Source organism: Amborella trichopoda, chromosome 6 (assembly GCF_054954075.1).
Source record: "Amborella trichopoda isolate Santa Cruz 75 chromosome 6, AtrichopodaSantaCruz75HAP2 v2.0, whole genome shotgun sequence".
Taxonomy (NCBI): domain Eukaryota; kingdom Viridiplantae; phylum Streptophyta; class Magnoliopsida; order Amborellales; family Amborellaceae; genus Amborella; species Amborella trichopoda.
In genome coordinates, this window is record NC_142341.1 from 47,480,792 (window position 1) to 47,541,739 (window position 60,948).

Sequence of the window (60,948 nt, forward strand, 5' to 3'; positions counted from 1 at the left end):
CCAAATGTTAATGTTTGAATTTTTTGTGCTTTGAAATTTCAATGATGACTCCTTAAACTTATTTTCTAAGTACTTTCAAAATATAAAACTTAAAATTATTTTTCAATGAAAACTCTATACTATTAAAAATAGTTTATATCCAAGTTTTGTAGTTCTTATGATGAACTTTTAAATGGCTCTAAAATTCAAGATTAGTTTTCTACAAGAATAGGTAATAGAAATCCCTTTCTCATCTTCTTCAATTTCTTATGACTTTTGATTTTTGAAAGACTTTTTTTTAAGAAAAAAAAAAAACTTAAGTGCATAGTATTTAAGCTCCAAAAATAATTTACAACTAATTCTTCAAGCTTTTGTCCTTTTTTTAGGTTAATTGTAGTACGCATTTACATAAAAAATAAGGAGCATGTGTGAGACCATACACTCTTCTTACAAATGAATGTTTATGCACCAAATCTAGGGAAGTGGTCTTCTTTACCTTATTCCTTGCATAAACCTCGACGATCATGTTAGTGGAAATTGATGGCACAGGTGAGACCAAACCCAATATTAGATAGGAGGATTGCCGTGAGGCTGATAATCTCAAAGCTCGGATTTTAGATTAGGATCCCCTTTTGCCTTCTAGAGATAGAAGAAAAGCTATTTGTCTACAGAGGAAGCTCTATACCTTTTTACTTTTTTTTTATCTTCATCACTTCCCATTTTTATAGGGAGAAGAAGGGCTAACATTCATCTTTCTCCAAGGGTCTCTAAGAAAAAATCTTCTCTAATATCAGGAATATTCATCCAACTCATCCATATGAATGTTCAAGTATATAGATAATTATGGATAATTATAATAAAACATAGGATTCTTCCAAGCCCTCATCTTTCTCCAATGGGTCTTTGAGAAAAAGTCTTCTCTGATCTCATGGATATTCATCCAACTCATCCATATGAATGTTGGAGAATATAGATAATTACGGATAATTATAATAAAACATAGTATTCCTGCAAACGCTCATCTTTCTCCAACAGGTCTCTGAAAAAAAGTCTTCTCTAATCTCAAGGATATTCATCCAATTCATCCATATGAATATTGAACCATATGAACGTTGGAGAATATAGATAATTATGGATAATTATAATAAACCATGGGATTCCTCTAAGCCCACATTTGTAGGCTAAATCATGTGAGGCCTCATAGTCATACTTGTCAACATCTCCTACTTGACTATGATGGCCGAGCATAATAGTAAATCACATGTATACTCCCATTTTGAGTATGACCTTTAAAAAAATATCTTGTCATGAGGTTTTTCTCACGCTTTCGCGGATATGTCTCTCATAACAAATGTCCATCATACGGATTTTCACGCTAATGCGGATTTGTCATTCATAAAAATTGATTGACTTAAATATTTTTAAGTTCTATTAATCTAGTGAGCTTAAACAGTAATTCAACACTAGACCATTTGTTAATAGATCATCGATCATATCTGATGAGGGCAAGTAACTAACAGTTACTTCACCTTTCTCAACTACATCTTGAATGTAATGGTATTGTGCATCTATATATCTTCCTTTTGAGTTATTTGCTCCACTTTGAATTAATTTAATTACAGCTTGATTATTACACAGCATTTGGATCTGTCCGTCGATTATTTACAACTTCAAATCATCTATGAAGCGTTTTATCCAGACGGCGAACGTACATGCAGTGCTACATGCAATGTATTCTGCTTCTTATGTGTACCTAGCTACACACCCTTGTTTCTTGCTAGACAAAGAAACAGTTGCCCCTTCAAAGAGAAAAACATGTCCTGAGGTGGACTTACGATCATCTTTATCCCCAGCAAAATCTAATTTGAATATCTTATAACTTCAAGTTTATCTGCTTGAAAACATAATTTTAGATGCTTTGCTCCATTAATGTACCTTAGAATTCTTTTTATTGTTTTCTATACGATATGTCTGGATTACTTTAATATCTACTAACAAATTCTACGACATAGCTCAAATCTGGTCTGGGGCATCTTACTGCATATACCAAGTTACCAATGGCTTGTATTTAAGGAACGTTAGACTTTTCTTGTCCTTCCACCTACAATCCTTCTTATATAACTTTGCTCCCTTTTCAACAAGAGTAGATAATGGTTTACAATTTTTCATTTGAAATTTTTTAAAAACAGAGCTAAGATATCTCTCTTGGTTCAAGCACAACATTTTTAATTTTCTATCTCTAGATATTTTTATGCCTAATGACCAGTTTGGGTGTCAAGTAAAAAAACCTTCACATTGAAAAAAATTGTAACTTTTTTCATGCTTATTAATAAATATTATCATCTTTTTTTATTGGTTTGCTGAACTGTTTGGATGGTGTGAACATATTAAAAGCAAATTTGCATCCTACCCATCCAAAATTTGGGGCTCGACCGACCTTCGATTGCTCGAGGGTTTCGCGGAGGCACAAGGCTCTGAGGAGCTGAAGCAGGGGTGTGCGAGGGGAGGCAGATGGTGAATCTTTTTGCTAAGTAACCATTCCAATAATTTCTTGAATCTAATGATTAGATAGAATAATTATGGGGCTTTGGCTTACAGGAAAGTAGCGGCGATTCAGGGAAGATGAGGGATTCTAGAGCGGAGAGATTGTTTGGGAGCTTTGGATCAATAAGCGTTTTCTCAACCTCAAATCCTCTTCTTATGCAACTTTTATTACACCCCAATTCCTAATTCTCCACCAAATCCCAATCATAGTTTTTTAGGCCCTCTTGTTTGCAACTTTTATCACTTCCTAAACCCTAATTGTTTACCAAACCCTAGTAACTGTTTTGCATGTACTATCTTGTGCCACTTTTGTTGCGATTCAAAGTTTGATTCACTACCAAATGTCATTAAGTTCTTCTCAGGCGCTAGCTTGAGCTTCTTTAATGGAGGATACGATGGATACAAGGCACAATAACTCGAGCAGTCAGCTCTTAGAAGAGATCGAAGTTCTGAGTAGTTCGATTTACCAGTCTCATCGTAATAAAAGGACAACCTCCATGGCTTTGCCTTGGACGGATATTATTGGTTTTCAAGCTAAAGAGAAAATGACAGATTCTAGAGAGAGGATGGGGATTTTTCACAAGAGCTTCGATCCCCATGGTGAAAACCTTGACAGAGAGGAGAAAACTGATTGTTTGAATCAAAGAGCTTTTTCTGGTTTTTTAGAGAGAGAAAATGAAACTTTTCTCTTCATTCAGGAAATGAATGGGTCTCCATAGGTGTCATACGAGAGAAAAGGTTCTTGTTTTGAATGGGTGAGATAAAGCAGTATTTTCATCCAAAAAAATTCAAGTCTGACTTGAATTTTTTTTATCGTAACTTTTGCCTTGATACTACAGAATTTTTTATTTCAATCTAAAAATCTAATAAAATTTTGTGGTTGTCCAAGCGGTTCAAATCTATTTCACAAGATTTTTGGATTGCAATCCAAATATATTCCAATTTTGGGTACATCCAAACTAGCCCTACGACATAAGATGTTTTTCCCATATCTTTCATCTCAAACAGAGACCATGACTTAGTCTTATCAATCATTTCTAAGTCATATTCAACTATTAGGATATCATCTATATATAATGATAGTATTACGAATTTACTCCCACTCTTCAAGACATATACACAATTATCTAATCTATTTATTTCATATCTTATATGTAGGATGGCATCATGAAATGTTAAGTACCGTTGTCTTGAAAATTATTTTAAACTATATAAAACTTATTTAATTTGTATACTTTATTTTCTTAGTATTTAATTATGAAGCCCTTAGGTTGCTTCATGTAGATGGTTTCCTTTAGTTCATCATTCAATAATGCAGCTTTTACATCAATTTAGTAAAGTTCTAGGTCATAATATACAACGATTGTCCAAATTATTTCCATGGATATAAGCGTTGCAACTGAGGAATAAGTATTGACATAGTTGACTCCGTTTCTTTGGGTAAAACCCTTTGTTAATAACCTAACTTTAAATTTATTAATTGATCCATCAAATTTTAACTTCTTTTCAAGTATCAATTTAGAACCTATAGGTTTTCTATCTGATGGTAGATCACATAGATCCCATACTTTATTTTTCTCAATAGAATCTAATTATTCTCTCATGGCATTAAGTCATTCTTGATATTCTTATGACTTCATAGCATCATTGAAGTCAAAAGAGTCATGGATTTCATTTAGGTCAATAAGGTTGTTTATCTCCTCACTCATATAGACATAGAAATGATGAAGGAGCTATAGACCTCTTTTGACCACTTAACATTGGGTGTGTGGGTACCTCAACATCATCATGTTGATCAGCGTTATCATTATCCATTGTAGGTAGTGGTTCTAAATTATTTATGATATTAAGTGGATTATCATTATTCACTACAAGTGTGTTTTCTTCAATAAAATCTTTTAGGAACACAACATCTTTGCTTTCCATGAGTCTCTTATCTTTATGATAAAATCGATAATCCCTTGAACCTTCGGTGTATCTTATAAAATTACAAACTAGAGTTTTATTTTCTCTCTTATTTCTATGCTGATATAGAATTAGGACATGTGCAGTTGACCCCTACTTCTTTAAATTGGTTAGATCATGTTTTCTACCTATCTATAATTCATAAGGGGTAGAATCTATTAAGAATATACATGGACGTGCTTATTGATTCTTTTCAGAAGTTCTTGGGTAGATTAACATAAGCCATAATGGATCTAGTCATTTATAAGAGAGTTATATTATGCCTTTCAGCTATTCCATTTTGTTGTGGCATATAAGGCATACTGGTATGTCTTTTAATACCATATTCTTGGCAATAAGTATTGAAAGCTTCGGATGTGTATTCACCCCCCATATCAGTTCTAATAACTTTGATGTTCATACCCAATTTGGTTTCTACTTCCCTTTTATATATTTTAATTTTTTCTAAAGCTTCTGATTTATGGTGGATTAGATCAACATATCCAAATCTAGAAAAATTATCAATAAAATTGATGAAGTATGACATTCCTCTATGAGTTTTAACATTGAGGGGGCCACAAATGTTGAATGGATCACATTCAATAACTCATTAGCTCTCTCCCGTTTATCAAATGATTTCCTAGTCATTTTTCCTAACAAGTAGTGCTGACAGGTTGAAAATTCCACATTATTTAGATTTGGGATAAGACTTTTCTTTATTAACTTATTAATTTTTATCTTTTCTTATGTGGCCAAGCCTAAGATGCCAAATATATGCATCAACAACCAGAATAAGTTGAAATTTTATTATCATCTTTCTCATTTACATAAAGAATGAACAAATTGTGATCATCAAGCATAAATTTGTCAACACTTTTCAATTGATACTTTCAATGATCGGAAGCGAACGTCAAAGCCTTTTCTAATGAGCAATGGAACAGATACAATACTTCGTCTCATACAATGAAGAAAATATACATCAGTTAATACAATATCGATTGCCCCTACATACAACCCACAAGTTCCTACACCTAATATATCAGAATAGATGTTCCCCATGTAGATGTGTTTCTCCCCAGCTTTTATTTATTTGAAGTCCTCAAAGAAGTATTTTGAGATTGCAATATACCGATTAGCGCCTAAGTCTATCCACTATCCTTTGATGTCATGGTTTGCTAACATGCACTCAGAAACCATACAAATGACTTCACGCCTTTTACTTATATTTATACTATTCTTTGGATTTTATGGGTTCCTATTATGTGAGTAGCGATTCTTGAAGTGACCTGGCTAACCACATAAAAAACATTTTGGCGGTTTTTGTTTAGTTTCTTGGTTGTTGGGCTTAGTTCATCTATTTTTTAATTTATTGTTCATCTTATTAAACTTCCCTTGAAATTTCTAGTTGTTAGGCTTGGGTTGGCTAGATTTAGGAAATCATTGAGTAAGTATGAGCTCACTTCTATTATCTTTGTTCATGTGTTCTTGCTCTAAGGCTAGTTGCATAGGTAGGTCCCCTAATGTAAGGATTTAACATTCAACTTAACTGTAATTGTTACCATCCTCCATGAAAGTTGACTGCTATTTAAGATTGTGGAAACTTGCATGCGCTCAAGGACTTCATTCCCAGCAATGGTTAAGTTCTTAACCATAACAAGCATCTTGTTTATATGTTTCACTACATTATTACTATTCTTCATTTAAAATGAGTTATATTATTCTAACGTCTATTGGATGTGTGTTTTAGAGGTTGAGTCATATTTAGTTTATATTGTCTCCCGCATTTTTTTAGATGTTTTATAATATTCAAAACCTTAATAAGGTCATCTTGCATAAAAGTTAACATAGAAGTTTGTGCTATGAGGTCATCTTCTAAAATTTTTTCTAACTTTTTCTTTTCTTCTTCAGTTGGTTTATCACCAACTACTGGTGGATCATCAGAAGTACATATATGATTCTATCTTGGATGGGGATATATTTCATCTTCCTCTTCCACATGTCAAAATTGGTTCCATTAACTTTTTCAACTCTAAAAAGTTCAACCATTATAATTCTACTGGCCATTTGCTAAGTTATGTGTGAGCAACCTAATACTTTCTAAGTTCTAAAGAAGCTAAACAAGATACCAAAAAATTTAATATGTGGTCAATACTTGTACAGAGAGAGCTGCAATTATTTTATAAACAATATCAGTTATCAAGTAATTTCTTTAAAAAAACACCATGAAATAGGCAATCTCCCAATCTATATGTAAGGACTAGAATTATCAAAGATAATATAAAGTTCCCCTTTATTTTATTTATTTGGGGCGCATGAGCAATATCAAGTACGTGTGAGCAATATCAGCAGTATAAACGAGCAATCTCAGTGGAAGCATAAGCAAATATATTCCAATGTGAAAATATTAATGCAACTAAAATTGACCTTTTGTAAAATCAGGTAGAAAATTGACAAGTAAATAGATGGTAGAATAAAATCAAAGGCTAATCGATTGCTCTTAATACAAGCCAAATTGTCCACCAAAAAAACAAAACCCAATAATATTCATATTTTTCGTGAGAAAAATTAGAGAGCGAGAGGGGGAAGACCAGCCCCTTTGTATCAAAATAGAGAGAGATAATGATCAATAAAGTAGAAAGTTTACGTAACATATTTTGGCTCCTAAGAAAATGCAAAATAGAAAACAAGGATTCACTTTGTTTACTATATAGGAAACACATGATATGTATGAGTTAAATTAATTACAATACCTATATCTTGCATGGACGATAATGAAGATAAAAAAATTGGGTGATTGCAGTAAGAAAAAAATGGCAAAATGCCTCCCTTTATTTTCCTATTGTAATTATCTTTAGCGGAAAGGTTGGATGGACACAGACCTAGAGCGGAAGAGAACGCGTGAGGGTGTCTTCACATAGCAGCAATTACCTCCCTCACTTGCCAGTGAAACGATAACACTTTAGTGCATTGACAATCCAATCAAATCCTAGGGTTCCATTCCCACATAGACAACCACTTCATATAAGCACACATCAAGGTGATATAGTGGAGGAAAAAAATTTATATTAAAGTTTTCTCAAAGACTTGTTTTTGTGGCTTTAACAAGATAAACATTAACTTTAAATAGAGAAAAAAAATTATACGGTGGTACCTTTTGAGAGTAAAAAGCAAAATGCAATCAAAAGTTACATTTTTTTTAGTAAACCTCTGTGATCCTTCCACAGCAAAGAAAAATAGAGAACAGGTAGGGCCAATTGCATATGGAGTGCAGAAGGGGCAAAAAAAAAAATCCCATACTTGTTCATAAAAAAAACTTATTTTCATTAAATAGACTTTGACCTAGCCCTTATATAAATATTAGGGCTTCAAAAGAATTTTATAGGAAAGTGTAGGCTATGTATACACGAAGTGAATGTAAAAAAAAAAGTAAATCACCATAATGGATGGCAACCAACAATATATGTATATTGGAGAGGAAAATATCATGTGTAGACCATGACAAACTCGATAGAGAGATGAAAAATCCTAGAAGCTCCACCATTAAAAGAAAATAATTCAAATCAAAAGGGAAGATGGAACCTGGCTCTCTCTGGTGAAAATTGATGGCGCAGATGAACGAAACTTGAGATCAGAGAGGAGGGTTTTTGTGAGGTTAGTGATCGCATAACCAGGATTTTAAATTAGGAATCCCTTTTGCCTTTTAAACAGAGTTAAAAAAAGCTATATGTTTACAGAGGAAGCTATGTATCATTTTTTTTTGCTGTATCTTTATCTCTCTGGCTTCCCATTTTTATAGGGAGAAAAATGATTAACGTTTATCTTTCTCCAACTCTGAGAAAAATTTTTCCTTGATCAAGGATATTCATCGAACCCATCTATATGAATGTTGGATAATATGGATAATTATAGATAATTATAATAAAACATGGGATTCCTTCAAGCCCACAATTGTAGGCTAAATCATGTGAGGCCTCATGGCAATACGTGTCAACAGATTGGAGGTAGAAATGAGCGGTTTGTCTGATTATGGTCCGCGGGAAATCGACCAAAGCAAGGCCCTTCCCCCTCAGACCACTGGCCCTGTCAGCTAAGAATTGCCTAAAACTAAAAATAAATTTGGGAAAAATTAGGGAAATTATAAGTTGTATATAAAGACAATATATCTTGGAGCTCCAACTTTTTATTTGGACATTTCTCCTTGTGCTTGGAGCTCAAACATTGCTTGGTGGAACAAAACAAAACAAACTATAGAGAAATTTAGATTGGATCACATCTGTAATGTTGATCTATATGCTTCTGGTTATGTTTACTTTCACATTGCGTTTCATCCTACGCAAGGCTTAAAAAAATGGATCAATGATTCGGATCGGCTACTAGAAAAACCATGTCGGATTGGTCGATCAGTAATTTGGAATGGAGAATCAGCCGGCTTCGGCTTAATTTTTTTTTTTTTAAAAAAAAACATTATAATGTCTCAAAATCTAATTTTTTAGGTTTCTAAAAGAAATAGTAGAAATTGCATTATGGTTTTTTATTATTATGTAAAAAATATGTAAATACAGAGAACTTATCTCATGTTGAGTGTTTATTTTCTATTAAATTCTTTTTATAATTAAAATAAAGTTTAAAATGCAACATGACAATAAAATGAATATCTCTATGACAATTTTAATTTTTGAAAAAAGCTATATGGAACAAAGTAGGAAATAGGTCATAAATTTATCAAAAAGTCATAAAAGAAAAGGAATTATGCGATCATTTAGTTGTCCTTTTTTTTACATGTGCATTAATACTGATTATGACATCTTGTCGTTTTTGTGTTGATTCAATCTGTTTTTCTTAGTTTACAACTACCTGAATGTTCTTTTTTTATTTGCTTCTTCAAAAAATATGTCTATGGATGTAATAATAAATAATTTAAGTTGCATAATCAACATGTTGATTAAGCGATGGGAAAGTTTATATAAGGGTGTGAGGCCCTAAATAATCAAATTAAGGCGCACATAAAAACTTTTGTTAAAAGAGGTTGTTTGAATGTTGGAAAACCCTCAATTCGATCAAGTCGACCTCAAGATATATGGACCCAAGACAAAAATACATTTCATGTCTTGAAAATAGCACATCTTGTACTATATTATCTAGACTGTCAATTTTCAAGATACATAAGTTTAGGAAAATTGTTTCATGCGGGCTGGACCGCATTTCTACAATATACGGTCCAGAGGTATAAATCATCCAGTTTAAAGAAGGATGCAACTAGGTGGTCCATCTAAAAACAAATGTATCTAACAGTCTAAATGTTTTCTTAATATAATTATTATTTCTATTTTTTTTTTTTTTTCATATTCATGATCTCCATGTTAAAAATTGTATGTTTTCTACAAATTACGATCAAACTATATTTAAAAAATATATTTATTGCCAGCCTGCATTTCTATAATATGCGGGTTGGTCGCACAGAAATCGGGTCCATAAGTTTATGCTCAATCTACACTATTCTTTAATCTTTAAATTTTATAATTAAATATAAAAATAAATTTTTAGGTCATCATAAAGATTTTTTTATATGGAAACAACATATTTCGATGCTATTTGAAGGTGTATTGTTTTAATTGTTTAGGGCCTCAACCTTATACAAACCACACCCTTAAGCGAATAGTGAACATCAAGTTAAACTTTGGACAAACAAACATATATAGAAGGAAAAAGGAACAAATTGCAAAAAAAAAACCAGGGCTATAAGTTAATAACATGATAAAAGGGCTCCACCCATACCTCCACCCATGCCAGTAAGTTAGGGGGAGAAAGAGAGCGGTTTGGGGAGTTGAAGATGCAAAGCAAGAGAGGAAAAGGGGCTTGAATCGTGATGGTAGCACCACCCATACCTTAATCGCAAATCATGCTTTACAATCCCGCCCAAGAGCATGAGAATTAAGAATATAAGAAGTGAGAAAAGAAATCTAGTATAATGAAAAAAAATATAATAAAAGGTATTTGACGTAAATAGCTTTACAGAGCCTATCATTCACTAGAATATTTGTCATGTAATTGAAATATATTTTTCACTTGTATTGTTAATTAATTATCAATAACGTGGCTACTTTTAAAGAGCATTTCATCTAAGTACCTCCAAAGCTATTTTATCTAGTCCTTATTCCAAGTCATGAACCTTGAATATGTAGCGGGAAATTTGTAGTTTTACATTACTTATGTAGCCTAAGCTAAATGATGTAAACACTCCAGCACATGTCAGATTCCAATCCTGAAACATGTTTTCTTATCAAGACTATTTTTCCATGTTTGGATCAGGAACAAGATAGGATATTTATGTTATTTAGTTGGACTGAGGTGACTGGAGTCGAAGGATTTTAATGCCCTTGCTTGTCCCATTCCAAACATGAATTATGTGTTAAGTTCATTAGAATTTTTCTCATTTTTTGTTTGGAATCCATAACATATAGGGGTATTTTGATAATTTATATTATAGACAAATTACCAAGTGCTTCTACTTGTTCTGGATTCTAATTGGGGACATTTTTTGTATTTTAACAAAATAGTTAATGAGGTAATTGACTAAAATGATATAATTAATCCCTTATTTGGCTGCAAACATAAATGTATTTGCTGTTCATTTTTAATATAGGTTGCCATTTTCAGGATTTTCACAAATGCATTACAACTATGAAAAAGCATATGAACCCATCCCAAAATAGAAAGTAAAGAAGGGAACGACTACCTCTACATGTATAGTAGCTCATAAACAAAGAACCAGCAAACTCTCCATTTCCTTTTTCTAGTTTTGCAAAGAACAAGTGCAAAGTTCAATAAAAGAAGAAGAAAAACACCTTAATTCTCTATTTCTTTGTCTCAAAACCTTGCCTTTTCATGACTTTAAAATCATCATATAGAAGAAGTATCGAAACCACTCATCCTAAACTAGCACCTTCTACATTTAATTCTACACCATTAAGTTTACGAAAAATCTCATTTTCCATCATTATACCACTTCCATGAAACCTCACTATCATGGGCCAATTGCTTCTTAAGATGAGAGATATTATAGAATTTACAATAAAATAAATAGAGACGAAAGAGTGAGATAAGAAGAATTAACAAGACATATACGTGGTTCAACAATGATGCTTACGTCCATGGAGGGTAAACCAGTATCTTATTCATAGGGATTACTCTGGTTTAACAGAGATTTATAGTGTTACAATTCTTGTCTTTTAGGAAACAAAACTCATTACAATTGTAAACAAAACTCATTACAACTGTAATCCCACAAAAAAAAAACTCTCAATCTCAAAACTCAATATCTTGTAACCAACAAGATATGAACCTTTTATATCTTGTTGTTATAACCTTCAACAGATACCATAGATATAAAGAGGTATAGAGGCCATAGTAATTCTCTCTCTCTTCTTCCTAAGGTGTTTACATTATCATTGGCCAATTACATCTTAAGAGGAGAGAGATCATAGACATAAAAGCATATTTCGAAATAATAGTAATGTGCTTTAATACTGCTTTTCCTCACAAAAGTGGTTTTTACTAATGCAAAATAACCTCACATAAGTTGCAAGTAAAAAAGGGGTTTTAAGCAAATCACATGGCTCCAATGATTTAGGTTATAATCTGAAGGTCTAAATGGCCTAATCTTGGAGGAGGGTGACAACATCATTATCCACTTTCTTTTTATGGAAATGTATATAGTGAGACTATTTATATATTTAATGTTAACAAGAGTTTCTTTGAGTGAATAAAAGAGTACAAGCAGTTAAAATAAAAAGATAAGAAAGAAAATAAAATGAAAGAGAAGCAAGAAGAGATAAAAAAAGAGAGCTGAGAAAGGGAGATAAAGGAAAGAGAGGCATTGGAGATGACTGCAAGAGAGAAGTGATGAGAAGTAATTCTCAGAGAAGCCCTCCTTTCCGAAGTGATCTATATTTCCATTTCTCTCTCGAATGACTTCCTTATCCAACAATAAGAAAAACCAGCTGCCGATCCCCTTCAATTATCACTTAGTTCTGCGTGGGGTTAAACTTCTTTAATCCTCTAAGCCACCAACATAGTGCCTCATTGATCTCACATAACCTAATATTAAAAAGGTGTGGTTTGCATAAGGTTGCAACCTTAAACAATCCAATTAAGGTGCACCTCTAAATTTTGTCATAAATATAAATTTGATGTAAAACATTCTTAGGATGGCTTGATAATCTATTTACATCTCTAATTATAAAAATCTAAACTCTAAAAATGGTTCAAATCTAGTAGATCTATAAATACATGAAAATCTTAAAAATGGACGGTTCAGATAATGTGTTGCAAGATACATTATTTCGCGGACTCAAAATCTTTTTTTCTTTTCATATTCATACATCTCGATGTTGAGATGGTCAATTAGAGGGTTTTCCAACATCCAAACAATCTTTTACGATGGACTTTTGATGTGCATCTTTAATTCTACATTTTAAGGTTGCAACCTTATATAAAAATTTTTTATAATAAAATCATCATCATCATAATAACATTTTTTCCAATTAATTGGGATCGGCTACATGAATCATGGTCTGCCATTATGCTATTTTATTAAACCCTCATAATAAAAATTATGTTGAATAAAAAATACTAACTATAATAATTTTGAAATATTCACTAGTCAACTTTTTACTTCAAAATATTTTTTTATTATTTTTGTTACCTGCATTATATAAACCCCAAATTCTAGATAAAAATGATTATGAAATAAAATATAAAAATAAATTATTTTATAGTTATTGGATGCAACTTGATATTATTTGACCTCTTGAAGGCAGCTCAAATACCCATCAAGCATCCATGGATGCTATACTCCTTTTCTTAGGATTATATAATATATCCAAAGTGCTACTCAAAATTGTAGTTGAAAAAGGCCTCATAAGTAGCTCTTTTGCCTAGGGTATAAGTGCATAACCCAATGACTTTTTATCTGGATCGCTGATTGAGATAAAGAACGGTCTAGATCGAAACAAATTTAGGATGGTTTAAGTCCCAACCGAGTTTGTCTCTAAAATAAATTGTCTAATGTTTTATTAAGTCCCCTTAAATCCCCTCCCCTTAAACACATATTTTGGTTTTTGTTTTATTTTATTTATTTATAGTATATTTTTAAATCATCAATTTAAACCGATATAAACCCTATTTAAATTACCAATCCAACAATCCGATATAGATACATAGGTGAATAATCCGCCCAACTAATCCAGGTTTTAGAACACTCGCATGAAAGGAGTAAGGGTCCATCCAAAGTGCCCTGAACTAAATTAAAAGTGATCATATATGGATAAAGGTTACCCTAGCCGGAGATTGAATAATAGTAGTATGGAAGATGCCCAAACCTAAAACGAAACCAGTTAACGTAACCATCGCCAAGGTCCAAACAACGTACACGTGGACATATCCCCCGTATCCATATTTGGCACTCTTAATTCCCCGATTTTCCTATTTCCACCCGCTTTCTCACTTTGTACACCACTTATGAGGGTGGAGATACTAAAGAAAACTAGACATAGTTTTTATGCCTATGTTTTGGGTGGAAATAGTGAAACTTTTGTTAAGGACAGCACAATAATGTGGGTGGAAACAGTGATCCCTGACATTATGCAGACTATAAATACCCGCCAAAGCCCTACAAAATTACAAGCACTGGACACACAAGCACACTTTCTTTTCTTGCTCTCTCCCTCCCTCTCTCTCTCTCTCTCTCTCTCTCATCTTTCTCGCTCTAGTTCCTTTCTTCTTCCTCGCTCTCTTATCTTCCTGTGCGCCGCTTCCATTTCTAGGGTTTTTTCATCTGTTCTCTTCTGTCTCTTTAGTTTTCTCTCACTCTTCTTTCGCTTTTGGGCCTGGATTTAGAGTGGCTGAACCCTAATAACGTTCATTCCAGGGTCTTGGCTTGCGGCTTGCGGGCCAAGACGCAACGTATGCGGATTAGGTGAGTGGTTTGATGGTATTTTTGTTGGTTTCTTTGCTGGTTTTGTTAGGTTTTGGGAGATGGCTGCTTGATTGTGGTGTTTTTTGGTTGAATGTGTGGGGAACTTGTTGTTTTGGGTGTTGATTTATCTCGCGTATACTCTTGATAGTTGATAGCAAGTATTCTTTGAAACTTTATTGAAATATGGTTCAGCTCTTTGATTTTGCAGAAATCATTCACGTAATTAGTTGTTTTAGGTTTTGGCTTTCCAAATTTCTGATCTCAAATTCTTTCTTTGGCTTTGATCCATTGATTAATTAGCAAATAACTGGTTAGTATAATGTAAACTGAATATAGACGACTTCAAATAGAATGACTGTTTTGAACATCCCCTCCGATTTGTTTATTTGCATTTGCTCTTTGATTTTTCATGGTTTTGCTTCTGTATCATGAACAACATTAATTACATATTATTTTTATTTCCTGCAATTGGATGACTTGATCAGAGGTGAGAAGGGTTTCACTTAACATGGTGATGGCTTATCAGTAGGGAAATCAGAAGTGTTTTTGTATTGGTTTTTTGGGAAAAATAACTAATTAGAACATGTTGTTGAGTGGTTGAGTGCAGACTCATTGGGGCACCATGGCATCTGGTGAAGGTTTTCTCACTAAAGACCAGCGAGAACAGTTAAAATTGGCATCAGAAAACACTGAACTGTTGGCATCCTCTCCAAAGTCTCCGAAATCTTTGCTTCCTGATCATCAGATTAGAGTCATCATTGGTTCCAAGGCACCCGCTGTCGGTTTTGCTGTAAGGCATGTGCGTCGTTCTCATTCAGGAAAACTTATACGTGTAAAGAAGGGTGAGTGTTTTCCTTTATTTGATTGTGCCATGCTCTTTAAAGGCATATCTTCTCTCTCTCTCTTCTCTCCTTAAGTAGTTCATTGTTTAGTGACCTCTTTGATTTATTCTTGGAATTGATTTAACAGACTTTTAGTGCCAGATGCTTGCAGAAATATTACTAGTGGTCAATGATCTTTATATTTGTATATCTTAGATGTCATGTTCAAGTTTAAAATGACTTAATTCTAATGGCACATGAATTCAGCGCAAGAAGGAATAGCTCAGGAAACCATGATTGCTTAGTCCAAAAGAAACTGGATTATAAAGATGTTGTTGGATGTCAGTTTTACCAAATTGAAGGGTGTGTTCATCCATGCCATTTGATAGTCGGGGCTTCTTGGGTTTTGGGCTTGGGGGGGAGCTTCGAAAGGCTAACTTTAAGTATTTTGTGTCAGATATAGTTTCAATAATGCGACTTTGGGCAGTCATAGGAGTCAGTGGTCATTGCTAGTTTTGCTTTTTGCCTTTTGACACTGATGTTTTTGTATATTCTAGTATTCTTGCACAAAATAAATTTTATGTAGATTGATCACATATATCATATTTTATCATATTTTCTTCATGTCATATGAATCGAAGGAAAAAGTATATGTAAGGTTGAGGCCCTAAACAATCAAACTGAGGATCACCTCATAAATTCACTAGAAGTTGTTTTGATGCCAAAAAAAACCTAAAATCTGATCATCTTGACCTTGAGAAACATGGACATAAAAAACAATGGACTTCAAATCTTGGAAATAGTGCATCTTGTAATACAAAATCTAGATTGTTGATTTTTATTATTTTCAAGTGTTCATATATCTGCTTGATCTACACTATTTTTTAAGCTTTATATTTTATAATTAGAGATGAAAATAAATTTATTTGGCCATCCTAAATATTTTCGGTACTGAAAACGACATCTTTCAACAATAATTTAAGGTGCGCCTTACTTTGATTTTTTAGGGCCTCAGCCTTATACAAACCACACCCTTGATAGAATATTATGTTTGCAAATATTGTCATTGGATGAAAAATGCGTTATTGGAGGATCTATTTGTCATGTGTAGGATCTCTTTTTATTTGATAATTAATTATTATGCAGAGTATATATATTTTTATCATTAAGTAGTTATATTTGAGGCGAAGAGAAGTTTTTGCATTAGTTGCTAAGATGCTGTCTACTTGTTCTATAGGTTAACCTAGTGTTTAAAAATACGTAGTGGAAGAGAGAGGGGAGTTTCCTAACTTTCCACCATGTTGAGCATCTAATGGCATTTTTGTCCCAAAGTCCTCTGAATTTCCACTTGCGTGGTGGATGCAAAGAAAAACCATAATATGTTAAATGGTGTGAATAAAAACTTAGGGGGTTCCCTATGTGTAAAATCTTCTAAGTAGGGGGGCTTACATAATTTTCTCTTAAACAAAAAATGAGATTCTGTGAATAGCCATTGTCTTGAGCCGCTTAGGGAGATTTCAGAGTGGAATCGCCACCTTCGGTGGAAGATTTTGGTAACTATGCTTCGAACAGTGTTTTAGCATGTGCAGAATTATTTCAAATTGGTCATGTGGCTCTCATCTATGTATTCTGCTACCATGTGGCTCATAAACTCCCTTTTAACCTGTTTCGTGTTGGCAAGGATGCAAAGCAGATGTGTGCATTTTAGGTACATCCATTAGCACGAAATATACCCAACCATTAGTGATTCTGTCCTGTTGTGTCATGCTGTTTGTGTCCAGTTATATTAACCTACCAAAAGTAGTAAAACGTGCATAGATTTCTCTGGCTAAGTCCCCTACCATTCCCCCCTCCCCCCCTCCTTTCTTCATTTCCCCTTTTCTTTTTTTTCTTTCCTTTTTATTTTGAGAATGTTCTTTCTTTTTCCTTTATTGATTCAGGAATGGATGTTTGGCAACAGTTTGATATTAAGTGCTTCTTATATATCTATATCATTTTACAATAAAAAAGAGTGCTGCTTATACTTTCCTGTATCAGGCATGCTACTCTTCTCCATGTGCTGGCCAAGTAGAATCCATATCTTGAATGATTTCATTCTTTTGCATACATATGTACTTGTAGCTGTATGCACTCAGTCCATAAAAATTTCGAAGTTAACAATCAGCCTCAAACATTGGGAAGGACAATCATAAATGGGAATGAGCATGGCGCATTGGTTATATGTGCTTATTGTACATGGCATGTCTTTTACATTATTGATTGGTAGTTCTTATGAAGCATGACTCAATGTGGAAGGAAGAGCAGTAGGTGATGGGTGCATTGAGTGGAAGGGAGGTTTTCAGTAGGAGTAATCGAAGAAGTGATCACCCATCATGAAGGGGTTTGTCTTATTAGAATAATATGGGAACAGAATGAAGACCTCCCCTTATTCATGGAGAACAGTTGACATCTTTACAGAAAACGGGGATCAATTTTCCAATTACCATGTGGATGTTGGCTGTGTAAACTTGGTGGGATTGGAACTCAGCCCCTGCCTGAGCCGAGTAACTTGGGCACATCCAAGTGGACTTGTTTGAGTCTTGCAAGAGACCAAAAAGGGCTGAAAAATTGCAAACTAAAATATAAAAAATTGTTCAAAAATAAAAAAATAGAAAAACCAAGATAAGTGATAAAAGCGGTAAATGTCTATAAAGCATGGAAAAAAGAATATAAAAAATGTGATATGGAAAAAATTGGTTGATAGATTCAACAATTCAGAAAATCCAGAAAAAGGAAAATAGAAAACTATAGCATATGTTAAAAAAAATGCACAGATCATCATAGAACACATAGAAATCATCATCATTATAATACAAGCCTTATCCATAGAACACATAAAAATAATGTAGAAATATATTTATACATCATTTTTTTCTGTTTAGTAACACAATCTATATAGAAATAATATATGTCTAAACCCAAGACATTCTCAAAAAACGAAAAAAAAACTCTAAACTTGAGTTTGTGCAAAAAATGCCTCGGCACCCTGCTGAGGCTGAGTTACTTGGCCAAGTCCGAGTCGATTCTGTTGAGTCTTCAAACACTGCTGTGTACCAAGGAAAGCCAATGCTGTTCTGGATAAGATAAAATTGGGAATTAGTAGGAACAACATAGAAACAAGGGATTTTTGGCTTCCATAGGACTTCTTGGCACCGTTGCCTTTGCAAACATTTAATACTTTGTATATCATATATTATGTATCAAAAGAAATCTTCCATGCTGCCTTCTAAACCCTCGTTTGTGAACCTTCTTTTCTATCGACCATAATTTGGTGAAGAAATGATTATATGTGGCTGAGGACTCTAGGTTCCATCACTGAGGTTCTCCCAGATTCTTACTAGGGTTTTAATTGTTGCCCTTCTTTGGGCTCAATGATTGTACTTTTCATTTTAAGAAAATTTTGTTACTTCTAAAAGAACATTTTTTGCAATGAAACAAGAGAATGGTACGGGGACTCAATAGGTTGATCGCTTCCCTCTTCATCCTGGTTCTTTTGTATTGAATAACATGAGAAGCGGGGTTGATCACCACTTGTTGTTTATGCACTATCTAGCTACGCAGTGTAAAGAACCACGCAGACTGAAGGGCTTGCTCTTGATATCTGTATGTTGAGACAAAACTAGGAGTTAACTGCAAAGATTTGTATGATTAGTATGCAGTGAATTAGTTAAATTTTACGATATTTGGTAGCTCTGGATACATGGCATAGAGCGGGTGAGGGAGGGAAGTTTGGTACTCAACGTTGGCATGGAAGGTGTACACAGATTCATGTTGTGGCATGCTTTTTAATAGCTTCCCTGGGGTTAGTACTACTGAAGTGAAGAGGCTGAAATGATTCCTTTTGGAGGAGAGTAAATAGGGCTCAACCAAAAAAATTGTCTTTATATTACTACTTTTCTCTCGCAATGTTCAATTACTGGTTTTGAAGTTGAAACAAATCTATGGTGATATGTCTTCTTGTAATATTTTTGAGTTCTCTTTATAAAATTATGCACAACGCCTAAACTTGATTGATTCTCTGATTTGTGTTATGCGCTGCATGCTTATTTTGGAAACTGTACATGCATTTCTTTTTGATAATTTGTTCATGCTTTTTGAGAGTTGTGTTCAAGCATTGTGCCCACATTTTGGGGAAGACCTATATTAGCAAAAAGAAAGCTTGGAGAGGAAGTTTGGATGGTTTTTTTTAAGGGGCTTTGCGGGAAAACAAGTTTTTAGTTTTAAGTTGGATATTGAGCAATTGTTTAAATCGTAGAGCTTCTTTTGGGCTCCCCCTTAGTTGTTGATTCGCCTTCCAATTTTTGGCATTATCTCATTTCCTTGTCTAACTCTTTCATCCATTTGGCTTCTGTTTTTGGTTACAATTGGTGTCACCTGATTTTAGAGAGAGAGTCTTGTTCTGTTGTTGCTTTACATCAAAGGAGACTTTGATTAGAGCTCGGAAAATTATTTTCTGGACCAGTTATGTGGAAGGCTATTTCTTGTCATACCATGCTGCTCCACTTCGTCCTAAGCATAGTAGCTCAACTACGGGCCAGCTCATTATAGAAGCATTTACAAAGCATGTGAATACTGACGCTCTACATCTTGGGTGTTGGGCTAGCATCGTTGATAAGATGAAAATTTTGTCTGAAGTCATTAAAAGGTTGCACTGAACCATGCATGTAGAGAATTCTCTTAAAACATAAAAGCTTACTGCCATGTGATTGAATGTTAATACTGAAAAGTGGCAGGGTGCCACAACATGGCATCTAGAGTTCCATTCCTTCCAATGTCCCCAGGTAGCAATTTTTTTTAAAGAAAGAAAGAAAATCTATGAGCTATTGTTCGCTTCCTTATTTGGTAAACTTTGCTTGAGCTTATTATGGTCATGATGATTAAAAAAAAAAGGATGTTTGAAACAGACACAGAAGTACTAGGTTTACTGTTGAGAGAAGGGATATATGCAATATGATGTATCTCTCTCTTATTGTGGATTTGTGTCATAACTACCATAAATTTAGCTGTTTATTTTAGAGGGAGATGCACTGGGGTGTGTCTTCTTTAATTGAGGTTTTATTACCTGAATTGCCTGTGTAGTAACTTCTATGGGAGCTCGAAAAGATAAATAATAAGAATTGCTCTGCATTGCCAAGGAAGTGTTGGTTTTGGGAGTGGGATCACCACCCACATAGATCATTGGAATATCATATATTGGTTTTATGCTTCACGAATATGTTTCCCTTAGTGTTATTTGAGCTGTTCCTTCCAGGCGTATTGTCAGGGAAACCTGCATGGTATTCAGCAATAGCTGCAATACCACATCATATTAGTGTGGAGGCGATAAATACCATTTTGGTTTTTGAAAAGCATCAGGCATGTGTGTGTCCATTTGTGTGCATGTGTAGCACTCATGCTTACTAGGAAAACAGTAAACCAGATAACCGTTATTATTCCTTATCATAATAAAGTTTTTTTTGGGAGTATGTATTATAATAGATATTTAACTTATCAAAGATGTCTGCGTGTGTAGCTCTCATGCTTGTATAGCATTTTTTGGTATCTGCCACCTCCTTGGTGGCTGTATAGCGCTACCAATTTTTGGGCAGATATTAATATATAAATAATGTACTATGTACTCTCTTTTATATAATACAATGTTAACAGTTTCAATAAAAGATGTCTGCATGTGTAGTTGTGGGAGAACTAGTATTAGAATTTATCTAGTACAACAGCAGATACAGTTCTTTCACACCCTTTTTAGCTATTTGAAATTTGAATATAGCGCTTATAATTTCTTATCTCATAATAAAGATCCGTTATTTGGAAGTTTGTGGTATATGTGTGGGTGTGTGTAGTTGTGGGAGGAGTACTATTAGAGTAGGCCTAGTACAATATTAACAGAAGATACAGTGTGTTCTCACCAAATGACAAAACAGAAAAAAATGAAACAGAAGATATGAAAATACATATGCTGAATTGATTTTTGATTGAAATTATGCACGGCAATTGACTTCCTTATTTATTGATAATGATGTTTATGTTTCTATTCATTTTGCTATTCAGGGAAAGTGTTTGAGACTTGGCTTGTTCTATTGATTTCTACACTTTTAGCAGTGTATGTGGATTGTGTTTTTGTGAGTTACAAGGAACTAAGCCATGATGCCTCCTGAAAAGATTTTAACAAATGCTGGAATTGAAACCCACCTGAAAGGATGCTCTTTTCATGCACATTAATATTGTTTCCTACTTAACATAATTTTTATCGGCTTGTGACCATTGTTTTAATTATATTGAGTGATTCTATTAGAAGTTCTGTTCATGGAATTATATTTGTTTCAATGCCAATCTCTTTTTGAATTACAATCTTTTTACTTGGAAGTTGCAATGGCATCACCTATCAATCTTCTGCATTTCATTATGAATTCCATATATTTTCGATGCTACAGCGCATTTATTTGTGTTGGCTTTCATGTGAAATATATGATTGCAATAAAAAAAAGGGTAAGTAATATATCTCTTTTCAATCTTTTTTTCTGATATTCAAATTAAATCTGGATAGACGGTGCTGGGGGAAAAGGAACCTGGGGCAAATTACTGGACACTGATGCTGATTCTCGTCTGGATCGCAACGATCCAAACTATGATAGTGGGGAGGTAACATTCTTACTTATTTACTTTTAGCAATGGCTTCCTGACTTTTCTCTTATTGCCATTAATATGCATTACCAATGGGGAGCAAATTCTTGTGTTACTTTTTCCTTGAAAGAAGATTTCTGGTGGCTATTTTCAGAAACAACATGAGCTGGACTAAGGTTCCTTCTAGGCCATAGTCTAATCCCTTAATTTTTCTTTTAAACACGAAGTCATATTTTACATTTTCTTTGCTCCCATTTTCTAACTAAATGTTATCATTCGCCTTAGCAATGGCTTCCTGACTTTTCTCTTATTGCCATTAATATGCTTTACCAATGGGGAGCAAATTATTGTGTTACTTTTTCTTTGAAAGAGGATTTCTGGTGGCTATTTTCAGAAACAACATGAGCTGGACTAAGGTTCCTTCTAGGCCATAGTCTAATCCCTTAATTTTTCTTTTAAACACGAAGTCATATTTTTACATTTCTTTGCTCCCATGTTTTCTAACTAAATGTTATCATTCGCCTTAGCAATGTCTTCCTGACTTTTCTCTTATTGCCATTAATATGCATTACCAATGGGGAGCAAATTCTTGTGTTACTTTTTCTTTGAAAGAAGATTTCTGGTGGCTATTTTCAGAAACAACAAGCTGGACTAAGGTTCCTTTTAGGCCATAGTCTAATCCCTTAATTTTACTTTTAAACACGAAGTCATATTTTACATTTTCTTTGCTCCCATGTTTTCTAACTAAATGTTATCATTCGCCTTAGCAATGGCTTCCTGACTTTTCTCTTATTGCCATTAATATGCATCACCAATGGGGAGCAAATTCTTGTGTTACTTTTTCTTTGAAAGAAGATTTCTGGTGGCTATTTTTCAGAAACAACATGAGCGCTGGACTAAGGTTCCTTCCAGGCCATAGTCTAATCCCTTAATTTTTCTTTTAAACACGAAGTCATATTTTACATTTTCTTTGCTCCCATGTTTTCTAACTAAATGTTATCATTTGCCTTAGTTGCTGTATTTTGTATTAAATTCTAAAATTTATTGAAAGGAAAAATATGCCATAAGACTATTTAGCTTAGTTAAGTTTACAATCACCCTAAGCTGTTAGCGAAAACTTTTATACTTCGTGATACAAGTGTCAAGATATCACATCCGATTCCAGAAGTGAGTGAGACCTGTTCCAAAGATAATAGTCTTATGATATATGATCCCTTATTCAAATGCTTTTCATTTTCAGAGGCAACCCATAAATACTTAGTGTGGCTTTCACCAATTCTTTCCGCTCTCTGGTGAGAGAACAAAAATAAGCATACTACCTTGTTTTCATTTTCGTTTTTTTAGAATGTTAACTTTGTATTGATGGGAAGAAAAGTACAAACCTTGTTTTCGTATTTTTATAAGCAACATTCCCTCAATTCCATTTATACAAAAACATTTCTTTTTTTTAGATAAGCAAAAAATAAGGGCATCCTATTGGATCTAACTCCTACAAATCGTAATTTCAGGAACCTTACCAGTTAGTGGGTGCCCCAGTCTCTACCCCCTTCGACGACTACAAGAAGGTGGTGGTTGTCATAATCGAGGAGTACTTCAGCACTTGTGACGTTGAGACTGCCGCCTCCGACCTCCGCGAGCTTGCTGCCAGTGATTACCACCACTACTTTGTGAAGAGGCTCGTCTCTATGGCCATGGACCGCCATGACAGGGAGAAGGAGATGGCCTCTGTCCTCCTCTCTGCACTTTACGCCGATGTCATAAGCCCTGAGCAAATCCGCCAAGGCTTTGCCCTCCTCCTTGATTCCGCCGATGACCTTGCCGTTGACATCCCTGATGCAGTTGACCTCCTTGCCCTCTTTGTTGCGCGCGCTGTTGTCGATGACATCGTACCCCCTGCATTCTTAACAAGAGCAAAGAAAACCCTTCCTGAGGCCTCAAAGGGCCTCGAAGCTGTGCAAGCAGCTGAGAAGAGTTACTTATCCGCACCCCACCATGCTGAATTTGTTGAGAGGAAGTGGGGTGGGACAACTCATATCACGGTTGAGGAAGCCAAGAAGAAGATTGGGGATATACTTAGTGAGTATGTAGAGAGTGGGGATACAGGGGAGGCATGTCGCTGCATTCGAGAGTTGGGGTTACCTTTTTTCCATCATGAGGTGGTGAAGAGGGCTTTGGTGGTTGCCATGGAGAAGCCAGCATCTAGAGGGCTTATATTGAGCCTCTTGAGGGAGGCGGCAGAGGAAGGGCTCATTAGCTCGAGCCAAATGTCAAAGGGTTTTGGAAGGCTAGCTGAGAGTCTCGACGATCTCTCACTTGATGTACCCACGGCTAGGGATGCATTCCGCTCTCTTGCCCCAAAGGCGGTGTCTGAGGGGTGGCTTGACCCCTCGTTTCCAAAGGCCTCGACAATGGCTGGAGAGCTTGAGGAGGATGAAGAGCTTAGACGTTTTAAGGAAGAGGTGGTTGCGATTATACACGAATACTTCCTCTCTGACGATATACCTGAGCTCATTCGTAGCCTTGAGGACCTTAATGCTCCTAAATACAACCCTGTCTTCCTCAAGAAGCTTATAACTCTTGCGATGGATCGTAAGAATCATGAAAAAGAGATGGCCTCAGTTTTGCTTTCTGCCCTCTATACCGATGTCTTCTCAGCCGAGGACATAGTGAATGGCTTTGTGATGCTACTCGAGTCAGCAGATGACATCTCCATCGATATATTGGATGCCTCGAATGAGTTGGCAATGTTTTTAGCGAGGGCTGTGATAGACGACACCTTGGTTCCACTAAATTTGGAGGAGATTGCATCAAAGCTTCCGCCAAATTGTAGCGGGGCTGAGACTGTCCACATGGCGAAGTCCCTTTTGTCAGCAAGGCATGCAGGGGAGAGGATCTTGAGATGCTGGGGGGGTGGCACGGGTTGGGCAGTAGAGGATGCCAAGGATAAAATAACAAAGCTTTTGGAGGAGTTTGAGAGTGGGGGGGATGTTGGTGAGGCGTGTCAATGCATAAGGGAACTTGGCATGCCTTTCTTTAACCACGAGGTTGTGAAGAAGGCATTGGTTATGGCTATGGAGAAAAAGAATGATCGGATGCTTGATCTTTTGCAAGAGTGCTTTGGAGAAGGGCTCATTACCATTAACCAGATGACAAAGGGGTATGGCAGGGTGGCTGATTCGCTTGATGACCTAGCCCTAGACATACCTGATGCAAGGGAGAAGTTCAAGGTCTATTATGAGCATGCACGGCAGAGCGCGTGGATTGGAGCTTCTCTGTCCCATGGTAATTCGAACGTGGATCCACTAAAGCAGTTTAACTAACTACTGTTTTTGCTCTCTTTCTCTTGCATTTTTTTTTTTCTTTTTTGTAATCTTTGTCTTTCTTTCTTTTGATCCGTAGGCGCGTGTAAAATTGGTTTTTTCCTCTTTGGCAGAACGTTAGTATATGATATAGCAGGATGTTTTAGGGTAGGAATGGTTATAGTAGGATGTTTGAGGGTAGGAAGGGTTATATGGGAGGAATATGTTCTGATTCTACTGGTTTACAAATTTAATTTTCACTATTTTGTCTTGACTAAGGCTTACATTTTTCTTTTTCTTGTTGGGCTCCTATTTACTACTGGTCGTTATTTACTTTTCAAACATTTTCTTCACTAAGTTTTGTTAGATGCATCTTTTTTGCTATTATATGAGGTTAAGGTTCTGTATTATGCACTAGTAAGTCGCAGAACACAACCCTGCAACTTTGTTGAGGGAGCGGCGTTGTGGTATATGCTCTTCTAGGCATTCACATGGCCATAACATGAAAAATGAATAGCATGAGGAGTTTGCGAATCTCTGGATTCTGCTGTTCTGCTGCTTCTGAAGTGGTCCTATATTATAGACCACTGCTATTTTCCATAATATTCGACTAATCCGAGGTAGTTGATGGTGTTGACCACTAGAGCACCAACTGCTGGATGGACACAGGTACTGCCCATTACAAGTTGAAATGTTGAAAGGGCCCAGCCAGATATTTGTCGCAAAAGGGCCATGTAATAATAGTAAATCAGTTACTGTTCCTTCATGATTTTTTATTCATCTTGTAATCAATTTTGAAGACCTTATGTCTGGATGGTTGGGGGGACGAGTATGAAGCACTTCTGAAGCTCAAAAAATGAACAGGAAGTTAAGACACTCCAACAATGACATGTTCATTTGGATGCCTTGCAGTTCGTCAGGAGATCCAAGGTTTAAGAGGACAAAATGAACTTATATAATTATCAAATGGGGTTTCGAGATTAAATTATTTCATAAGTTGTGCCATAATGTAAAATCATTCAATTTAGGGGTGCGTGGGAGGTGATTTTAGCATTATGATTAGATGGTGGGATGAATAGAATGGCAATGTTCATATAAGCCCTATGGTGCCATCCTTAACATTATAGAACTTTTCGGGAAATATTCATGTAACCCCTATGGTCCCAATCCTTACGTTATAGAACTTTGGCTTGGGGACATCCCGTAAGATTGTGGACCTTAAGATGTACTAGTGGATTCGGATGTGTTACTCGTACAAATATGATATAATAGAAACGAATATTAATAAAGAAGTTGGTTTGATAGAGCTGCAGCACTATCAAAATAAGAAAAGCCTCTTTTTACAACGCATCGAAAATTGTAATTCAAGCAGTAGAAAATCTCTACATAGATCTTGTTGTAAAAAAAAAAAAAGGATTTCAAGATCTAAAAATATAGTTGTTGTAACATATTATCTATACTGTTCATTTTACCTTAAAAATGAGTGCTCATAGGTCCACAATATTTGTATTATTTTTTTAGTTTTGACATACATTGTCGGTGTTGGAATTGATTTTAAAGCCATCATATAAATATCTTATGCCAAAAGTACTTTTTGGATGAGGATTTGAGGTGAGATCTTATTTTGTTTTCATAAAACCTAGGCTTTATAGAAACTTCATCCATTTTTTTTAATCATTAAATTTTGTAATTTGAGATAAAAATAAAATTTTAAACCATAATAGAGATGTCAAAAACAAAAGAGTGCGCTTTGTATAGAGTTGAGGCTCAAAATAATCAAAGTAAAGCACACCTTCAAATAATGTCGAGAAATGTGGTTTAAATCAGTGTTCGTAAAATCGAATCGGAACGGTTAACCGGACATGGGGATGGGAGCCGTTAGAATCGAAACGGGGCTAACTGAACTGATTTGGTCTAGTAGATGTTTTTTTAAAAAAATAGGTCAAAACCTTACCAAAATAATTGAAAAATAATAATGCAAAAACATAGATTAAATGTATCCTATCTTATTACCTACATTTATCTAAAAAAGAAAATGAAACAACTTGTTGAAAATCTGAAATCAAGCTCCCAAGTTATTGAAAATCTCCAATTTAAACTGCTCTAAAAATCTCCTAAAACCAAAACCAAAACCAAAATACACAACATTTCTGGTACAAAGTAACCTTATAATCATCCACCAACAATAAGCTAAACCTAAATGATTAATAATTTTTAACCAAAAAAACCTTCCCACTAGTTATGAAACCCAAACAACCAGCACATCATTAAAATAAAAAAATAAAAAAAATAATGCATATGACAAACACATGAACAATGGTTTCTAAAAACTTAATCTCGCATTTAGTTTCTAAAAAGCATTGGTTTCTAAGTTGTTGAGATCCATTGAAATCAATATAAACTATAATTCTCAAAAATATATTAAAACCCATACAAACAACATAAAATTACACAAGAGACATCAACCTGATAAGCTGATCAAAATACAAAGCCATCAACCAAACATGGTGATCAAAATGATAAAATCGAATACACTTATACCTCCAAGAATAGCTCGCAGTGAAACAAAAAAATACTCTCCAAGAATAAATCTCTAAAAATAACAAAATTAATTAACATATCACGTATACAAACAACGTATTTTGAGTGTGTTATTTCAAAATTTAAAAGTACTTTTTTGCATAATTATTTTTTTGGCAAAATAATGTGTTAAACACAATACTCGAGCAACTAAAAAATCATAATAAAAAAAATACTGAATGAAAAATCACATGAAATTCATACCTAGGATCTCAGCAGTAATAATCGATCACCAAATCGAGTACAAAAGCGAGTGGTTGTCGAGTGTTTTTCTGCTCAGTTCAGAAAAATTGTGTTAATGCCCTAATCTTTCAAAATCGAGCACCATATCTCGGATTTTCAATGAAATTAGGACTTGAATCTTTTGATAACTCCACGATCTACAAAACCCCTAATTTGATTGACAAAACATAAAAAACGAATCAACAATCTAGAGTATGGTGGATTTTTTCAACTCAGTTCTAAAAAACTGAGTCGCTGCCCTAATCACTCCAAATCGAGCTCTAAATATCAGATTTTCAATGAAATTAAGAGTAGAATCTACTGACTCTATTATCTACAAAATTCATGGATTTTGATTGATAAAAATCAATAAAAGAGGCCACGATATGCCGTACGACGGATTTTTTGAAATCTGTTTTGAAAAACTGAGTAGATTCTAATCACTCTAAATCGAGGTCCAAATCTTTGATTTTAAATGAAATAAGGAGTAGAATATATTGACTAACTCTATTATCAACAAAAGGCATATATTTTCATTGATAAAAATCCAAAAACGAGGCCACAATATGCACCATGCCGGATTTTTTTTCAAAACGTGAAGAACACGAAAATAACAGCCCAAAAAATCAAATTGTGTGTTTCCGGCTGAAATCCTTCATTTTATACCATTATATCAACAATTTCAGTTAATAACTTACTGAAAATTCCTAAAAAAATGACCAAAATCGAATAAAAAAGGAATCCAACAAAAGCTAAGGGTTTTGCACAAAATAACGGTTACCGATACAAATAACGGCGCACCACTAAATAACGGGCATTATTTCGATGTTTTAAGGTTATTTGGGCCTTTTTTTCCTCTAAAAACAGGTCAGGTTAGATTGGAAAACCGCTCGATTAGCTTAAAAAACTGCCAGTTCATGTAGATTCTGGCTGGTTTTGGGCTGGAAAAGGTTTGGGGTGTTAGATATGCTTAGTAGAACACCAAAACCAGGACTAATCGGAACCGTGAAGCTAACGGTTCCAGTTTGAACCGGCCGTTTTTTCGAACACTAGTTTAAATACTTAAAATATTTGTGATAACTAGAAAATATATTTTCATCTCTAATTATAAAATTTAAAGCTTAAAAAATAGTGGAAATCGAGTAAATCTATGAAAATCTTGAAAATTGATAGTCCAAAAACACATTATAAGATGTATTATTTCTATAACTTGAAATCTATTTTTTTTCTGATCTCCATACATCTTGATGTCGAGGTTATCAATTTTAGGATATTTGGGCATCTAAACATCTTCTAGTGAAACTTTTGAGGTGCACTCTAATTTGATTGTTTAGAACCTTAGCTCTATACAAAAGTTATTTCCCTTGGAGCAAGGCTGAGTCCAAGGCCCAAGGCATTTTGAAAACATTGGGTTCAAGTATCGATGTCGGTGGGAGGAATCACCAACCAAGATGGCTCCCAAGGATAACATGTAGCGCAATGATTTATTGCAATAGTTGTATAGTAATATAATGCAACAATCTTCAAAATCATGTGAGGGCCATTTTTTTGATCCAAAATTTAAAATATGCACTCTTTTCATTCTAATGAACAATCACCAAAAAAAGACAAATTGAAAATGCAAGCTCAAAAGTATTTTTTAGCCCAATTAACATAGGCCGTCCATTTTGATAAAATGCTCAAATCTAAGCCTTTGAAGGAATTTTCTTTTTAGATAGCTTTATTATCACTAAAAGAACAACATTAAAAAAAAATAAAATAAATTTGAGTTTGTAAATGCTAAGATCTTGAAATTCACCAAATGAATGGTCTAGATTCGTTATTTTAGATGACTAATTTTAACCAAATCTAGGGTTCAAATCTAACTTTTTTGCTTTTTTTTTTTTTGGGGATTGATTATTGAGATAAAGAGAGTATGTATGCAAAATTTTGGGTCATACAAATACCACAAACATGATTTCCTGAAAGTGTGGTTCCATTATACTATGATACAATTGTTGCATTAGATCACCGCCGTAATATGTATTTATGTATAATGAATTAACAATTCACCAATTCTGACAAAAGAACCAAAATAGTCGAATGCTACTCCAATTCACAATTTTTGAAAATTTGAATCGACGCCAAAGCGTTGCACTTCCAATTTCCAATTTGGGTATTTAAAGGGAACATAAGGAAAACAAAACAATGAGGAAAACGTTTATATAGAGTCAAGGATCTAAAAATCAAATTAGAGCCCACCTCCAGACTTTTACTAGAAGAGGTTGTTGTGTTGCCCAAATATCATCAAATTGATTATCTCGACATCAAGATGCATGGACGTGGGGAAAAAAATGGATTTCAAGTATTGGAAATAGTGCATCTTGTAACGGATTTTCGGACTGTCAATTTTCAAGATTTTCAAATTTTCATAGATTTACTGGATCTACACTATTTTTGAAGCTGTAACTTTTATCATTAAATATGGAAGCATATTCTAAGGCTCCCACTATGATTTCCAGTATTGAAACCACATTAAACGACACTATTTAAAGGTGCTCTTTACTCTGATTGTTTAGAGCCTCGACCCTTCAGAGACTGCACGTAAATAATAATGATATCCTTTTTAGTTTTGACATAGTTACTGGGGATGGGTTAACCCATCATACTCATCAGGCGGCAGTTTGGATTGACTTGAACAATTGATGAATCCTTGATTTTTCTCCGGCAAGATCATGAGGTTCAAATTTTTGAAATTCAAGACAAGCAACAATTAGATTAACAGCGTCAAAGGATAAACACATGAAGTAAACACCATTATGAAGATAAAGATTACGCCCTACAAATTATGTGATTCAAATGAAAGGATAACTTCAAGATGAAGATGGAGGGTGAAGATTCAAAGATGGGAAATACATGGTTATCTTTTGAAAAACCATAACTTAACAACGTAAAAGGGGGATCTCTCGATTGAAGAGGGGTCACACATTTTTTATAGACACAGTTTAGTAGATATAAGTGTTATTGCAGGGTTTTTTTTGCCTCAGTAAGAATTAAGAGTGGAAAATAGAGTGAGATATTCAAGACACAAAGAAAGAGATAATCATTTCCTATGATTCACTTGGGCCTGTTATGTTTGGAAGACTAGATTTGAAGGATAATATCCCTGTATACACCCAGCCGATATACTCTCGATGTTATCCTTTCCGTCTTGATATGTTTGCATACTTTTTCCCTTATAAACAAATATATAGGTGTCAAGGCCAAAATTAATGATGTTCGGCTTATTTTTCTTTTCTTTAGTAGATGTAAATTCTATCAGGGGATTAAACTTCTGGAACTATTCAATGCTCAGTATAATATAAGGCATGTGTTTTTTATATAGAATGTACAGGCGGATTTGACCTCGAATGTGATGCCCTTTGGTTTTCTATTTGTAGTCTAATGTTTGTTTGTACATTCCCTTTTAAGCATTCACATTTGGGACGTCCAAATCTCTTGCGATTCCACTGGGGAGCACTTCACCTTTCATCTATGGTTGAATCTAGGAAGTCGATTCTCTCTCTAGGATATGGCCTGAATCACGATCTTTTCCACAGTTACTCTCATGTATTTTTTATTCACCCTGACGAGCGAACCCTTGCGTTAATCACAGGTCATCAGCAATAACAATGGCTTTAATAGTGATATCTCAGGTAGGAACCATGGTGGTTCCGTGTGCTATGAAGACAATAATCGCAGGACAAGATTCCAAGCCACGAACTTCAAAGGCTAGGACAATGCGAATATCCCGGCCTCAGGTGGACTTGGTCCCAAGCAGCAGACCCTTGTGGGTAATCTTGACTTACCCCAACAAGGGTCGAGAAACAAAAACTGATAATGATGCTGTCATGACCTTGCCCCCTAACCCCTGCCGGAGGGCGACGAAGCACGTGATTGTGACCCGAGGTCGCAGACATCACTCAGGTGGGAGTGGCTCAACGCATGAAAACACAGAATCAAGAGCAAACCATGAAAGAAAGTTAGAATAAACCCATACAACAGACAAATATCCATCCAAAAGAACAACCATTAAGTATCAAAAGTCCTTACAATTCATTCAAGGCACTGTTGGCTTAAGATACACAAAATAGGGTATATATCATGTTGCTGAAACCACCAAAACATATTGTGAAAGTCTTCAGAAGGCGGCTTTTCGATCTTAATTTTGGGCTGCAACTCCCAAACTGCCACCCACCTCAACACATATGCCACCACACTTCACACTACCGTTATGAAATTAGGACGAAATGAGCTAAAAGCTCAGTAAGAAGATCTACACTGCTGCATTTCTACCAGTATAATAGTGACATTAATATGCTATGTACATGTATTCACAAGGCATCAAGTGAAGTCTCTTAACCAGCTTTTCAATACTCAAATTGTAACATGATAAAAGCAATTCAATAAACTCATGAGAACTATCATCGCACGCATCACAAATGGCTATTGTCGTGTGCTTCACTAGAAGCTATCACCGTCCGCCCAGAGGTACTCTGCCTTCTTGTGTTGCCGACAGTGATGCCTAGCGCCGTTTGTAGTTCCATGTTCTCACTAAAGCTATGAGTAGTAGTGTATAGTGTTGTCCAAGGGTCGTGCTACTCTACAGTCGTGGGAGGTGACTTCTAGCACCGACGAGACCCTATCCCTTCCCTGCCTTGTGCCTTCTCTCCTCTTCTCATCTGTTCGAGAGTTGACCTAGCCTAGCACTGCCATACCGGTCTCAGTTTCGAGTAGTATTGTCATTGTGTTGGTCCTGAGTACCATGCCCGTCTTGCTACCACTCCGAGTCGGTCACTGTTTGGCTATCAAGCGAGTCTCATCCCTTCATCAAATTTTTTTCTTTTTTTTCGAACTTGGTTCGAACCTTCCACTTTATCTCTCTAACCCCTCACATTCCTAACCATATGAATGTGCATTTCCCTATGACATGGGTGGGCTCTTCAACCCACTTGTCTTGCAAATTAACCATAGTAGTGTTATGCCAAAAAACAAGAAGATTTTAGGTCAACGGAGGCGATCCGAACTAGCTAGAGCAGCTAGGAGGCATTTCGTTGTGATCTAAGAGGGAACCCACGTGAGTTAGCTTGAGTAAGTCATGGACCGAAGTGAAGTTGGTCCCCACATGACATCTAAAATTCCTCTCTCACTAATTGGATGCCTGTCCTTGTTCTTAAATAAGGTTCTCGAGAGAGTGATCTCAAGTCCGAGGCGAGATTGAGGCACTTAATCAATCTCCCTCTCCAGTCTCAAGGGGAGTTTATTCTCTGCAGATCAACTGGGTGCTAAAAGGCACCCATGCCTACAATGCATCTGCATAGCTCTTGCTTATCTCTAGCAAAGGTCATAGTCATCATATCCAACGTATTCTTATTGGTATGGATCTTTTCTAACTTTCATAACATTTTTTCTAAAACATCTCGAAACCAATGATAACACACATTGATGTGTTTCATCCTAGAATGGAAGCTAGCATTATTGCTCTAGTGAATTATATTTTGACTATCACAATGGATGATGCACTTGTCCTGCTTCAAGCTAAGTTTCTTGAGAAATCTCTTCATCCATATCATCTCCTTGCATGCCTCAGTGACTGCAATACACTCTACCTCTGTGGTAGATAGGGCCATGCACTTGTGCAGTTTCGACTGCCATGAAACAACTCCCTTTGCAACAGTAAATAAGTACCTCAATATTGACTTCCTAAAATCTACATCTCTAGCCATATCAGCATCTTTATGCCATTGTAACACAGGTTTACCTACCCCAACGCACAAACGTACTTTGGATGTCCCTCTGAGATATCTAAAAATTGGAAATATAATCTTCCAATTAAGAAAAAAATACTTACAAATTTGGTTGGGGCTCGGAATCATCTGGCTTGCATCATGCTAGCAAAATCTCAATGGTTTGGCTCTCTCTCTCAATGCTATGATTTTGACTTAAGATAACATTTGGGTTGCTAGGTTTTGGATGGGGTTGGATTATCACACTTGAGAATATGGAGGCCTAGAAGTAAAGTTGGGGTCTCTCTCTCTCTCTCTCTTTTGACAACTCTTAGGATTTTTTATTGAATAATCAATGTGGAAACATAAGTTACATTGCCAGAATCAAAGCATTAAAAATAGATAATGAGGATAAAGAACACCAAGCTTAACCATTTTATTAGCAAAATCATTGGCCTCTCAATAGACATGAAAGAAGAAAACCCGAAGCCCAGGGAAAAACAAATATCATAAATCTTCAACCAGAAAACATAATGAGACCATGGAATTCTTTAATCTTGCTTTCACTATTTTATGTTATTGAGTGAGATACCTTCAATCAATATAAGTCCTAGAATTCCTTTGCTGAGTGTAATTTTTAATTCATGAAGGAGTGAGACCATTTGAACCTAATTAGCCGTAGAAGTTCCACATAGCCCAACGAAAGAGAAAATTAATGGACCCTTCATGGTCCCTCGAAGTGGCCCCAACTCTAGTTGGCCCTGTGTTACCCAAGAACCTTCCATCAAAATTGAGTTTGAAAGAAACTTTTGGAGGTGGCTTCCAAATAGATAAAGGCTGGTATTCAGGCACATAAGAGAAAGCTAGGATTTTTAAATTAACAAAGATATGTTCCCTTGAAACTCTTTTCCCTTCACTGATAATAGAGAACCAGTCCCAAAGGGTTTGTAAAATTTTGTCATTAATACCTACAACATCTAGTGATATCTCATCAAAAGTTCGTCTATTATTTTCCTGTTTGATCTACAAAATAATAGCACTTCTAAAGATCTTTAAGATAAGAAGTCCTTTTGAAGGCATGCGTGAGTCGATGCGACTCATGCTGGCTGTTGTACGAGTCCATCTGACTCACACACTAACAATGGGCACTGGATCCAATTTTGGGGACTTTTTCTAGTGCTTTTTGGCTTCCTTATTTTACATTTTTATTGTCAAATTAAAGTATGGTTTTTATAACCTAATTATGTGAATGTATAACTCAAGAGCCCCATGATGAGTGCCAAACTATTTATGCGCAAATTTGGTTGGGTCTCTGATTTGAGATCGAATCAAATTCTTATAAAACAAATTAAATTTGTAGATCGTTAGAGAGAGTGGAGCTCACTCAAATTTTAGACATAGAACTATCACAAAAACTTGTAGATCTGGTCCTTTTCTAGATCTCCTGATCGTGTCAGTTGGAGATTTCTCCTATTAAATCTTAAAAACCATCAAAATTCAATCACACTCTTAAAAATAAAGACAACAAAAAAAATAAAATATAAAAATAATGAAATTAAAATAAACCAAGGTAAAAAGGAAGATAACATAACTGAGAAACCTAGATTTCATACCTGTATTAGGATCCCAAGATGATTTACACCTTGTGATGCCTTCTCTTGCTTTCTTGAAGCATGGCTTAACAATTTTGATATTTAGGAGATTTTGCTCCTAGGATTTTTAGTTTAGAGAAATTTCAAGAGAATTTGAGCTTAGGTTGTAGCCTAAGGCTTTCTAAGGATTTTCCTTAATTGTCTAAAGGTTTTCCCTAATCTTCTAGGGGCTTTAGAATTTTTTCTATTTCTCTGGGGATTTTTCTAATGAATTTCCTAATTTTCCTTATTTTATAAGAATTTCTAGGCCTATTCCTAATTTTCTAGGTATTTTCCTAAATGTTTAGGTATTTTTTTAATTTTAAAAATTTTCTAGGCTGTAGGGAATTTTTGGGAATTTTCATGTTTTTCAAATGATTTTTTTGGGTATTTTTGAAGAGTTATTTGTAGACCTAGTATAGGGTTATGGTTGAAATTTATGAATTTAAAGTTTTAGTCCTAATCCAATTGGGCCAAGGGAAATTGACTCTTTTTTGAGGTTATCCCGTTCAAAATCACCTCCAGAGAGCTTATAGAAGCTCTAACCCCACTCTGGACCCATTAAGCCTATGCGAGTCAAAGTAACTTATGCGGCCCATGCATGAGTAGTAGGGACTCATGCAATGCAAGTCACTTTGGCTCGTGCCATGGACCAATTTGTCAGTTTATTTAACAATTTTATTAAGGCTATAACGTTATAACTGTAATGATTTTTTGACCATTGGAAAGCTGGTGACATCTTCTATAATTTAGAATTAAAGTTTGTCAAATTTGAGTTACTTTTACAGGGTTTAGGGCTTAAGGTTTCTAGGTGTTGGATTAATGTTCGGGTCAGTTTTCTACATTCATAAAGCTCATGGGTATTTAAGATGACAATCTTGTGGTATTAAGATTAGGTTTTGTGCGACTTCGAGATAATTCTAAGGGCTCTAGTTTCACTATAGTTTATTAGGGTTATTATTATCTTTAGAACTAAGAATTTGAGGTTTATAGGAATTCCCTTATCCCGAATTTATGGGGGGCTATCTACACTCTTATAGACCACAATGTAGATTTGGGCTTAGGGCAAAATACTTAGTGGTATTTACAACTTGAAATTTTTTGATGCATTCTTTATTTATGCTATGATCGATTTTGCAATGATGATGATGATGATGATGATGATGATGATGATGATGATGATGATTTCATCTTGAGATCTTAAAACCATATCTATCAAGGTCAGACTGTAGTCCAATTGGTCAGACTGTCAACCAGTGCCTTGACCAGTCTGTTGGTAAATACTAAGTTTAGGAAAAACCAAATTAAAAATCAATGTTCATAAATGATGTTGGGCAATCTTTTAATACATGTTATATTGTTAAACTATTATAGTTATTTTTTGTTTCCTTTTTCTAAATTTTGATCCTATTGATTCGACTTGTTGACTTTTAAAATTATTTCTGTTGAAGACAATGTTGGATTTTTGACTGATTCCTTCCTAGTGAACATAGAAGTGCAACCCCTGACTGTAATAAAATGGGATTTGGGATTGGATGAGAAAACAAAGAGAGTGGTTTATGATCAAACGAAAGTTTTGATCGTTAGACCTGAACCATCTTTGTTGTCAATGAGTGAAGAGATTCCAACTGAATCTTCCAAAGTGGAGGTTGTGGCTCAATTCTCAATCCAACTTCCTATCACATATAGTGGAGACGATGAAAATTATGGTTTGAACATGGAAAGTCGTGGCTGGTTGTCTATTATGAAAAATCCTAACCATGATGTGTGGAATGGTTATGATAAATTTGGATGGTTTGGTCGTTTATTTGAACCATTTCATATCTGGTGTGAAGTCTTTGAAGTATGGTTTCAACAACATCATTTTGTATGGTATCTGCTTATTAATATTGTTGATTTAGGATGTTCAAGAGATGTAGGGATGATAATTTGTGATGGGAGTATGTTGATGTTTGGTCAATGCACTAGAATTAGATTTGATGTTAATTATCCAAAAAAAAAGCCTCTTAGTCAAGTACAGAAACCATTTGATGGCATTTGGATCTTGAAAGAATTTATTAAATTGTTTAGAAGTTTAATTAAAAGGGTGAATGAAGTTATTATGCATGCACAAGAAGATGTGAGTCATCTCTTTGTCAGCTTTGTTGGAACTGAACAAATCTTATATGGCCTTCCAAGTGGAGGAACTGGTTTTGCAATTATAGTCTCGATGTCCATGGGAAATAACATGAAATTTGCTTACGTAAAGATTGAGAAAATTATTGCATGAGACAATAAACTTACTACTGTAGAGGTAACATCACCATGTGCCACGCATTTTTGAAAATTTCTCTTCATGTGTTAAAATTTTTGCTAAGGGAAGATTGTAAGCTTAGGCACAATTGTATGAGTTTTAAGCATCTACTTTTTGGTTTGCAATGTGAATGGGTAGGGTTTATTGGACGTGTGCTTGATGACTTTGGTGCTGAACCACAAAATATTGGGCACATGCTAGTTGTATAGTTGGAGAATGCATGGAAGTTATTGATGCTAACTTTAAAGGGAGGAGTACAGAAACTCACATAGTTTTTTCCTATTATTATTCTCTATAAACATGGGCTTAATAATTGCAAAAACAAAAGATGGTCATGTGATTTTTATGTTATCGTTACAGGGAAAATTTATTCTTGAAATTACATGAGGGAATTCACCCCTTCAGTTTTTTGAGAGGATTGATGTGATAGTTGGCTACACAGGCTTTAGTAAAACCATATCAACTATCTTGAAAGTTGCATGTCTTGATAGTAATATTTGCCTCATAGGAATGGGATACAATGAAATGACGAGGATTATATCAGATCTACAACAGGAGTTGCAACCTTCTGAGCAAATTGATAACATACAACTCTAAGGCATGGTTTTTACAAGAGTCCAAGACAAAGGATAAACCTCAGAAAAAAAAAGCCTGTTGGAAAAAATATGCTTCTTTCATAAATAATCAATTGGCCGATATAATTAGTCAAAGAGCATATTCCGTGCACCCATATTTGAATGTGTTTGGATGTTTGTCCTAGAATTGGCTAGGTGGATGGACATTTTCTTTATTATTTAGAGTGTTCAATCTCATGCCTTACAAAGAACATTTGCGTGGGGATGTTGGACTTCACCATCAGCTAAGGGAAGTCGATGATACTGCAGCAAAAATTCGAGACGAGTATTTTTTTCAACCCGGGAGTATGATCCAAATTGTATCCAAGATATTTATTTTATTATTTTTATTTTTATTTATTGTTGGGACTGAATTTTAGAGATATTCATGTGCGGGTTAAAAATAGATTTTTATTTTATTTCGGATGGATTTCTAGTTTGTAGGATTCCACGATCCTATTTTGGTAGGATTGTTAGATCATTTGAAAGAGAATGATGGGAGAGGGTAGATCACGTGAAGGGTAGAGAAATTTATTAGAAAAGATGATCTATAAAAGAAAATAGAAAAGTTTGGAAAGAAGTTGGTTGATTCATGTGAAAAGGAGATGATATAGAGAGAGATTCATGGGGAGTAACGTGGGTGAGAGAAAGAGAGAGAGACGTGGGTTGTAGAGAGATTAAGAGAGATATGTGTTGTAGAGAGAGAGATATTTTCTTTTAAGTTTTTATATTTTGTATTTAAAAGGGGTGTCCTCCCCATTAGAATGGACATGAATATTTTTGTAGAGATTTTATTTATGAATGAAGAAAGTTAGCTTCTTCTTCTCTATGGCTTGATTTAAGCCATATTTTCCCTCCAGTATTGTTGAATTTTTGCTTGTTTAAGATCAAAAGAAGACCGGATTTAATTTCTCGGACTCCTTATGCATCAATTTCTTTATCTAAAAGTATTGATATAGTTTCTCTCTCTAAAGTTTTATGATAGTTTTTCTCTAAAACGTTTTAGGTAGTTTCTCGATATAAAATTTGATATAGTTTCTAATCGTTAAAATTTTAATATATTATTTGTAAAACTTAAGATTTGATATAGTTTCTCCCTCTAAAAGTTTTAAGATACTACTCTCTATAAAATTTTAAGTAATTCCTCTCTCCAAAATTTAGTATAGTTTCTCTAGCTAAAATTTTAGGACACTTTCTCTCTCAAAAAGTTTGAGATGCTCTCTCTGAAATTTCAACTTTGAGATACTTTCTCTTTCTAAAAATTCGAGATAGTTTCTCTCTCTAAACACCGTATGTATTTTCTCTTTAAAAAAATTCAATAAAATTTCTTTCTCTAAAATTTGACATAGTTTCCCTTTCTATATTTTTAATATGTTTTTTCACTATCTAATTTGATATAGTTCTCCTCTCTAAACTTTTAAAATGTTTTTGTTCTTCAACAACAAAATTGAAGGTTTCCATGAAATGTCAATTCCACCTATTTTGGTGGAATTATAAATTTAGGGTTAAAATGAGTATTCAAGAATCCCATGAAAATCTCAATTCCAATATGAATGTCAATTCTAAACGAACCAAACACGATTGCCCATCATTTTCCAGGAAAAATGACTCCTACAAATCTAAATCGAAAGAACTAAATGGGCCCTTAAAAATTTCACTTTTCCTTGAATGAGTTGACTTGTAGAGAGAGAGAGAGAGAGATAGAGAGAGAGAGTGAAGATTGTGTACGGCAAGAAACTGGAGTAAGGAAACCATCAAATAATAGAGGAAGGAGCTTTGAGTAGCCAGTAACTGTATTTGTTGATAGTTATAGTAGCCAAATATTAAGTTTCATCGTGGAATAATTTTTTGAGCCTGTCATTATAGAGAGACAGCAAGAATAGTAAGACTAACCTGATCGATGCAAGGGCAACTAAAAAATAAAAGGTGTTGATAGTTATAGTTGTCAAATATTAAGTTTCTTATATTCCATTGTAGTAGCCAAATATTGAGTTTCTCATTTTCGTTTATTTTGTGGGATTACAATTTTAATGGAATTTATTTCCTAAAAGGCAAGAGTTGTAACTCGATAAAAATTTGGTACACCAAAGTAATCCCTATGAATGAGTTATTGGTTTACCCTCCGTAGATGTAGGCATCATTGTCGAATCATATATATATCTTGTTGATCTTTATCTCTCTTATCACTATTTGCCTATTGCATATTCTACAACATTTTTCGCCTGCAAAGAAACCTCCTTAGGCAACAGTGAAAGCACAACAACTTTATGACAAGTTTTACTTTCCCGATATTTCAAAATAAACACTACTTCGCAATTTTCAAACGATTTTCAGCAAATTATTTGTGTTCTCCGACAACCTAAAGAAACTTAGTTCTTTGATGAGAGAAATTACTAACAATTTCATAAAATAAGTCTCTGGCTTTCTGAGTGAGATTCCGGCATTGCGGTCAACAACAACAAATCTCTTGGTTTCAGGGGTGACTCCAGATTTATGTTTTTAGGAGAATAAGAGAGGAACTCTTTCCTTCGTTTTGCTTCCACAGCGAAAGGCCATGACAAAAGGATCAAGCTACACTAAACCGGTTAGATTATATGGAATATAAACAAAAAACTTGTTACCAATGATTTTATAATAAGTACCACTAAACAATATCTTGAAGTACATTTATGAGATTTTTATCTTAAAAGTGATCTTTAACAATAGGGATTACACTGTAAACCATCCCAATCCCTCCCGAATGAGTAATTAGAAAGCTCGGGGTGTATAACAAAGTTTAAGAAACAATCTTTTTGTGAGTGCGATCAATGACACACTCTTAATCATCCGATCTTATGTCTTAGGGCCAAAAACGATTGTGACGTTTTGGTATAGATAGTAATATAAGATACTTTTTCGTGATAAAAATATTACGTAATAATTAAAGGAAAATGTTTTGATAGGGCTGCAGCCCTATCAAAATCAGTAAAGCTTGACCTAAAAACTCACCTAATATTGTAATTCTAGCATCGAAGAAAAGTCAAATCGATCATCTCAGCCTTGACCATTATGTTTGTGAAAAGCATCTAGGATTTTTAAACCCTAAAAATAGTATATAATGTAACAAATTATCTCGACCTTCAATTTCACCCCTAAAAATAAGTGTTGACAGATCTGCAAAGTCTGTACCATTTTCTGAGCTTCAAGTTTCATAATCAGTGTTGGAAATTGATTTTACAGCCACCCTGGAAATTTCTTATGCCCAAATTGATTTCTGGATGAGGATTTAAGGTGAAACTTTACTTTATTTTCAACAACAACAACAAACAGCAACAACAAACAACAACAACAACACCAACAACAACAATAATAATAAATGAAAGTATAGAATGAAACCATTTACCTTTAGTACAAGGCGGTCACGACAACGACAACAACAACAACAACAATATTAATAATAATAAATAAAAGTATAGAATGAGACCATTTACCTTCAGTACAAGGCGGTTACATTAACCTTGATCATTCAATGTGAAATTGGGTGGCTGCCATTGTTCTATTAACCAAGTTCAAACTTCAAAAAAAATTCTCGAACTTCATGACACATCCAAGCATCAAAGTTCACATCGGATGGTTGTATGTAATTGTGACTACCTTATACCAAAAGTAAATGGTCTCATTGTATACAATCGAATGTTGATTAATACGTAATCGATCGAACACTACTTGAAAACGGTTCTTCTGTTCAGAAACGAAATGTTCCAAATGTTCTTGGAAATTCTTGCTCCCATTGGACCATTTGTATCTATATGCATTAGGATCCCGATTCATGGATCTCTCGGTTCGAGAAATAAGAGGATCGAACCATTTCTTCTGACTCTTTTTCAAATTCGATAAATGTTGGTTGATCGTATATTTCATTATAGTTATATGATTCAGAGTATCATTTCCTATTTGATCCGTAAGTAATTGTAACTAACTTGTATCAAAAGTAAATGGTCTCATTACATAAAATCCCTAATAATAATAAATGCCGAACAAAAAAACATGAGATAAAAATTTGATTGGATTAACCACATGTACGAATGTAATTAAATAAGACCCGCTATGTACAGGCAAGGTGTCTTCAAAAGGAAACTTTACTGCTCTCCTTTTTAGCGCGTGCGCTTTTAGTCAATGAGTCTCTCCCTCTCTCTCATATCCAATTTGGCATTTTATGGAATAGAATCTCCTTCTCTCCCTCCTCCCCCCCTTCTCGCCGTGTACACATACATATCTGGTGTGCAGGAACTAGGTCTTAAAAATACAACAATTTACACTCAGACTCAACAAATATTCTTCAAGAAAAGGTCTAAACTCACCAATGGCTAATTTGCAATAAAATTAGTCACCCAATTTAATTTAATTTTAGTAATCCCCCGAAAGCTTTCCACTACTAGTTTGAATCTAAACAAAAAATTCGGCTAAGATTGGAGGAGGCAGTAGGCTTCAAAAAACATTTAATAGAAACCAAATATGCCAAAATTTTTACTTTGCCGTAGCATGGTCCTAAGCAATGGTAAAGGAGGGTTGTGTTAGTTACGGTAGCCGATGTAGAGTTTTGCCATATATTTTGGTGAATCCTGAACCTATGTTATATACTCACATTAGGACATTCTCTCTACGCGATATGCTATATCAGTAATTTCACTGGATTACTGAAATTAAGGGTAATTACAGTTACCCCCCCCCCCCCCTCCCCCCGGAAGCTTGTCACTACTAGGTTGAATTTAAACAAAAAATTCGGCTAAGATTGGAGGAAGCAGTAGACTTCAAATAACATTTAATACCGACCATATATGGCGCAATTTTTACTTTTCCATAGTCAATACCAAGCAAGTTATCACAGTCCTAAGCTTCAGTACAGGAGCGTCATGTTAAGTTAGGTAGCCAGTGTAAAACGTTACTATATATTATGATGAATCCTGAACCTATGTTATATGCTTAGGCTAGGGCGTTCCCTCTAAGTGACATGCGATATCGACCCGAGTGTAACACGAAATGTGTAAGGGTTAGCTAGGGCATTCTCTTGATGTGATGTGTTGCAACGACACACAGTTGTGGTGAAAAGTACCCAACGTCATTTCGAACAAACGCGGTGAAGAACCTAGTGTTTAGCTCACCCATGTGCACAGTGGAACATGAATATATGGGGCACAAAATTTACCAAAGTCGATGTGTATGTGTGTAAGTGGAAAAACATGCAAATACAGAACGTAAGAAATAAAACTTATTGGTTTACCTACCCCAAAGCACAAACATACTTTGGATGTTCCTCTGAAATATCTTACAATGGAAAACATAAATTTCCAATTGAGATAAAAAATACTTACAAATTTGGTTGGTTTATCCAGAGTTTATAGGGGGGTATCTACACTCCTGTAGACCACAATGTAGATTAGGCTTGCGGCAAAATACTTAGTGGTATTTACAGCTTGAAATATTTTGATACATTCTTTATTTACGTTATGATCGATTTTATGATAATAATGATGATGATGATTATGATGATTTGATCTAGAGATCTTAAAACCATATCTATCAAGGCGAGACTGTAGTCCAATTGGTCGGACTGCCAACCAGTGCTTTGACCATTGTGGTTCAAGATAAAATCTAGGTTTAGGAAAAAACAAATTAAAATTCAATGTTGACTAACATTGGGGGGTGGACCAGCCAGATTTTAGCAGTTTGACTAGCTAAATTATGTTGCGCAAGTTTTTAATACATTTTATATTGTTAAACTATTATATTTATTTTTTGTTCCCTTTTTCTAAAATTTGGTCCAACATTCAACCTGTTGTTGGGAGTGAGAATTTAGTCTCCATGTCCAGGATGGATAATGGATAATTAATTGTTGATAGTGCTTAATGGATATGTGAAATTACTTCTACTTTGAAAACAAACGAATGATGGGAGCGAGAATTTAGTGCGGGTAGGCAGCTTTATTCAACAATATCTCTTTGAAAAAACAAGATTACCATCCTACACAGCCAAACATGAAGACTAAACTACGCGGATTACTTTTTTACCAGAGGCTTCAAGGCACAGGTGGTGGTTGTACTGTGAGAAAAGGTCAAGAAAGGAAGGCAGGGAGTGATAGTGCTTAGTGGATATGTGAAATTACTTCTACTCTGAAAACAAATGAATGATGTGAGCGAGAATTTAGTGCTGTTAGGCTGCTTTATTCAATTATACCTCTTTGAAAAAAGAAGATTGCCATCCTAAATAGCCAAACAAGAAGTCTAAAATGGCGAATTACGTTTTTACCAGAGGCTTCAAGGCACAGGTGGTGGTTGTACTGTGAGAAAAGGTCAAGAAAGGAAGGCAGTGAGTGACGAAGGTAATGGTTGAATATATGTTTATCCACTGTGGAAAGAGGATAAGCTTTGAAAAATTTGCCTTTCATGTGAAGTTGACAGCCACTACTAAGTAGTAACCACCTATAAACACCCCTCCTCACTCACTCTACGAACAAGCTTCCATTTCTTTCTTGAGTGAGAAGGGCAGTGTATCCTACCGACTGACTGAGAGAGAAGATGGTGGCAGCAAAGGCCTTCCTCGTTATCACCCTATTGCTCCTTGTAGCCACCCTACTTGTCTACACAGCAGACTGCAAAGAGCAGGTGGACGCGAAACAACAGATTCAAGGTATCATGTCTTCCCCAAATCACTTACTGCTACTATTTATGCTCCTGCTGGAACTACTAATGTGGAGATCGGAATTACTATTTTCTGGGACATCTACTATTCGCTTACTACTACCACTTGGCTACTACTTTCTGAATCGCTTACTACTACTACTACTACAAAATTGTTCCATGTCACTTCATTTTGAAAGACATGACCAGTTCCAATTGACGCTATGTTGATGATAGATTTGAGCTGAAAAGCTCAACAAGTTGAGGTGATATGCAACCTATTGTTTTATGTGTTGGACATGCATCAAGTTTTACCAGTGTTTTAAAAATCTGCTAGCAGCCTTTTTACCAGTACTGGTAAAAGTGCTAGACCACCGACCGAATTTCCTTATTTTATATTATCTTATGTATAAAAACTTTGGAAAATGGCAAGCCTAACAATCAGTTTCGAGCAGGCTAGAAGCTAGTGGGTGATCAGTTCAACCCATCTCTCAAGGTTCAAAATAGTATGCTGCCCTGTGTCATTAGTAACTAATTACTAGGTTGGTAGTTGTGATAATGGTAATTTAGTTTTGTACCTGTTGTTGTTTTGCTGTATATGGCAGAGCAAGCTCATGGGGGTGGATGCAAATACGGTTGCTGCAAGAAAAGCCCACACGGCTGCACGAAGTGTTGCCCTCATCCTACAGAACAAGGAGAAGTAGTAGTGGAGCCCGAAGCTGGGTCGCACTGCAAGCACGGGTGCTGCTACATGTATCACCATGAGTGCAGGCGCTGCTGCGCCCACTCTAATGAGGCCAAGTTCGTCATTGACGATCATGATGTTGCAAACACACAGGCAGAACAAGGCCACGGACACTGCAAACATGGATGCTGCCACATGGATCACGGCCACTGCAAGAGCTGCTGCTCCCACGCTAATGAGGCCGTCGTCATCGAAGAACCCTAAGATAATATCACCACCTTTACTAAATAAATCAGGAGGTCTACCTATCTATGTATGATTTAAGGTCTTAAAGAGTGGTATTTGAGAATAAAAGGGCCAGAAAAGCGAGTCTTAAGTGAGCCCATCGTTGCTGAATGCAACCGTGTGTCTGTCTCTATCCGTTGTAATGAAGGAAACAATCACGTCATGTGGCCTTAGTTCCATGGTGCTATTAACTATACTGTCTGTTGTCTTAACTACCTCTCTCTTTCACTTTCTCTCTCTCACATGGACCTTACGAAGCAGCTACATCAGTCTTTATCAACTTTTTTTCTTTGTGGAGCGAATGAAGCTACTAATGGAACACATCAGTCTTTATCAACTTTTTTTCTTTGTGGAGCGAATGAAGCTACTAATGGAACACATCAGTCTTTATCAACTTTTTTTCTTTGTGGAGCGAATGAAGCTACTAATGGAACATAGTTAAAAAAATTATTTGGTTTTGTGATGATTTGAAATTTTCGTTATTGCACGCTTTATTTTTTTTTGAAGGAAAGGTATAGACTTTTGGTACAAGGTGGTCACAATTAACCTCGACCATTAAATGTGAAGTTAGGTGGCTGCATTTATTCTATTGACCAAACTCAATGTTCAAAAGAAATTTTATCAAACACCCAAGCTATTAGATTTCACATCAGATGGTTTTAAGTAATTGTGACCTTCTTTTACAAAAGGTGATTGGTATCGTCATATACAATCCCTTTTTTATATGTTTCCTTTTTTATTTTTTTAAAATATTTTAAAATATAGATCAAAAGTTTCAATAAACCTTCGTTTGTATATACTTTTACTTTTGTAGTCATTGCATAGTTTCTAGTACTTTAATTATTTATTTGTTCTTGTTTTTCACTTATTTTAAACAAATTAGTTACCTTTTTTGTAGACTATTTTTAACCTATACAGGACTCAACCTACTCCATCTGGACTCCACCGAGTTATTTGCCTTGGAGCAAGGCTGAGTCCAAGGCCCAAGGCATTTTGAAAACTTTGGGTTCAAGTATCGATGTCGGTGGGAGGAATCACCAACCAAGATAGCTCTCAAGGATAACACGTAGCACAATGATTTAATACAATAGTTGTATAGTAATATAATGCAAAAATCTTCAAAATCATGTGAGGGCCATTTGTTTGATCCAAAATTTAAAATATCCACTCTTTTCATTCTAATGATCAATCACAAAAAAAGAAAAATTGAAAATGCAACCTCACAAGTATTTTTTAGCCCAATTAACATGGGCCGTCCATTTTTATGAAATGCTCATATCTAAGCCTTAGAAGGAATTTTTTTTTTAGATAGCTTTATTATCACTAGATGAACAACATTAAAAAAGAAAAAACTAAATTTGAGTTTGTAAATGCTAAGGCCTTGAAATTCACCCAATGAATGGTCTAGTTTTTTTATTTTGGATGACTCATTTCAACCAAATCTAGGGTTCAAATCGAACTTTCTTGTTTTTTTTTTTTGTGATTGATTATTGAGATGAAGAGAGTATGTATGCAAAATTTTGGGTCATACAAATACCACAAACATGATTCCTGAAAGTGTGGTTGCATTATACTATGATACAGTTGTTGCATTAGATCACCGCCGTAATATGTATTTATGTATAATGAATTAACAATTCACCGATTCTGACAAAAGAACCAAAATAGTCGAATGCTCCTTCAATTCATAATTTTTGAAAATTTGAATCGACGCCGAAGTGTTGCACTTCCAATTTCCAATTTGGGGATTTATAGGGAATATAAGAAAAACAAAAACAATGAGGAAAACGTTTATATAGAGTCGAGGATCTAAACATCAATTAGAGCCCACCTCAAAACTTTTACGCGAAGAGGTTGTTGTGATTCCAAACTATCATCAAATTGATTATCTCTACATCAAGATGCATGGACGCGAGAAGAAAAATGGATTTCAAGTTTTTGAAATAGTGCTTCTTGTAACGGATTTTTGGACCGTCAATTTTCAAGATTTTCTAATTTTCATAGATTTGCTCGATCTACACTATTTTTGAAGATGTAAATTTTATCATTAAATATGGAAACATAATTTAAGGCTCCCACAAAGATTTCCAATATTGAAACCACAATTAACGACACCATTTATAGGTGTTCTTTACTCTTATTGTTTAGAGCCTCGACTCTTTAGAGACTGCACGTAAACAATAATGATATCGTTTTCAGTTTCGACATAGTTACTGGGGATGGCTTAACCCATCATACTCATTCATCGGCAGTTTAGGCCCTAAAAGATTTAAGCGTCGTGCGACATTTGGTTACCGAAGGGGTTTCCTTCCTCAATACAAGGAGATCTCTATGAAATCAGCACCGTTGGATTCTTGACTCATTGCTTTATCACCCTTAAAGATGTAGCATGGATTGAGTTGAACAATTTATGAATCCTTGATTTTTCTTCGGAAAGATCATGAGGTTCAAATGTTTGAAATTCAAGACAAGCAACAATGAGATTAACAGCGTCAAAGGATAAATACATGAAGTAAACAACATCATGAAGATAAAGATTACGCCCTACAAATTATGTGATTCAAAAGAAAGGATAACTTCAAGATGAAGATGGAGGGTGAAGAATCAAAGATGGGAAATGCATGGATATCTTTTGAAAAACCATAACTTAACAACGTAAAAGGGGGATCTCTCGAGTGAAGAGGGGTCGCACATTTTTTATAGACACAGTTTACTAGATATAAGTGTTATTGCAAGGTTTTTTTACCGCAGTAAGAATTAAGTGGAAAATAGAGTGAGATATTCAAGACACAAAGAAAGAGATAATCGTATCCTACGATTCATATGTTTGGAAGACTAGATTTGAAGGATAATATCCCTGTATACACCCACAAGAATATGAGCCGATATACTATCGATTTTATCTTTTCCGTTCAGATATGTCTGTATATGTTTTCCCTTATAAACAAATATATAGGTTTCAAGGCCAAAATTAATGATGTTCGGCTTATTTTTCTTTTCTTTAGCACATGTAATTTCTAGAAGGGGATTAAACTTCTTAAACTATTCAATGCCCAGTATAAGATAAGGCATGTGTTTTTGATATAGAATGCACAGGCGAATTTGGCCGCGAATTTGATGCCCTCTGGTTTTCTATTTATAGTCTAATGTTGTTTGTACGTTCCCTTTTAAGCATTCACATTTGGGACATCCAAATCCCTTGCGATTCCATTGGGGAGCAATTCACCTTTCATCTATGGTTGAGTCTAGGAAGTCGAATCTCTCTCTAGGATATGGCCTGAATCACGATCTTTTCCACAGTTACTCTCGTGTATTTTTTATTCACCCTAACGAGCGAACTCTTACGTTAATCACAGGTCATCAACGATAACAAAGGCTTTAATAGTGATATCTCTCCAGGCAGGAACCATGGGGATTCCGTGTGCTATGAAGTCAACGATCGCATGACAAGTGTCCAAGCCACAAACTTCAAAGGCGAGGAAGATGCGAATATCCCGGCCTCAGGTGGACTTGGTCCTAGGCAGCAGACCCTTGAGGGTAATCTTGACTTACTCCAACAATGGTCGGGAAACAAAAGCTGATAATGATGCTGTCACGACCCCACCCCCAAACCCCTGCCGGTGGGCGACAGAGCACGTGATCGCGACCCGAGGTCGCAGACATCACTCAGGTGGGAGTGGCTCAACTCATGAAAACACGGAATCAATAGCAAACCGTGAAAGCAAATTCGAATAAACCCATACAACAGAAAAATATCCATCCAAAAGAACAACCATTAAGTATCAAAAGTCCTTACAATTCATTCAAGGCACTGCCGGCCTAAGATACACAAAATAGGGTATATGTCATGTTGCTGAAACCACCAAAACATACTGTGAAAGTCTTCGGAAGATGGCTTTTCGTGCTTCTTAATTTTGGGCTGCAACTCCCAAACTGCCACCCACCTCAACACATATGCCACCACACTTCACTCTACCGTTATGAAATTAAGATGGAATGAGCTAAAAGCTCAGTAAGAAGATCTACACCACTGCATTTCTACTAGTATAGTAGTGACAGTAATATGCAATGTACATGTATTCACAAGGTATCAAGTGAAGTCTCTTAACAAGCTGTTCAATACTCAAATTGTAACATGATAAAAAGCAGTTCAATAAACAATACATAGGCCAAATCACCTCGCCTAAAGCAGAACAATAAGAACAACAGATCATAGCTACAAAACTACTAAGGCTCTTCTCCCAAAGTAGAAGTTAAGCCAATCTTATTGCTTGGAATTGACTGTTTTGGCCTTGCCTGACAATTCATGAAATTCCAAAACAGTCCTTGCTCTGGCTCTAAAACCTGCGTGATCTTCCATGACTAATCCGGGGTTGCTCTGATGCTCGTTTGATCAAAATATGGTTGTTTTATTATAGGACTCTGCATAGCGATCGATTTGATACCAATTTCAAGTTATAGATCGTGCTTTTAAGCTACGATCATAAGACTTGAAATTTTGATGAATCTTGAAACTTCAGATCGATAGTACGCTCGTTCCTTGATGTTTTTCTATGATTTCTTCATTGTAGTGTACTAAGCATGTCGTCACAATCGCGTGGCAACAATCGGGACACGATTTTGAATCTGAACGAAGATTTCACAACTTTTGGATTTTGGACAGAACCTAGAAATCCGGTGGCCTGAATTACAGTCACTTTCTTGCCTATGTGTGAAAAATTCAATCGTTCATGATGTATGGGGTTTGGACCAATCCTAGCCGTGGACCTTATGCAGACAATAGAATTGGTTTCGTGTTGATCTGATACACGAGCATCGTGATTTGGCCACTTGTGCGAGTCATGTCGTTTTTGCCACTACTTCATGAATCAGCAACTTCTCTTCAGCTTTTCTCCCTACTCGAGTGTTGTCAGGGGGTGTACCACACATCAAAATGCTCGTCTTGACGAGAAGAACACATTCACAAAATTTGAAAGCGATCTTACACGGAACAAGTGAGACATGAGTCTTGAAAGTCACTACTCGTGACTATGAAAATAGCCACCTTTAATGGTGTTTTAGTGCAGGGAGGCCACACAGGAATAGTGTGCGGCATACCTTTTCAATGCTTTGCTCATAACTTTGTCCTAGAGTGTCTGATTAAGCTGAAACTTGACCCATATGGGTTTTCGACTGTGTCGGATCTAACGGAGGTGGTCCTACAGCTCTTTGACTCACCAAAAATATAGTTCCGGTTGTAAGGGTCTATTTCAAGGTGCTAGAGGTCAATTTTTCTGAAATTGTTTGTTTGTGTTCACAGCCTTAGCCAAGTCAGAATGTGATAAAACTTGGCAGGTGGCCTTTTGAAATGCTTACGAAGGTTTTAACCAAATCTGGGGCCATTCTGAGACTATAAAAAATTCCACTATTTTGTTAGACTTTATAGATCAGCTTCCTCTTTATTCCGCATCGAGGACCAAGGTGCTGAAAAATGTGATCAAACCATAGGTGCACGAAGAGAGCACAGGTAGGAGTGTGCGTCGAGAACGAGTACAAGTACGCAGCTGAGTGCGGGTGAACAAGTGTACAACCGAGTGAGAGTAGAAACAGAGAGGATAGACAGGTGCGCTAAAGAGCGCGGGTAGACAGGTGCACAACAGAGAGGAGGTAGAAGCAGCAAGGGTGCAAGGCCTGCCCTACGCACGGGTCAGTGAACTCAGGCGAGAGAGAATGAGAGAGGAGGGGTAGAAGAGAGAGAGAGAAAAAGAAGAGAGAGGGTGGATATATGGTGTGTGTGCGCCTATGTGCACCTCCATGTGTCCTCGTGAACGCATGTGTCATCTGCACTTTTCAGCAAATGACAAAACCATCCCTCCATGAGGGGCCGCTTGCCATGGCTAGTCTTGGGAAGCTTTTTCGGACAACTATGATGGTAATTCAGGCGATCAATCATCATAAAATTGATGCTTGAGCTTTTGTGAATATTTTGATACCCTTTCATCGTCTTGGAACATATTTTTCAGAAAGAACCCAAAATCCGGCCAAGTCCATAAGCTTTGCAAATCTTTAACCATCAGTGTTGGTTGATTTGTGATGTTCCAAGTCTTGATTTTTGTCACAAATTGGAGTGGACACTGTTACAATCATTTTGCAGTAAATTATGTCGGTTTTTAAGCTTTTTCCAATTCGAGAAGTTGCCGAAAAATGGGTTTTCGGAAGCCGAAAAATGGGCTTTCGGGAACCGAGAAAACATGCCTTCCTTCAACCTTAAAATTTTCGTCATCCAGCTTTCGATTACGTATAAAACTTGTACCAAACAGTACCTCTTCGACGCACGGTTGCAACAAACCCATATTTGTGATGATTCGTCACCAAAATCTTAAGCTATGGCCTTCCAAAGAATTGGTTGTTTCTTATGAATTTTCATGTTTCTGAGCATATCTTCTCTTTAGACATTCTCTCACTTCAGGTCACACCAAGATGCATATCATATATAAAAATGATCGGGTCATCAAGATCTAATTCGTATCCAAGTTTGAGCTTAATCAGACCAAAGAAATATATGATCATTTAAAAATCAACCCAAAATGAGAAGACATAGTTTCTATTTATGGAAACAGGTTCACGGAGGCCTCACAACAATAGTGTAAGACCTACCCTTTCTTGGTATGTTAGACCCAAAATGGTCGCGAAGGGTTTGTTTGAGCCGAAATTTGGTATTTGTGGGTTTTCTGACATTCCATATTCAATAGTGGTGGTCTGGTAATTTTTTGAGAACAAAAAGGTAGGGTTGTGGATGTAGGGCTCACTTTCAGCATAAAGGAGCTAGTTTTGATAACCAAGTTTCATTTTGATTATATCGAAACTTATCAGAATATGATGAAACTTTGCAAGTGTCCTTCAGGTATCTCAAACTACCCTTCTCAAGTATTTTGAATTCGTTCTGATACTTCTTTAGAGGGAGCCCAATTTTAGGTTTAATTTTGTAGTGTTCCGTGGTCTGGGGGTGTCTTGCGTACCGACAGGACCATGTTGCTACTGGCTCTCTCCATATTCGCTTCGAGTATACAAGTACTGCAAAAATGACATATAACAAATAGAAAAAATAAGATCTAACACCTAATCCAATCATATAAGGATGAGGAAATATAAATAAGATCAAGAACCTCACCTAAGCATATATATCTTAATCTGAAGATCAAGCTTATCTTCTAATGTTTCTCGTTTTATTTAATAATATTATTATTTTATTTTTCAAGATTTTTTAGGTCACTGGAAACAGAAAACAGTGAATCTAGAGAACATAGGAAACCAAAAAAAGGGGGAAAAAGGGGTTGCCAAAAAACATATTTGGCAATCCATAGAGCGTGGGTCGCATCACCTCGCACTGCGTGAGTCACATCAACTCGCACTGCGTGAGCCAATGCAGCTCATGCTGGCTGTTGAGCGAGTCGACATGACTTGCACACTAACAATGGGCACTGGATCCAATTTTTGCGAGTTTTTCTAGTGCTTTTTTTACTTCCAAACTTTACATTTTTATTGGAAAATTGAAGTATGGTATTAATTATCTAAATAGTAGAATGTACAGCTCGAGACCCCCATGGTGTGTGCGAAACTGTTTATGCACAATTTTGTTGGGTCTCTGATTTGAGATCGAATCAAATTCTTATAAAACGAATTAAATTTGTAGAACATTGGAGAGAGTGGAGCTCACTCAAATTCAATCACACACTTAGAAATAAAGATATAACAAAAAGAATAAAATATAAAAATAATGAAATTAAAGTAAACCAAGGAAAAGAAAGATAACATACCTGAGAAACCTATATTTCAGACTTGTATTAGGACCGTGAGATGATTTACACCTTTTGATGCATTCCCTTCCTTTCTTGAAACATGGCTTTGAAGGTCTAAGATTTTGGAGATCTTGTTCCTCGGATTTTGATTTCAGAGAAATTTGGGCTTAGTTTCTAGCCTAAGGTTTTTTAAGGATTTTCCGTAATTGTCCAAAGGTTTTCCCTAATCGTCCAGGGGCTTTTGGGCTTTTTCTATTTTTCTAGAGAACGTTTTGATGAATTTCCTAATTTTCCTAATTTTCTATGGATTTCTAGGCCTTTTCCTCATTTTCTAGGTATTTTCCTTACTTTAGGGGAATTTATGGGAATTTAAGTGAATTTTCATGTTTTTCAAATGATGTTTTTGGTATCTATGAGAAGTTATTTGTAGACCTAGCATAGGGGTATGGTTGAAATTTATGAATCTAATGTTTTAGTCCCAATCCAATTGGGATAAGGGCAAATCAATCATTTTTTGGGCTTATCCCATACTAAAATTTCCTCAAAGGAGCTTTTAGAAGCTCTAACCCGATTCTGGATCCATTAGGCCAGTGCGAGTCACAATAACTTGTGCGGCCCATGCGCAAGTAGTGGATACTTGCGCAATACAAGTCACCGTGGCTCATGCCACAGACCAATTTTTTAGTTTATCGAACAATTTTATTCAGGCTATAATGTTTTAACTGTAAGTTGGATTCAGGCGATTATTGGACCATTGGAAAGCTGGTGACCTCCTCTATAATTTAGAACTAAATTTGGTCAAATGTGAGTTACTTTTTTGGGATCTATGGCTTAAGGTTTTTAGGAGGGTGATTGGTGTTCGGGCCAGTTTTCTACGTTCATCAAGCTCATGGGTATCTAAGATGATAATATTGGGGTATCAAGAATAGGTTTTGTGTGACTTCCAAACAACTCTAAGAGCTCTAGTTTCACTATAGTTTACTAGGGTTATTGTTTTCTTTAGGACTAAGATTTGAGGTTTATAGGAATTCCCTTATCCAGAATTTTTGGGGGTTATCTACACTCCTATAGACCACAATGTAGATTTGAGCTTGTGGCAAAATGCTTAGTGGTATTTATAGATTAAAATTCTTTTATACAATCTTTATTTACATTATGATCGATTTTACAATATTGATGATGATGTTTATTTGATCCTAAATTCTTAAAGCCATATCTATCAAGGTAAAAACTAAGTTTAGGAAAAATCAAAGTAAAATCCAATGTTTAATAGCATTGGGTGGTGGACCACCCTACTTGTCTTGGGAAGATGGTGGCAGCAAAGGCCTTCCTCGTTATCACCCTATTGCTCCTTGTAGCCACCCTACTTGTCTACAGAGCAGACTGCAAAGAGTGAGAGTAGAAACAGAGAGGATAGACAGGTGCGCTAAAGAGCGCGGGTAGACAGGTGCACAGCAGAGAGGAGGTAGAAGCAGCAAGGGTGCTAGGCCTGCCCTACGCACGGGTCAGTGAACTCAGGCGAGAGAGAATGAGAGAGGAGGGGTAGAGGAGAGAGAGAGAAAAAGAAGAGAGAGGGTGGATATATGGTGTGTGTGCGCCTAGGTGCACCTCCATGTGTCCTCGTGAACGCATGTGTCATCTGCACTTTTCAGCAAATGACAAAACCATCCCTCCATGAGGGGCCGCTTGCCATGGCTAGTCTTGGGAAGCTTTTTCCGACAACTATGATGGTAATTCAGGCGATCAATCATCATAAAATTGATGCTTGAGCTTTTGTGAATATTTTGATACCCTTTCATCGTCTTGGAACATATTTTTCAGAAAGAACCCAAAATCCGGCCAAGTCCATAAACTTTGCAAATCTTTAACCATCAGTGTTGGTTGATTTGTGATGTTCCAAGTCTTGATTTTTGTCACAAATTGGAGTGGACATCGTTACAATCATTTTGCAGTAAATTATGTCGGTTTTTAAGCTTTTTCCAATTCGAGAAGTTGCCGAAAAATGGGTTTTCGGAAGCCGAAAAATGGGCTTTCGGGAACCGAGAAAACATGCCTTTCTTACACCTTAAAATTTTTGTCATCCAGCTTTCGATTACGTATAAAACTTGTACCAAATAGTAGCTCTTCGACTCACGGTTGCAACAAACCCATATTTGTGATGATTCGTCACCAAAATCTTAAGCTATGGCCCAAAGAATTGGTTGTTTCTTATGAATTTTCATGTTTCTGAGCATATCTTCTCTTTAGACATTCTCTCACTTCAGGTCACACCAAGATGCATATCATATATAAAAATGATCGGGTCATCAAAATCTAATTCGTATCCAAGTTTGTGCTTAATCAGACCAAAGAAATATATGATCATTTAAAAATCAACCCAAAATGAGAAGACATAGTTTCCATTTATGGAAACAGGTTCACTGAGGCCTCACAACAATAGTGTAAGACCTACCCTTTCTTGGTATGTTAGACCCAAAATGGTCGTGAAGGGTCCGTTTGAGCCGAAATTCGGTATTTGTGGGTTTTCTTACATTCCATATTCAATAGTGGTGGTCAGGTAATTTTTTGAGAACAAAAAAGTAGGGTCGTAGATGTAGGGCTCACTTTCAGCATAAAGGAGCTAGTTTTGATAACCAAGTTTCATTTTGATTATATCGAAACTTATCAGAATATGATGAAACTTTGCAAGTGTCCTTCAGGTATCTCAAACTACCCTTCTCAAGTATTTTGAATTAGTTCTGATAATTCTTTAGAGGGAGCCCAATTTTAGGTTTAATTTTGTAGTGTTCCGTGGTCTGGGGGTGTCTTGGGTACCGACAGGACCATGTTGCTACTGGCTCTCTCCTTATTCGCTTCGAGTATACAAGTACTACAAAAATGACATATAACAAGGAGAAAAAATAAGATCTAACACCTAATCCAATCATATAAGGATGAGAAAATATAAATAAGATCAAGAACCTCACCTAAGCATATAAATCTTAATCTGAAGATCAAGCTTATCTTCTATTGTTTCTCGTTTTATTTAATAATATTATTATTTTATTTTTCAAGATTTTTTAGGTCACTGGAAACAGAAAACAGTGAATCTAGAGAACATAGGAAACCCAAAAAAGGGGGAAAAAGGGGTTGCCAAAAAACATATTGGGCAATCCATAGAGCGTGGGTCGCATCACCTCGCACTGCGTGAGTCACATCAACTCGCACTGCGCGAGCCAATGCAGCTCATGCTGGCTGTTGAGCTAGTCGATATGACTTGCACACTAACAATGGGCACTGGATCCAATTTTTGCGAGTTTTTCTAGTGCTTTTTTTACTTCCAAACTTTACATTTTTATTGGAAAATTGAAGTATGGTTTTAATTATCTAAATAGTAGAATGTACAGCTCGAGACCCCCATGGTGAGTGCGAAACTGTTTATGCACAAATTTGTTGGGTCTCTGATTTGAGATCGAATCAAATTCTTATAAAACGAATTAAATTTGTAGAACATTGGAGAGAGTGGAGCTCACTCAAATTCAATCACACGCTTAGAAACAAAGATATAACAAAAAGAACAAAATATAAAAATAATGAAATTAAAGTAAACCAAGGAAAAAGGAAGATAACATACCTGAGAAACCTGTATTTCAGACTTGTATTAGGACCGTGAGATGATTTACACCTTTTGATGCATTCCCTTCCTTTCTTGAAACATGGCTTTGAAGGTCTAAGATTTTGGAGATCTTGTTCCTCGGATTTTGATTTCAGAGAAATTTGGGCTTAGTGTCTAGCCTAAGGTTTTTTAAGGATTTTCCCTAATTGTCCAAAGGTTTTCCCTAATCGTCCAGGGGCTTTTGGGCTTTTTCTATTTTTCTAGAGAACCTTTTGATGAATTTCCTAATTTTCCTAATTTTCTATGGATTTCTAGGCCTTTTCTTCATTTTCTAGGTATTTTCCTTACTTTAGGGGAATTTATGGGAATTTAAGTGAATTTTCATGTTTTTCAAATGATGTTTTTGGTATCTATGAGAAGTTATTTGTAGACCTAGCATAGGGGTTTGGTTGAAATTTATGAATCTAATGTTTTAGTCCCAATCCAATTGGGATAAGGGCAAATCAATCATTTTTTGGGCTTATCCCATACTAAAATTTCTTCAAAGGAGGTTTTAGAAGCTCTAACCCGATTCTGGATCCATTAGGCCAGTGCGAGTCACAATAACTTGTGCGGCCCATGCGCAAGTAGTGGATACTGGCTCAATACAAGTCACCGTGGCTCGTGCCACAGACCAATTTTTTAGTTTATCCTACAATTTTATTCAGGCTATAATGTTTTAACTGTAAGTTGGATTCAGGCGATTATTGGACCATTGGAAAGCTGGTGACCTCCTCTATAATTTAGAACTAAATTTGGTCAAATGTGAGTTACTTTTTTGGGATCTATGGCTTAAGGTTTTTAGGAGGGTGATTGGTGTTCGGGCCAGTTTTCTACGTTCATCAAGCTCATGGGTATCTAAGATGATAATATTGGGGTATCAAGAATAGGTTTTGTGTGACTTCCAAACAACTCTAAGAGCTCTAGCTTCACTATAGTTTACTAGGGTTATTGTTTTCTTTAGGACTAAGATTTGAGGTTTATAGGAATTCCCTTATCCAGAATTTTTGGGGGTTATCTACACTCCTATAGACCACAATGTAGATTTGAGCTTGTGGCAAAATGCTTAGTGGTATTTATCGATTAAAATTCTTTTATACAATCTTTATTTACATTATGATCAATTTTACAATATTGATGATGATGTTTATTTGATCCTAAATTCTTAAAGCCATATCTATCAAGGTAAAAACTAAGTTTAGGAAAAATCAAATTAAAATCCAATGTTTAATAGCATTGGGTGGTGGACGAGTCAGATTTTAGCAGTTTGACAAACTAAATGATGTTGAGCAAGTTTTTAATACATATTATATTGCTAAACTATTATATTTATTTTTTGTTCCATTTTTTTAAAATCTGGTCCAACTAATTCGACATGTGGTTGGGAGCGAGAATTCAGTGTCCAAGACTGGGATGGATAATTAGGTGTTGATAGTGCTTAGTGGATATGTGAAATTACTTCCACTCTGAAAACAAATGAATGATGTGAGCGAGAATTTAGTGCTGTTAGGCTGCTTTATTCAATTATACCTCTTTGAAAAAAGAAGATTGCCATCCTAAATAGCCAAACAAGAAGTCTAAAATGGCGAATTACGTTTTTACCAGAGGCTTCAAGGCACAGGTGGTGGTTGTACTGTGAGAAAAGGTCAAGAAAGGAAGGCAGTGAGTGACGAAGGTAATGGTTGAATATATGTTTATCCACTGTGGAAAGAGGATAAGCTTTGAAAAATTTGCCTTTCATGTGAAGTTGACAGCCACTACTAAGTAGTAACCACCTATAAACACCCCTCCTCACTCACTCTACGAACAAGCTTCCATTTCTTTCTTGAGTGAGAAGGGCAGTGTATCCTACCGACTGACTGAGAGAGAAGATGGTGGCAGCAAAGGCCTTCCTCGTTATCACCCTATTGCTCCTTGTAGCCACCCTACTTGTCTACACAGCAGACTGCAAAGAGCAGGTGGACGCGAAACAACAGATTCAAGGTATCATGTCTTCCCCAAATCACTTACTGCTACTATTTATGCTCCTGCTGGAACTACTAATGTGGAGATCGGAATTACTATTTTCTGGGACATCTACTATTCGCTTACTACTACCACTTGGCTACTACTTTCTGAATCGCTTACTACTACTACTACTACAAAATTGTTCCATGTCACTTCATTTTGAAAGACATGACCAGTTCCAATTGACGCTATGTTGATGATAGATTTGAGCTGAAAAGCTCAACAAGTTGAGGTGATATGCAACCTATTGTTTTATGTGTTGGACATGCATCAAGTTTTACCAGTGTTTTAAAAATCTGCTAGCAGCCTTTTTACCAGTACTGGTAAAAGTGCTAGACCACCGACCGAATTTCCTTATTTTATATTATCTTATGTATAAAAACTTTGGAAAATGGCAAGCCTAACAATCAGTTTCGAGCAGGCTAGAAGCTAGTGGGTGATCAGTTCAACCCATCTCTCAAGGTTCAAAATAGTATGCTGCCCTGTGTCATTAGTAACTAATTACTAGGTTGGTAGTTGTGATAATGGTAATTTAGTTTTGTACCTGTTGTTGTTTTGCTGTATATGGCAGAGCAAGCTCATGGGGGTGGATGCAAATACGGTTGCTGCAAGAAAAGCCCACACGGCTGCACGAAGTGTTGCCCTCATCCTACAGAACAAGGAGAAGTAGTAGTGGAGCCCGAAGCTGGGTCGCACTGCAAGCACGGGTGCTGCTACATGTATCACCATGAGTGCAGGCGCTGCTGCGCCCACTCTAATGAGGCCAAGTTCGTCATTGACGATCATGATGTTGCAAACACACAGGCAGAACAAGGCCACGGACACTGCAAACATGGATGCTGCCACATGGATCACGGCCACTGCAAGCGCTGCTGCTCCCACGCTAATGAGGCCGTCGTCATCGAAGAACCCTAAGATAATATCACCACCTTTACTAAATAAATCAGGAGGTCTACCTATCTATGTATGATTTAAGGTCTTAAAGAGTGGTATTTGAGAATAAAAGGGCCAGAAAAGCGAGTCTTAAGTGAGCCCATCGTTGCTGAATGCAACCGTGTGTCTGTCTCTATCCGTTGTAATGAAGGAAACAATCACGTCATGTGGCCTTAGTTCCATGGTGCTATTAACTATACTGTCTGTTGTCTTAACTACCTCTCTCTTTCACTTTCTCTCTCTCACATGGACCTTACGAAGCAGCTACATCAGTCTTTATCAACTTTTTTTCTTTGTGGAGCGAATGAAGCTACTAATGGAACACATCAGTCTTTATCAACTTTTTTTCTTTGTGGAGCGAATGAAGCTACTAATGGAACACATCAGTCTTTATCAACTTTTTTTCTTTGTGGAGCGAATGAAGCTACTAATGGAACATAGTTAAAAAAATTATTTGGTTTTGTGATGATTTGAAATTTTCGTTATTGCACGCTTTATTTTTTTTTGAAGGAAAGGTATAGACTTTTGGTACAAGGTGGTCACAATTAACCTCGACCATTAAATGTGAAGTTAGGTGGCTGCATTTATTCTATTGACCAAACTCAATGTTCAAAAGAAATTTTATCAAACACCCAAGCTATTAGATTTCACATCAGATGGTTTTAA

At 35.8% G+C, this 60,948-nt stretch overlaps 2 protein-coding genes and 1 long non-coding RNA gene across 3 annotated transcripts; all 3 read left to right on the forward strand.

The window, feature by feature from the left end:
- Positions 1-14,149: 14,149 nt before the first annotated feature.
- On the forward strand, positions 14,150-25,491 carry LOC18441970 (MA3 DOMAIN-CONTAINING TRANSLATION REGULATORY FACTOR 1). Its single transcript, XM_006852194.4, has 4 exons — positions 14,150-14,443; positions 15,051-15,285; positions 21,845-21,939; positions 23,430-25,491. The coding sequence occupies exons 2-4, from the start codon at positions 15,066-15,068 to the stop codon at positions 25,239-25,241; spliced, it is 2,127 nt and encodes a 708-aa protein (XP_006852256.1). The 5' UTR covers positions 14,150-14,443; positions 15,051-15,065; the 3' UTR covers positions 25,242-25,491.
- Positions 25,492-44,771: 19,280 nt separating this feature from the next.
- Positions 44,772-46,142, forward strand: LOC18441969 (uncharacterized). The gene is made up of 2 exons (XM_006852193.4): positions 44,772-44,970; positions 45,566-46,142. Exons 1-2 carry the CDS (start codon positions 44,859-44,861, stop codon positions 45,907-45,909), a joined length of 456 nt encoding a protein of 151 aa, XP_006852255.2. The 5' UTR covers positions 44,772-44,858; the 3' UTR covers positions 45,910-46,142.
- Positions 46,143-59,150: 13,008 nt separating this feature from the next.
- Positions 59,151-60,497, forward strand: LOC148781829 (uncharacterized). Its single transcript, XR_016056963.1, has 2 exons — positions 59,151-59,325; positions 59,921-60,497. It is a non-coding gene; the product is annotated as an uncharacterized LOC148781829 (long non-coding RNA).
- The last annotated feature ends 451 nt before the right edge of the window (positions 60,498-60,948 follow it).

What these genes read in the sequence shown, in the direction of transcription:
- LOC18441970 (XM_006852194.4), top strand. Translation starts at nt 15,066, where the DNA reads ATGGCATCTGGTGAAGGTTTTCTCACTAAAGACCAGCGAGAACAGTTA. An exon ending in ACTTATACGTGTAAAGAAGG is followed by an intron (nt 15,286 to 21,844) that starts GTGAGTGTTTTC and finishes AAATCTGGATAG; the next exon opens with ACGGTGCTGGGGGAAAAGGA. An exon ending in CAAACTATGATAGTGGGGAG is followed by an intron (nt 21,940 to 23,429) that starts GTAACATTCTTA and finishes TCGTAATTTCAG; the next exon opens with GAACCTTACCAGTTAGTGGG.
- LOC18441969 (XM_006852193.4), top strand. Translation starts at nt 44,859, where the DNA reads ATGGTGGCAGCAAAGGCCTTCCTCGTTATCACCCTATTGCTCCTTGTA. An exon ending in CGCGAAACAACAGATTCAAG is followed by an intron (nt 44,971 to 45,565) that starts GTATCATGTCTT and finishes TGTATATGGCAG; the next exon opens with AGCAAGCTCATGGGGGTGGA.